A 72,089-nucleotide genomic window follows, 5' to 3' on the forward strand; every position below is an offset into this window, starting at 1 on the left:
ATTGACGAGGTACAGATTTTGTGACAAAAATTTGCGCAAAAGTCACCAAAAACTTCCGAGCTCTTACTTAATCTCAAAAAATTATGTGTGATCAGTGCAATACAGATTCAATACTAAGTTTTAATAAATTTGAAACTTCAATAAGTTTGTAACCAAACAATGTTTTGGAACGATCTAATAACTAAATAACTATTACAAACTAAACAATTGCGCAATCACTTGAGCATACGATTGAGTTTACAACTTCAGTGCTCTAGCCACGGCACATGTATGAAGAGTCACATATCTCAACATACAACTCCTTTGGAGCTTTAGAAGGATATTTACCATATTTCAATTGAAAAGTCGATGTTTTAGTTCAATTTACACTTCTTTCTCTTTTTCATAATTCGCATTCCAATTCGAACTTTCAGCTGAGCCAGAGGATGCAAATGTTTATTTCTTCTTTTCTGTCGAAGCGATTGCAACTGAACATTCGGTTATTAATTGAATTTTACTTCTATCGTATTCAAACGGAAGAGAGAGACTGCAATCGTGTATGTCGCAGAATTGGTGCGTCTATGTTGCAGATTTTGGCTCGTCTGTGGGGCAGACTTTGGCTCGACCGTAAGTACTTGGTGCGTTTATGTTTCTCGTTCAAGAAAATTTCTCGCCTGTGTATGTTTGAACGCACCGTGCCCCCTGTGTGCGTTCAAAAACTATCTGCGTCATACGCGAGCTCAAACAAAAACCTCGACCTGGGTGGTCAAGGAAAAAATCAACAGGTTGTAAAATTATCAAAAATTTTTTATTCTTTTTTAGGGCTTAGACGGTAAAATTGATGTTTTCCATTTTTCTATAGACTCTAAACTTAATATTTTGAACTTCCGATTACCATTTATGATGGGCGATACGTGCATCTTTAGCAGATTAGAGATTGAGACTTTATAAACTTACGATCAAATTTTCTATTTTCAAACACTTGCCGCACTTTAACTTCTGCTGAAATTTTTTTGCCAATTTTTATGAAGAGATTGAAACAACTTAACGTTCGTTTTTCAAGCTGGGTTACCTAATTCAACTAGCGCCTGATTTGCCTGGTTAATTTAACATTGTCGCATAAAAAATATTTATTCTCGCTATGTGCATTATATAACTTTTTGCTTGCTCGCGTTCTGGTAATCACAGCTTCTAATCTGAAGCTTCTTAATCTATTTTCATTGAAAAAGGAACTCCAGTGGAATCAAATATCTCATAGGAGTTCAAAATTTGGCGCCAGAGTCATAAATTCAAAGCTAAACTCAGTCCAAAAAAGTTGATTGAACCGTTTTTTTCATTGCACTGCAGCTAAAACCGGAACAATTGAAAAAATATCCGATGAGTTTTGTAAAGTGAGCCAAAGCCTATAAATGTTCGCAAAGTGAGTTTTATAGAGCCTATACATTCAATTATTCAGAAACATAATTGAGCATTATCGACAATTTGCGATTAAAAATTAATAGGCTTATAAGAAAATTGGAGGCCATTGAAGCAGAATAAAAATAAGTTTTTGAAACTTATTCAAAATGCACATTTTCAGTTTCAACTGATTGACTTCTGAGCATGGCTTCTCAACAATTATTGTTTTGAAATGTAATATGTGTTCTCTAGACGCTTTTCCTTTGGACAAATAAAAATTTTAGGAAATAGTCTTGATAGGTACAACAATACGTATTCACCTATCATACTGTGACGTGCGTTGGGACTTCAAAGTTAGACGTCAAAGTCCTTGTAAAACATACTAAGTACAAAAATGTGTTTTCAACGGATTCGTCAAACATTTAAACTCCCGCTAGTAGTACATCAAGGAAAATGACTGCAATTAACAATTTAAACAATTTAAACTGCAATTAATGTTAGAATATCGATCAAAATATAGTCTTAAACTTATAGAAAATTAGAAAAAAAGTTTAACTTACCAGATTAAAAGGACAAAAGCAAATTGATTTTAATGACGAAATTTATAGAAATGAATCGTCAAGAAATGACGCTTAGAATCAATATTCGGTTCAAATTGGTGAATCTAGATAACTAATATTAGAGTGAGATTAATTGATGTAAAATCTTCCCAGCATGTATTGAATGATTATGATACCAACGGAAATGCGAACGAATTCTTAGAAAAGCGTAAATGCATACCATCTATGGTATCCCCTGCGACTGATTTCTGGGAAATTTGCAGAAGCAAACCATATTGGGCAACCCTTGCGACCACCACAGTAAATCATGTTGCTAAGAATAGTTTTGTATCTTGAATTTCTCGCACTGATAATGGGTATATATACAGCTGATTTGTGAGTCTTTTTTCATGCCCAAAATCAAATCACCATCTTGATCTAATAATCAGATCTCTCCTGTAAATTTCTAAATTGTACTGTAAAATATCCTTCTTGTTATTCTCTCGTTTTGAGAAATTAATTTTTGTACTTAGTTAAAAACGCCTTTATTCCGCTTGCGAAAACCCTTAACCCAATAGGTTATGGGCCCAGCAATTTTCCAAGTCGTAAAACTAATTTCCAAAACAAAACTAATTTGTTGTTGACAGTCATAATCTTTTTCCGCTTAGTACCTTTTCTTTTCACAACTTTTTTGCCTGCTCAAACTACGATAGATCAACAGACAGTGAAGCTGCTGACCTACACAGGAAAAACACAGGACTTTCCAATCTGGAGCACAAGAGTTGTGGCGATGATGCAGACGAAGGGACTCTACAAATCACTACTTGGGAAAGAGGAGCAACCCAATGAGCCTGCATCGCTAGCCAATGGGGCGAGCAAAGATGAAAAGAAGAACCACAAGGTGCTGAAGGATGCATATGAGAAGGAAGTTGCAGACATCAAGGAGAAACGGAACAATGTGTGGTGCCATCTGGGACTGACTCTAGATGCAACAACCCTCATGCTGATGAGACATGACTTTGTGGGAGATGACGGCATCGGAGATGGAGCAAAGGCTTGGAAGCTCTTGCTAGAGAGATTTCAGAGTGTGGAGACGCCGACAGTGGTAACTTTGGTGGCACAGGTTGCTCGACTGCAGCTCGAGGATGCCGAGGATTTGGATAGCTTCTTCATCAGAGGACAGGAGTTGCTCACAGGGTTACAAGAAGCAGGAGAAGCAGTCTCAGAGGCCCTCTTCAACGCCTTGGTCCTCAATGGTCTGCCAATGAGGTATGAAAGTTTTGTTATACAGGACAACTTTAACCCGGCAGCGAACTTCACAGAGTTGAGGAAAAGGCTGCAGAACTTTCATGAGAGCACGGTGCAGAGATACAAGGGACAAAGTGCTTCAGTGGCACTGGCAGTGAAGCGTGACTTCAAGAACGAACCCAAGAAAGGAAACTGCTTTGTGTGTGGGATCCCCTACTCTTTGCCAAGGACTGCAGTAGAAAAGAGACAGCACAATGCAACAAGTGAGATGAACAAGGTCACCTAGACAGGGCATGCAAGAGACAAAGTGATGGAGGCAAACATGAGTCAGTGGCAATGGGTCCAAAATTGGCTTCATAAGACGAGGAATACTGAGCAGCTCTTACCCAGTGGAAGACAGCAGGCATGCTAGCGGACAGTGGTTGTACAGATCACATGGTGACGAACATTGATACGTTCCTGGACTTTGTTCCTATTCAGTCAGTGGTCAGAAATCCCAACCGAGAGGCTTACAGAACGGTGGACAGAGGCTGTGTGAGGATCAGCATACCCTCAAACAAAGGGGAATTCCAATGCGAACTCACAAATATTTTGTGTGTGCCTGACTGTTCTTCAAACCTCGTATCAGTCTCAAGATGCACGGAGTGGGGACATAGCTTCACCTTCGAGAAAGGAAAAAGCTGCAAGAAACTCCAGAAGGGAACTCGGGTAAAACTAACACAAGGAAAAATTTTGTTTTACTTACCCTGCAGCGTTCTAGAAATCAAGATGAGTTCAAACAGCGTTAAACCTGACAGTGAAAGGAAATCGCACAGACGATTGGGTCATTTGAATCAAGCGGATGTGGTCAGGAATGCACTAGAGACAGTGGGGGAACTCGATGATGAATGCAATTTGTCCGCATTGGCCAAGATCACAAGGACTCCAGTACTAAGAGTGGCAAAGAGTCAAGCAGAAGAGAAGCTGGAGTGGGTGTTCACAGACGTGATGATACCTTTCAGAGTAGAGTCACTGTCAGGGTTCCGGTTCTGCATTGTGTTTGCAGACCAGTACACGAAGTTTGTGTTTGTGGATTTGCTTAAGGCAAAAAGTGAAGCACCGGCCAGCCTGAAGTTCTCAGTGTGGGGACACCCAAGAGGCTGAGACAAGACAATGGAAAGGAGTTTCTTTCAGGGCAGTTCAAGATGTATGGTTTAGATGCGGGAATTCTACAGAGAAGACCATACCAGAGACACCACAACAGAATGGGTTAGCTGAGAAGTGCAACAGGAAACTGCTGGAGATGGCAAGATGCTTGCTAATTGACTCGAGTCTTCCCAAGATGATGTGGGGAGCAGCAATTCTCCATTCAACAAGGATCAAGAACTTGGTTGTGAGACGAGGAGAAGAAAAATGCCCGGCAGAGATGATTCGAGGTATAAAACCTAAGCTTTCAATAAGTAATTGGTAAACTATCTATTTTTGGTTGCACAGTCTTCATGAAGAAGCGGGACAGAGATGTCAGCAAACGTAAACTCAAGGCACTGGAAGGAACGTTTGTGGTTTACACTGAAGGAGACAATGGATACCTGGTGTACGTACCCAACACACGCAAGGTTGCGGCAGTTCGAGATGTGATCATCATGGACTCCGAAGTGGGTTCAATCCCTGACAACACAGAGATGCCCGAACTACTGGGGATCTGGCACCCAGATGATGGTCATCAAGACGATGGCAACAAAGAGGAGCAGGGCACATCTACTGCAATAAAAGAGGAGTGGCATGACGCAGAGAGCGTGAACTCTCAAGAAACGACAATGAGACGAGATGCCTCAGATATTGAGGAAGCAGCACTGGATGAAGAATCTACTGCAACAAGAGGAAGTCTCAGAGACTCGGAGTCACTGGAAGACAGTGAAACGGAGGACTTCTCACAGAAATTTGGCTTCTTTGAAGAGGCACTAGAGCATGCGGACAAGGCAGAGTCCAGACGAGGGAAACGAGCAAGGAATGTTCCAAAATATTTTGGAGAAGTCAGGACCCATATTGTTGTGACTAAGGATGACTATGTGGAACCCGAAACAGTCTACGAAGACAAACAAGATGACGATTGGGACCATTGGCTCCGGTCAATGAAGGACGAGGTCAAGGCACTCCAAAACAACGAGACTTGGAACCAAGTGAGACCACCCACAGACCGGAACGCCATACCGAGCAAATGGGTCTACAAACTGAAATTGGGACCCAGTGCTTAAGTGGACAAATTCAAAGCACGCTATATGGCGAAAGGCTTCAAACAGGTGGAAGGACTGGAATACTTTGAGACTTTTGCGCCTACCTGTGCGCCGGAGACATTCAGGATTCTACTTCAACTATCACCGAAGCAGGGCCATGTGATGCACCAGTTTGATGTCAAGACGACTTTCCTGCACTCACCAATAGAGGAGGAAGTGTATCTGGAACAGCTACAGTAGTTTGTAAAACAAGGATCAGATGGGGAGAAGTTATTATGCCAACTGAATAAATCAATTTGTGGTTTGGAACAGGCAGCTAACAACTGGTATAAGGAACTGGCAAACTTCCTACTGAGACAGGGGTTCACCAGAAGCAGGAATGACCATTGCTTGTTCGCAAGAGCAGAGACAGAGGGTCACACTTTCATCTTGGTCTGGGTTAACGACATCATAGTGGCATAAAGAAGCATGACAGTGATCGCCGATGTCAAAAATGCACTCGAAGCAACATTTCACATGGAAGATAGAGGGAGATTACACTGGTTTCTGGGTCTCAGAATCAGACGAGAAGAGTACAAAGTCACAGTCGACCAAGAACGCTACACAGAAACAATGCTTGAGCGGTTTGAAATGGATCAATGCAAACCCTCAATAACTCCAGTTGATTTGAATTTGAAACTTCAGACTGCACAGAACGGACACGAAGAAGTTGACCAGAGGATCTACAGAAGCTTGGCTGGATCACTTCTGTATCTGGCCAAACAGACGAGGCCAGACATCATGTTCACAGTCAACATTCTGTCCAGACACATGAAAGCACCTACCAATCAACACTGGATGTGCGGAAAAAGACTTCTGCGATACCTTCATGTTCAAGGTTCAAAAAGGTATAAAACTTACTTACACAAAAGAAGCTAGTTATAATTTAGTCCGGGAAAAAGATGCAGACTAGTCTGGTGACGTGAATGACAGAAAATCAACAACGGGGCCTACTTCTCGCTCAACGGACGTGGCGCAGCACTCAGCTGGGATGTCAAGAAGCAGGACACAGTTGCTCTTTCTTCATCAGAAGCAGAATATCAGGGTATGGCAGCAGCAGTTCAAGAAGCCTTGTATCTGAAACAACTTCTGGAAGATTTCGGCATCCAACAGAAACATCCAATAGCAATTGGAGAGGACAACCAGAGTTGTATTGAATTGTGCCGAAACCCAGTCATGCACAAGAGGAGCAGAGAACTTGAGACAAAATTTCACTTCTTTCGGGACAAGACGGAAGAAGGGACTATTTCAATTCATTAAGTTCCTACTGACAATATGGCAGCCGACATCTTCACGAAATCGATACCCGTTTCGAAGGTGGAAACATTCAGAACTGTTTTGATGGGAAAAGACTCTACGCAATCAGCTCAAATCTGAGTGGGGGTGTTAGAATATCGATCAAACTATAGTCTTAAATTTAGTGAGATTTAGAAAGAGAAAGTTTAACTTACCGGATTAGAAAGAGAAAAGCAAATTGATTTTAATCAGAAAATTTATATAAATGAATCGTCAAGAAAGCGTGCTTAGAATCAATATTCGATTCAAATTGGCGAATCTAAATAACTAATATTAGAGTGAGATTAATTGATGTAAAATCTTCCCAGCATGTATTGAAAGATTATGATACCAACGGAAATGCGAACGAATTCTTAGAAAAGTGTAAATGCATACCATCTATGGTATCCCCTGCGACTGATTTCTGGGAAATTTGCAGAAGCAAACCATATTGGGTAACCCTTGCGACCCCCACTGTAAACCATGGTGCTAAGATTAGTTTTGTATCATGACATTCTCGCACTGATAATGGGTATATATACAGCTGATTTTTGAGCATTTTTTCATCCCCAAAAATCAAATCAACATCTTGATCTAATAATCAGACCTCTCGTGTAAATCTCTAATTTCTACTGTAAAATATCATTCTTGTTAGTCTCTCATTTTGAGAAATTAATATTTCTACTTAGGTAAAAACGCTTTTATTCCGCTTGCGAAATCCCATAACCCAATAATAAACAATAAATATAATTTTCTATCTATTTATTAGAAAACGAGATCTTTGAATTAGACCATAGGAAAGTGCATTTTTGCTCTAAAAATCAATTTTACGTGATTGATTTAAGAGTATGGTGTCTCGAAAAAACTTTTTTCCTAGACGTAATACGTCTTTTAAAATTGAACGATTTGCATTTATTGGAAGTTTTCTTTAAAATCAAGAGCAAAGAAGTCTTGTACATATTATTATCAGCCGAAAACATATCCGAATCCGTATCTCAATTCAAATCAGTAGTGAAATTTGCTTCGTTTTCGGCTACTGGAATATCACACAACCAAAAGATACGAAGTTCGATCCAAATCCAAGCACGATTTAGGCCAAGATACAGATACTATTTACAAGTGCATATGCTGGTATCATTTAGTGAAGACATTAATTTCTAAGAAGAAGAAAATCAGCCTTAAAAGTTTGGAGTACTCAGACATTCGACTAAAACCGATTACAGAGATGCAAACTAAAAAAATAGCAAAGTTACATTTTCGGTGGAAGCATTTTTTTTTAATTTTGGAAGAAATGCGCTCAAAATGAGCTCAGTTTTCAAAAATTTTAATGCGAGAACCTTTTATAAAAAATCGCCGCGAAAGAAAAACTGACATCCGTTAATTTTTTTTAAGAAGTGCTGTGAATTTTAATATTCTCTTTTCATCATACTAATCCCCTGTTTTCCATTTTTTTGTTAATCCCTGATCTCCGTCGACATCCTTACCATTTAATCCACTGCGCCACTTGTTCTTTAATATTTTCCATTTAGTTTGATTTTAAAAAAATACGTAGTTTTATAAGAAATGCGTTCATAAGCGCTAAAATTATGTATTATGAATTAAAATTAAAAAATTATGTATTATTGAATTAAAAAATGCTGCGAATATCTTAAAAAATGTTTTTTGTTCCGACACCACTTTAGTGGGGAGGGAGGAACTATATACTCAAATGGGTTTTTTTGTTCAGTCAATTTTGGCCGATCGATATAATCATCGTAGAGAGTTGTGAGTGGTATCATTAGAGAGCCAGTCCAGCGTAAAATAAGGAATTAAAAAGATTTTTCATTTTTCGTTTTTTATAGGGATTTATCGAGGTTTAAAGTTTTGTGAATGATTGCTGTTTTCATTCACATTTTCAGTTTTTTTGACCAAATTTTTGTCAGTTTTGCTTAAAAAATGTAAAAATTGTTAACTGTACTGCTTTTTATTTCATCTCCAAAGACAAAAAAGGGTTGCTGAGCTGTTCGATCCAAGTTTTTTGGCTGGAATTCATGCTAAATTTTTAAAAAATCAGACTTTTTTCGAGAAAAATTGCTTTTTTTTAGCCCACTTGCTTTAAATTTAATGGAAGTAGAAACCTTAAAACTACGGTCAAAAATCTTTTCAGCTCAAAAAGGAGCTAGTTGTAATCCAGATGGCTTTATGAGTCTTCTGGATCATAATTTTGCAAGTTTTTGGCAAATTTAAACTCGATAAATACAAAAAAAAGCAATATTTATTTTTTGACAAACAAAAGATTTTGTTTAAAAATTGATCTACTTCGCTATAATTTGAACAATTGAATGTTTTGTTAGACGCGCAGCATTATGTGGGCTGATTTTGATCTAACCGTGGATCCCTACGATAAAAAATTTTTTAGATTTAAATGGGGCGTGACATTTTTTTCAAAGCATTTCCGCTATGTAGATGTTTTTATGTAAATTACTGACAAGAACCTCAAATCAGGGCTCAATTAACAACAAATACTATTTGCAAAAAAGATGTCCAACGAAAATAAATTATGGTTAAAGAGTAAAGCTCATTGTTTTTATGGCTTTGACCAATTGTGTTCGTAAAAATTTTATAGACTTATTGAGTTTTGCTTTCATTTGTTATATTTTTGTAGCCCAACGACATAGTTTCCCCAATCAAAGATGCAGTTAAATTTTTAGGAAAAATAGATGAACATGGACAATTTGTTCAGGTGTTATCTTATGTCTCTTATGACTTTGAATATATTTGTTTTTTACAAAAGATCGGTGAATTTTTGAACTTTGCCACTATTTTATCTTATTTCTCTCAACTTCGGGCGCAGCCTCAGTAAGAGCAGGCAAATACCAACTCCGTGTGAGTAATACATTACTGTTGGAAACAATTTTTTATTCATATTGTGTTTTCCTTGTTTTGATAATACGCGTTTTCAAATATTTTTTTTTTCATTTTCATTTTTGAGCATATTTTCAATTTTTATGAATCCATTTCGTTTCCTTCTCACATTGTTGGCAAATCTAATTGAAAAAATGCGTAGAACAGAATTTGAACAGCGTTGAAAAAATGCGTATCTGAATATATTAATTGTTTTTGTTGAATAGTTTATGCTTTTTGGACTGAGACCAGAATATCTCGAAAAATTTTGTGGATTATTTGTTGGTTTTTCTATGTTTGTTTTTCGTTTTGTTGTTGTCCTTCACATACTGATTGTAGTTCAGTCTTTGTAAACACAGGTCACAACCTGCTTGCAAAGAGCTATAATTTAACCCTTGTACTAGTTTTAGCTTCAAATTTTTGTTCTTCGGCTTTTTTACTACTTTTACTACGAGACTTATAAAATGATTGAGATTTTTATAAATTTGTGCTGTTTAGAGGATTTTCGTTTTTTTTGGTTAATAACAATAACATTAAGTCCCACTGTTTTTAAAATTTTGCCCAATTGAAGTTTGTATTCTGGTATGTTTCAATTGGTTCCTATGAAGATATAAATGAAAATTTCAGTAATTCAGGTGATATCTAATGACATTAATAACTGTGAATTTAATTGTTTTCAAAAATAGAAACTATTTTTTAGCTTTGCACCTCTTTGCTATTTTTTTACTTTTTGTCGACCTGTTAACCAGTCGCATTGAGAAACGGTCCCATATTTTTTCGAATGAAGGATAGGTTAAACTGTTTTGTTTAGATTCTATAATGCTTGTTCTTTGATTTTTTCAATGGTCCTTTTTAGTAGTTCTTTTATCAAAAACTGTCATCGGCCCTCTAGCGTGGCATTACTATATTCCATTGGTTGCTTATTGAACGATATATATGTTTTTGATCTCTTCATCATTTGGTAGAAAATTAAGTTAAAAATGCGGATGAGCGGGGTCGGAACATTATGTGCGTACGCACATTACCGAGCCTCCTTGTTATTTTTATAAGGTCAAAGTAAATTGTAATATGTTCAAGTATCAATACTAATTAAGCTTAATTGCTCATGATTATCCATGAAATGGGCTGTAATTTGTGTATAAAATGTTTGAACGCATATCAGCCTATTTTTAAATAAAGTTTTTGAGCTTTACCCTATTTTAAAAAAACTATGCAAATTTCAGTGCATTCACCGCGTTTCTTATGCGTTTTTTCCAATATAATGCACTGAAACGGAAGTTAAAACTCGTTATGAGTACCCTTCTAAATAAAAAAATCAGGTTATAAGAATTTAATAGCTTTATTGTCGACGGTCGAATGCACAAGTTTCTGAATCAAAATCTACAGAATATAGACGCTTGATCAATAGTTGATATTCTTATTTTCATTTTCAGGGTGTATTTTTGACTTCGTCGGATGTTTGGTTCTCGGGCTCGTCGGCAGTGCTGGGGTTCAATGGTTCGGCTAACTCTGTGGCGGCATCCCGGCTTCCCTTTTTGTAGGCTCCAAAGTATCTGAAATAAAAACTTACCTTTTTTGGTCTCAAGATCCCTACCACTCAGTCAATGACAAGTTAGGGGGCTGAAATATTGCCCAACATTTCATTTTTTACAAAAGTATGCCCTGACAGATACTTTAACAGTCTAAACGATACTTTTTAGGCTTTGAATCATAATTTCTATAGTTTGAGACACGACACAGTTTCTAGGCTAAAAAACAGGATATTTCAGAACACATTCATGGTAGTTTTGACCATAATGGTAGTTTTATTTTAAAAAACTATTTCGCAATTCGGGTGGTGAATCTGCTAGTTCTCATTGAAAGCCATACCTATAGAAGAATCCAACCTTTTTGGGGTTTTCAGAAATTTGTCGTCAACATTTGAGGAAAAATTAGAAATTTTAATCAGTTATTCAGTAGAAATTGCAAATAAATCTAATCAATCGTAATTTGGCTGCGCTGTGCTTGGCTTTATCTTGTCTTTTAAATCAGATTTATGAGATCTCAAGTCAGATGAGAAATGAGTTTGTTTTGTAAAATTTTTATTACATAACCGATTTTGTGGCTTATTTTTCAGACAAGGGAATTTTTAAAGACGCATTCGACCGGTTTTTATTTTTTGCGTCGAGATTTAAAACCCGCATCGTTTTAAAGCTATTAAGAACACAAGCCAAAAATACAAAGTCGATTTTAATTTTTTTGCCCACTTTGGAAGACACAAAGGTTTGGTGGTTTCTCCTTTTAATAGAGAATAAATCCATTCCACGACAAATCGATAAAATTGGGTTGGTTATAGGTTGTGCTAATTTGCTAGTTTGTGAGTGTTCATGTGTGTGTGTGAGAGTATATAATGGCACAATGTTTGCATTACAAAAAATTTCTCCAAATAATGATTCGTCTTGCAAGAACTTTCATAGAGGCCGCGTATTACATTTTTTTTTTTCAAAATTAACTTAAGTTTATGGTGGGGTTCTTGGAAGACTAATTTTTTTCTAACTAATAATGATTGTTATTAATAATGTTTCTTGCTCTTTGAATGCTTTAATGTTCATATTTCACCGCTTCTAAAAACTTAAAACTGAAGACAATCTGATATCATAAAAAAAATTGTCTGGAAACTCGGCTTTTGTATAAAAAAAAGATCACTCTAACTTGAATTATATTTTCAGTGAGTCCATAGCAGTTGAATTTAATATTCAAACCTGACAATTGGGAATTGTAGCCGTTTCTTGTCGGCTTCTAGTCGCAATTCGTACAGGTTGTCGAAATCCATGTCTTTCCAGTCTCTCTGTGTCATAATGTAGTTCTCGTCTCTTCGCTTCACGCCTCGTTCCTGCTTCTGATCACGCACTTCTTTCCTATTGGTCAATGTTCACCTCTTAATTGTCATTATTCATACAATTACGAACGAAGATAAAAAAAATTATCATATTTCTCTAGATTAAAAAACCGAACGAGAGATTCGAAAAATTGAAATAATAAAAACAGTTCATAACATCATAACAGTACAGTACATTAGAAACAAAGACTTAATTTTTCGCATGGAAAAGACCAAACGTCTTATCTTATGTTCCATTTCGACAAAGACGACAAAAAAAACGGTCCATAGCCAAGTTTTTTTTTCCGCTTTTGCCATCACCATGGGCAAACAAACGATAGCTTTTGTGCTGAAAAACAAAATCGCTGCTCTGTATCCATGCTGTAAACTTTTCACAGAAACAAAAGTTTCTGCAGTTTTCTGTACTTTTCTTCATTAAACAGTCATGGCAAACGCAAACTCCTCACAGATCAATAGGTTAACAAAATCTAACATTTTGCGCAGAAAAACGTTACATCCCGGGTCAAGACAGGATGGCTAACTTACTAGAACTTACAAGTTTCTTACGAAGGCTGGTTAACTTGTAAGAACTTACAAGTCAGATCTCTAACTAGTAGGAACTTGCAAGTGTGATGGTTATCTTGTAAGTTGTCGTGGTCGATAACACGGGTCAAAGAATTTAATAAGTTGAATTTTAAATTAAATTTTGAACTGAAAATATACAAAAATTAGCCTGTATTTATAGTGGTTATCTATGCGAAAATATACAGAGAAAATTTAGATTAGCTAAAAATATTTTACATGATTGGCATGTGAATAGATCTTAACTCCGAATCCCGGAGGTGATTTTCTATTTTCATCAACATGTCATGAGAATCATATATGGCTTGGGTACAATCGAGTTCATTAGTTGGAGGTCGGTGGATGTTAGAATCAGGTTTCTGTTGGTGGGAGAATTTACTTCTGACATATAATTGATAGGTCAAAAAGATAATGATAGCGCCAAAACAAAATTAGAATTGAGTTTAGTTTTGTAGCCATTACTTATCGACACAGCAATAAAGTTCGTCAGATATGTTCTTCTTCCGTTCTTTGAAACTTTACTAAAACTTCTAAGTTTCTTGATGTTTCATTGAAACCATCACATCCTCCCTCCTTTTTTAAGCAAGTTTGTGGGTATAGGTGCTCCAAATCTGTCAGGTTGTTTTCTGTTTCTTGTTGATGTTCGTAAAGGCTCTGCTCTGAGGTTTCGGTTTGTTGGTGCTCTGCAGATGATATGGCTGTAGAAGCTTCATCTTGAAGTGAAGGTCCTACATCTGTACTCTGAAGTTGTTGTTTTGATTGAGATATGGTCTCCTCCACTGCTGGTTCAATTTTCCCATTGTCCTCGTCTAGTCTCGCAATTTGGTTGTCGCTCACTAGAATAGTCCGTGCTGAGTTTTCGGGCTGTACGAAAGATGTGTTCAAGCCGTTCCTGATGATGAAGGTAGCAGGAACTGTATTTGTCTTTTCGTTGGCCTTGAATAGAATGGGTTCGCACAAGTCGAAATCTGCTATTGCCGGTAGTCTCACTCTGCGTCCCAACAAGAGTTCAACTGGAGTTTTGCTCCTCGTCTTTGAAGTGTTGCGATGTGTCATCAGTGCCCTTTGCAGGAATGCTCCAAATGACACATTAAGGTTGGGACTCCACGCTTGAAGTGCCCGCTTCACTGTCTGAACTGCTCTTTCAGCTAGTCCATTAGCTCTTGGATGATAGACGGGTGATTCTATTTTCTTAATTCCCAGTGATTCACACCACTGTTTAAGGTTACCAATTACAAATTTAGGACCATTATCAGAAACTAAAGTTTTTGGTATTCCGAATCTTGCAAAGATTTGACTAAGATATATTTTAACTGTTTCTGATGTTCAACAATTACTAATATATTGCCTCGGTCCTTAACATAACCCCAGTCCATGTGGAGCCGTTCCCAAACGTCGGCTTCTGGCCACGTAGAGACTGTTTTTCCCAGGCTAGGCCTGTTCAATTGACAATTCTTACATTTACTAACAAAGTGTTGAACGTCTTGGGTAATGCCAGGCCACCAAGCTATCATTCTGACTGATGCCTCAGTTGCATTCTTTCCGGGATGTGTCTCATGCGCTTTTGCCAAAACCAAGTGTCGTAGTTTGGGTGGAATGAAAGGAACAACACCTCTGAAGATGATTCCATTATGTAAAGTAAGTGCATCTTTCTGTTGTTCGAATCCTTTTTCCGCTTCTGAACATTGTTTCCAATTGCCGCTTTTGATTCGTTTCATTATGTCCTGGAAGAGTCTGTTTGTTCCAAGTTCAGTTTTGATTTCTGCTTGGGTCACCAAATCACTCTGAGCGAAGTAGATGTTATTGATTGCGAAGCACACTCGATCGTTGTCGGATTCGTCTTCGTCAAAATCCATTCTGCTCAAAGCATCTGCATGGGGTATCTGCTCCCCTGGTGTGTACTTCAACTCATAGTCGAAGCCCATTAGAGCTATTGCCCATCTTGTGATTCTCGCTGATGCTGTCTTCGGGATCTCCTCGTCTGGTGCAAAGAGATATTTGAGTGGTTTGTGGTCAGTCTGTAGGGTAAATCGTCTTCCAAGAAGGAATTGCTTCAATCTTGTGACCACAAAGACAATTGCCAGTGCTTCCCGCTCTATGTTCGAGTAGTTTTGCTCCGCTGGAGTCAATTTTCTCGATACATATATGACTGGATGTCCTTCTTGCGAAAGAACCCCGCCAATGGCTTTTTCAGAGGCGTCAGTAGTAACTGTTGCTTCTTTTTGCAGACTATATGGCTGTACTAGTGGGTTAGCACATAATTCATTTTTTATGTCTTAAAAGGCTTTTTGTTGCATTTTGCCCCATGAGAAATCGCTATTTCTCATGTTATTTAAGGGTAGCATTTTTGTTGCAAAATCAGGAATCATTCTTCCGTAAAAATTAGCTAGCCCAACAAACGATTCGAGTTGTTTATTGTTAGTTGGTGCTTTTGCATTTTTTATTTTTTCAACATGTTTGGGATCTGGTGCTATTCCCTCCTTTGAAATGGAGTATCCCAAAAAGCTAACGCTATCGACTGGTTTTGAGTTAGATTTTTTCTCATTAATAGTAAAGTGTTTCTCACGTAGTCGACTCTTGACTGCAAGCATTCTCTTGTCGAACTGCTCCTTGGTAGTTCCATACACCAATACATCGTCTTGAAAGATCACAACACCTTTGATTCCTTTGAGTGTTGATTCTATGCAATTCTGGAAGATTGAAGAAGAGTTTTTCAATCCCTGAGGTAGTCGGCACATCTTGAACAGTCCCTGAGATGTGTTGATTGTGCATATATCTTTTGCTTCTTCGTCAAGTTCAATTTGATAGTAGGCATCTGAGAGGTCAATTTTGCCAAAGTATGAGGCCCCATGTAGGTTATGGAAGATCGTCTCCATGTCTGGTATTGGGTAGTCCTCATCGATGACCTTTCCATTGATGTGCACTTTCAAGTCCACGCAAAGTCTCAGTTCTCCACTCTTCTTTCTCTGCCACACCACTGGAGATGCATTAGTGACTCCTCCTGGCTGTACCGGTTCAAGGATGCCTTGTCTGACCATTTGTTCCAGCTTCTCTGTGACCTTGTCATGAAGAGGTAGAGGTATTTTTCTGGCTTTGCAGAACATCGGCTGTGTTCCTGGTATCAACTTCGCATGAGCTTCGTAACCCTTCACAGCAGGTAGGTGCTCGGCTGTGATGTTGTTCACGCCGTGCTTGGTTAGAAGGTCTCTACCAAGTAGTCCAAATTCTTTATCAGACTGCACAACTGCAAGTTGTTTTTGAGTGAGCCTGCTTCCGTTCCACTCAACGTCACAAGTAAATGATCCCAAAAGCGTTTATTGATGACCATCATAAGCTTCAAGATGTCTTATCTTACCATCCAATTGAGGTTTACCAAGCTCAGTCCATATTTTTGATGATATCACTGTGCTATCTGCACCTGTGTCTACCTGCATTTTTACTTTGCAGTTATTTATTGAGATATATTCCCATGTCACAGACATGCTAAAGATTTGTTCTTTAGTATAAAACATTCCCATCTCCGATGCTGGAGATGCTTGCTCTGAAGAAACATTTTCTTCTTCGCAAAAATTATTCTGTTTATTGTACTTACCTGAATTTGGTTGGGGTTTGCTTCTACACATTTTTGAGAAGTGTCCCACCTTTTCACAGGTGTTGCATTTCTTACTTAGCGCTGGACACGGTCTACTAGAGTGTGGCTTACCTCCACACCTAGTGCACATGTTGCTGTTTCTATTAGCCGTAATTTTTTCATTTGGTTTTCGAAAGGTCTTTTTGAAGTTGAACCCAACTTCTTCTTTCACCGTAAAGGGCTTATTACCTGATGAAGAACTTGCAAAAGCCATTGCTTGACTTCTGAACTGTAAACTCTCGGTCATTTCAGTAACCGACATTGCTGGTTTTGCTTTAATACCGTCTAGTAGTCTAAGTTTTGCTTCAGGGTCCCTCAAACCTGAGATAAACTTTATTTTTACCAACTCCTCTTCGTGGTTGGCCGCTGTGTTCAATTTTTCGAAGTCACAATAGCGTGGTTCTTCTCTAAGACGTGCTAGGAAGTCGTCGTCTGACTCCCCTACACCTTGGATTACGGACAGAAATTTAGCCCTTTCTGCCGTTACTACTCTCTCTTTAGGAGAAACATAATTTTGAATCGGCAATCTGATGTCTTTATATGGAGTGTCTTTCAAATTCCTAGGACTCATTAAGCTCCTAAGTTTAATAATTGCATCTTGCCCGCACATACTAAGAAAGAGATTGGTTACCTGTAGGTCCTGTACAGTACCGTCGTTGTTGACCTTGTCCTCTTTCTTCTCTGCGCGACATTTCGCCACAAAAGACCTAATCCACGCAGTAGCTGATTCTGCATTCTGTAGATCCAAAATTTGTCTGTCTGTAGCTGGTCTGGACACCATTGTCGTGGTCGATAACACGGGTCAAAGAATTTAATAAGTTGAATTTTAAATTAAATTTTGAACTGAAAATATACAAAAATTAGCCTGTATTTATAGTGGTTATCTATGCGAAAATATACAGAGAAAATTTAGATTAGCTAAAAATATTTTACATGATTGGCATGTGAATAGATCTTAACTCCGAATCCCGGAGGTGATTTTCTATTTTCATCAACATGTCATGAGAATCATATATGGTTTGGGTACAATCGAGTTCATTAGTTGGAGGTCGGTGGATGTTAGAATCAGGTTTCTGTTGGTGGGAGAATTTACTTCTGACATATAATTGATAGGTCAATAAGATAATGATAGCGCCAAAACAAAATTAGAATTGAGTTTAGTTTTGTAGCCATTACTTATCGACACAGCAATAAAGTTCGTCAGGTATGTTCTTCTTCCGTTCTTTGAAACTTTAATAAAACTTCTAAGTTTCTTGATGTTTCATTGAAACCATCACATAAGTAATGGTAGAAACTTCAGCATAAGGGTAGAAATAGTGACTTTTTCAATTACTGGATCTTTTCCGTTTGTGCCCCCCCCCCCAGTACGTTATGCGCCCCCCAGTTACAGAGCACGCGCCATTACATAGTAAATCATTATGTAAAAATATTGCACGTGCGTCTGAGGGTTGCAAATAATATGCGCCGACTAAGCTGGGGGGGGGGGGGCACAAACGGAAAAGACCCCAATTACATTTTCAAATATTATTAAGTCATTGATTATCGTGTGATAAAAACATCAAGAAGACATGACTATTTGTATCTTTTCCGTTTGTGCCCCCAGCTTAGTGAGTGCATATTTTGTGCACCCCCAGACGCACATGCCATTGTTTTACTCAATGGTTTATTGTGTAAGGGCACGTGCTCTGTAACTGGGGGGGGGGGGCGCAAAACGTGCGGGAGACTATAAAACATCCGACTATAAATTCGTAAACCGTGTGTGTGTATGTGTTTGTGTATAAGTTTGTGTGCGTGTGTGTGTGTGCGTGTGTGATGTGCGTTTGTGTGTGTGTTTGTGTGTGTATATACAAAAAAAATCTGTTAAGGAACTCTACAAGGACCCACATGGACCCGAAGGAACTTTCAAAGAAACCTTCTTCAACTTCGACAACGACAAGAAAAATAGAAAAAATCAAGCATTTTGAAGATCACGAAATGAATCAAGAAACTTTGAAGAAATGAAGATCAAGTAGAAGTTTTTCAAAAAAGAAGATTGAAAATGGAAGGATTTTCCTTTTGATGCTCTCGATTAATATTTTACTGTTGTTTTCTTTTATTTTTGCCAAAATATGTGTTGATGCAAAAATATTCGTACATTCGTGTTCTCATCTTTTTCCAGATATTAGGTAAGACGCAGGGATACTTGTAAGAGCCCTATAAGATCGAATTGTAAACTTCTAAGAACTTATAAGTTGGATGGTTGACTTGCAGGAACTTGTAAGGTTTAGTTAGTAAACTTGTAGGAACTTATAAGTTCGTTGGTAAACTTAAAAGAACTTGTAGGTTAAACTTATATGGTGATGCATAAACTCATAAGAACTTGTAAGAAACTTGGAAGTTCTTACAAGTTAATCATCCAGTCTCGACCCGGGATATATTTTTTCAAGTGGAAGTTCCAAAATTGAAACAAATTTTGTTCAACTTCTTCGATTGTTTTAGAAGCTGTCAGTTTTTGTGCATGACTCTTTAACGTCCAACAAGCTGTGGTTTTTTGTAGAACTTTTTAATTTCATGCTTTCTGACTTTTTCAGAAACACATTTTTTGCTCACTTAAAATATACACCTGATTTTCTTGAGGTCATCGTAATTCAGTTCTTCTTTCTTCTTCTCGTCCAAAATCTTGAGAGGTTTGAACACAACTCTTCGTTCGCGTGGCAGCTGGTACGGAATCTGCATGTACTTGGGTTCCTTCTCACCACCCTCTTGTTTTTCTGTTTTCTTCTCTTTGCCATCGTTGGATGATTGCTGGTTGTTCTCTTTGGTCTTAGAACCTCCGTGGGCAGTAGTTTTGGATTGTTCTTTTGCGTCGGTACTGAAAAGAATATCACAAAACATTGTGATAGCTAAAATATGTGGCGGAGGTTAAGTTAAACTAATAATTATAGTAGGTACAGTAAATATATGGCTTGGATATGGTTGCCAAGATTTATTTATGGTGGTCAACCCGGTTATCGAATAGCGACGCTTTGTCGTTAGCGCCATGGGCGAGACGTTACCAAAAACGCATTTGCCGCAACTAGAGGTTCGTACTGTTTATTGAGATAATTCTACAACCCACTCGATTCGGTATCCTATGTATACCGACGTCTTAGATAACTCAGAAAAAATAAATATGGTGTATTTTTTATGGTATAAACTTAATTTCGTGAAGTTTTATTATCAGCATCTGTGGTTCATTAGATATCTTAATACTAAAGGACGTGAAAAAGTTTCATACTGAGTTGAAAAATATGACTTAAATTCGGTTACTCTTCGGAGCATCCTTGCAAGAAAATTTAAATATTCAGCTCAATAATTCGACATACTTTAATAATTTGGCAAACATCACTATTTGCTTTATTAAAAGCTCAACACTACCAACCGTTCTGTTGAATTGAAAGGCAATAAAACGCTTGAAATTGTTGGTATGCTTGGTTTCCAAACTCAAAAAATCATTCTGAAAGTCCTCATTGCCTATAATCAAATCAAAACTCGAGTTTGAACTAATGAACTCGTTCTCCGCCAATGTTCAAAATTTTTGATACAATTCTAAATTAGCGATAGCTTCCCATTTTGGATTTTAGTTTCGCCAACAAGATAAGCGAGAAATTTCAACAAAATTTCTTCATCTCTGGGAAAAATTTCTTTAGGAAACGGCAATTTAAATTGCTGAAATTATTTTTTATCGTAATTTCTTACTATATTTCAAACTGAAAGTTGTACACCAAAAAAACCGACGTATTTTTACTGTTCGAAACCCAAGTTCATAAACTTTACACCAATCATAGATATGAACTCTCGTTTTTAAAACTTGAGTTGTTCTGAAAATCACAATGAAAGCTCTCCTACATTATAAAACAAAGCATAGCAAACATTTGATTATATAAAACCGACCGCAAAAATCTTACCATACTTTTCCTTAGTTTGGAAAACGATCAAAGCAAAGATTTGTTACATTTTCTTGTCGTTTCTGCTCAGTCTTCTATACTACGAATTAGTTAAGAACTCGACAACGCAGTTGATGTAACGTCAAATGAGGAGTTTTGGTACGATTTTTCTTCATTTGGTGGACCGAACCTTTGATATCTTGCTCAATTGTATCTCGAGAAGAACGTACACAAAGAAGGAGGAGGCCTTTACTGTGGGAACTTTGATTGCCGAGTTGTCCAACACACAAACTTTATTGATCCTATGTCATATATGATCTATATCATCGCAAATATGTTATCGAAATCTTGCAAAACAGTTTTCTTAGGCTAGTATATCACCTCACATTTGTCGATTGCCCATTGGACGCGTTTGGTTTCAGATCACCAGATGGGCTGCCATGTACTTAAAAAAGGGGTCGCCTGGTTTTTCAGTTGCTCTACTTCTTGGCGACAAATTTTTCAAAAATTCATAAATTAGTTGCCTTTTGAAATTTTGAACCAAACGCGACCACAAAACCAAAAAAATCTCTTAGTCAGTAAGTTCACACATCAAGCAACTTGACGCATCAAACATTCAAGTGGCGTTTAAGTTTTCAAAAATAATTGTTATTTTTTCATGTTTCTTTTTTTCTTTGCTGAAGTCATTGTGAGCTGCTGTCAAGATATTATTTATCTACCTATCAACTAAAAAATGTTTTTCTTACAGTGATCAACATGTCTGCTAAAAATCTAAACTAAATTCTTATTCATGATATTAGCTTTGTCAGAAAGCTGATGGAGGAATTTCAATTAGCCTTATTCATCTTATGCATATTCACGATTTTTGTCTCGATATTCACGATGTTCTTCACAATGTTCGTCTCTCTTACGACTTCTCCACGTCACCAGGTTTTGAAGAAAAAAATATTTTTCCTCTACACGATAAGATTGTTTATTATTATTATGTTTCTTTTTATTCAAAAACGTGTTTTTAACGTAAACACTCTCACCTTTTCATGCTGCAGAAACATAGCTTTATTGCTTAGTCATGATACATATTTTATTCACAATTTTAACAATGTGACCATTATTGCACTTTTAACCGCGTTATATTTAGTTCAAGCTGAGAAACTTCACTTTGTCAATTCTAAAATAATCGCGCTCAAAGAATTCTAAGCGCTCAAATAATTTAATTTTGCAAAAACTTAATGATGTAAAAAGAGCCTACTTTGGATCTTTTTCGATATGAGCAATATCACATCCCAAGATTCTGAAGACTCAAATGTTTTTAAAAAGTAATAGAAATGACTGGTTACATTTTCCAATTGACTGGTTCCAAGTAATAGAAATGACTGGTTAATTTTTGGGTACATTTTCCAATCATTTGACAATCATTATATCACGTCTAATGCCGAGTCGAAAATTTTGAAAAAATAATAGTCAAAAATTGAACAGCATCGGGTCAGATTTTGAGCAACAGTTAACAAGTACTTAATCAGATATGGTACAAGTGTTTGCTTGCCTTTTGAACTATTTAGATATTTAAAATTTCTGTGCTTTTGTTTTTGTCTACGTACAAGAGTCGTCTAAATGAAATAAGTGACCTCATGTTGGAAAAACAATGCAAGCAAATACACTTCAGTTTTATGGAGAAAATGATATCACAGATTGTGATATCTAGAATAGCTACCCGGGTTGACCACCATAAATATTTCTTGGAAACCATACGTAAGACATGTATGGTTGTATGGCTTCTTTGATACCATAAGACCATAAAAACTTTGATATACATAAGACCATAAAAAATTAAAGATGATCTCAAATGACGTCTTTTGGATCACGTAGTACAGCGAATATATCATAGTTGCCCTTGGCCTTCAACAAAAAATTTTATGTTAGAGTGTCTTGGATACCATATCCAAAACCGTAGAATTTTATGCCCAATCCGAGATCATAAACCTTTTTCGTGCAACCTCATTTTTGTCTCAAAAATGCTTTTCACAACACCCTATGCGGGTCTCAGGCAGAAAATTGAGGATCCAAAACAGCTCCTGAAACAAATATTTTATGGTTTCTTGGATACCATATCCAAGACCAAAGTCTTTTATGGCCCATTCAATATTATAAAACTTTCTTTTCCGCTACGTCATTTTTTGACTCAAACAATTTTTCCACAACACCCTATCAAGAAATTATTACGGCACGATGGAGAGAGAATTGTACGAAATCAGTTATTATCAATGAAAAGTCTTGATTAGGATACAAACTGATTAAAGATTTTTTCATGTTTCAATTCATGGTTTTTTTGACTTGGCTCAATTCTGCCGTCAGCTCTATACTTTTTTGATACAAAAGTCTCGTCAATTTGTGTTTTTAGTACCCTACACCTGTATTTTTTTTATAAACCATATACCTATCAAAAATGGCTTTCTTAGAAACCATAAACCGACCATTTATGGCTTTCTTAATTACCATGAACCTTCAATAAATTGTTTTCTTAGATACCATACACATTCCATTTATGGCCATCTTGGAAACCATAGAGTTACCATTAATGGTGATCTTGGATGCCATAGATTTTTCATTAATGGCTATCTTAGATATCATTCACCCGACCATTTATAGTATCTTGGATACCATGGTAATATCATACACGAAAATTTGGCACTCCGTGGACAGAACCATAACTGATCTTAAGTATGGTATCTAAGATGGGCCAACTCGGGTATTCCATACTGCCAGTTATAATATATAAAATCCTTCCGGCAATAATTATTAAAAGATTCTTGGACTTATTTACTCAAGTAATAAATTTCATGAAAATCAGCTGTTCCTGTGAGTTAATCTGAAATTGCTGAATTTGGTTAGGACTTGTTCGGGCTTAGCATTTCTTGTCGTCGAAATTATAAAGGCTGCTTTTTCAAGTTATGACACGCTTTTCAGATAAGAATTGCTGGTTTAGATTTATGACTCATTCTGGTCAGTTATGTACTCATTTGTGTCAAACTTGTGTCTTAGGAAAAATTAGTTGTTCTCCTCTTTTCCTGAGCTTTACTCCTGTTGGTTGAATTTCGTCGCTGTTAATCGGAAAAGCTCAATAATCTCGTAGTGCTTAATTTGATTTTGCAGAAAATGTAAAGTGGACTTAGTCAATCATTGGCTTCAATGATTCGAGATTTTTTCGATTAAAGACTGTTAAGTTATCCTTGATTAAAATGGGACATTAACAACATTATGCAACAATATGCAACAATATGCAACATTATGCAACAATATGCAACATTAGGCAACATTATGCGACATTATGCAACAATTATGACACTAACTGGTCTTTTGTCTCGTCTTCTCTCTCATGTCCCTCTTCTCCAGTTAAACCAGGCTGATCTCGTGGTGATAATGCACTAAGTATAAATATAACTTTGGAAGAAAAATTTTTATTTCACGGAATGGTTACTAAGCATCATCAGAACTTACGAGTCCATTTCGAGAGATTTTTCGGGATTAACAGGTCTAAGCGTACTACTCCGACCGTATTCTGTTGAGATTGCATCCACAGGCTGAAGCAAAGAGCTTCTTAACTTTGAACAAAAAATTTATGAAAAACTACCAGGTGCTACAATTCCAGAAATTGGTGCCAAAATCCTATTTCCCAATTGACAAAGTTAGACGAATTCTCATAAAAACTCCTAATGGTATACTTATCAGGAAATGCAGTTGGTAGTCACTATTTCCAAGTTCTTGCTCTTCCCACTGGGAAAACTAGGAAACTTCAGAATCCTAATAGGAAATAGGGGCAAAAAAGGATCTCATTAGGAAAATTTTGGGCGTAAAGGGTTCTCAACAGGACATACGGGAGTAATTGGGATTCTCGGTAAGGATTCTTAAGTATACTTTGTCATACCAATTCCGTGATGTGATATTCTTATCTTTGAGCTTAAAAATTGTGAGCGGAAATCTAATTTATACGGACTGATCAATAAAGTATCAGCTTAGAGCGATCTACGCAGGCCGGAAAAGACGATCTACGACAAAATTCAAAGCAAAGATAACCTAAATATCATTGTTTTCACAACAAATCGTTTTATTTAACAAAAATTTGATAACAAAAAGGTTTTTATAAATTTTCTTACCCTCATTCCGAATGGGGTCACTTTGACAGGGTTGTGGTTCTGAAATAAATAATTCATAAATTTCTCCAAAACTCCTTGTTTGCATGCTAAGTTTCCATATTTCATCGTGAACTGCAAACCACTGCTTCGTCGAAAAAACTTTGACTTTTTTTAAGTTACGCTGATGCATCGGTTGAATTTTTGTTGTTGAGAACTTAACGTGAGCTATTATATATCGTATTTTCATTCATGGGATATTTCACTAAGGAACGTATCAAATTCTATAAATTGACGCGGAATCATCGATGGAAATCTATGGGACAGAAAACGGGATAATTATACGTTTTACACTACAAAGTAATTCTGTGCAGAAGCTTTTAAGATTTCCATTGATATTCAATAGAAAGTTATTTCTTATAAGGAGTGTACCTAACCTCGACCAGAAAGTAAAGGAAAGGTTACCGTTTTCATGGCGATGTCTCCAACTGAGGTATTTGAGTATGCGTACAAACTTTGCCATGTATATGGTTGGTATTGAGTTCTGAAACGCCAAAGAAAAAGTAAATAGCATTCGATCTTTATCACTGACGCTGACGAACAATTTCTACATCCGTAAAACAAATATCTGCAATTTCGCGTCAAGTTAACATAGTCATTTTGCACTGCGTTCATGAAAAAAAAGTCATCCCTTCTACAAGTTTTCTTGATTTCATACTATGTTTTATATGATTGTTAGTAATAATTCCAGATCAGATTAAATTTGTATGATTTCTTTGTAGTCATACAAATATCATATGAGATTTTTTTTACAAATATCATATGAATATTTGAAAACTATATGAAGTAATATATTTTATAAAAAAACATTGATCGATGCCAAAAATTCCCGCTTATGTAGTGGATGGCCTATAAATTGATTATACCGCATATGCAGTCCATATTTGACATTCGACAGTGCGGTAACTTGATTTACTTTATACGTAATCACGTTTCTACTTTATACGTATTCAGTTAAAAACTTAAAAAGACGTTTCTACTTTATACGTATTCAGTTAAAAACTTAAAAAGACGTATTCAGTTAAAAACTTAAAAAGATACCAACGTGATCTCTTGCAGAGATCACGTTGGTATCTTTTTGAAATTTTACAGGGACACGAAACAAGGAAACGTCCACCTGTAAATGGAAAAATGAAAGAAGAAACTCAAATTAATTGAGAAAATTATTTTCTCAGCAAAAAAAAACAGAAGTGCTTCAGAACTATTCATTGAAGTAAGATTTATTGATTTAGGGAAACTTGGAGATCACTTTTCCATGGAGCAAGCAGAAACATAACAAATGAGTTTACTATGATGACATTAAACGGATCTCTTTAACGTTTCAGCTGGTTTCAGATCATTTTCCGTAAATGTGCATATCTTTGTTTAGAAAAATTGACAACCCGATTCTATAATCGATTTATAGATGGCACTTCAACACGCGGACAATGTGATTCTTTTTTTGGCTCTTTAGCTCAACTATATTTCGCATTGCAATCGAAGGGTAAGTTCTCAGTAAAAGTTTAACAGTTGTAAACGAGAATCTCATAACATTATACTCTGAACTCATTAATTTCTGTTATCAAAGTCAGCTCCCACTGTCGCCAAAATTTTCTCCCAATTGATTGCTTTTTGCGAGAAAGTTGCCCGTGTCTAATTTTTTTTTTCAATGATCAAAACAAATTCTAAATAGAAATTTTTGTGAAGCTAAAATTCCCAAATTTATTATATCTGACTTTTCCACCCCTTCATTCACAATTTATAGTACGTAGGAGGCATACACGAATATTCTGTGGTTGCTAAGATTCGTAACTTATGAATTGTCTCTTTTTTAGTTATCTTTAAAAGTATTAATCATCATGCTCATCATCATCATCATCATCATCATCATCATCATCATCATCATCATCATCATCATCATCATCATCATCATCATCATCATCATCATCATCATCATCATCCTCATCATCATCATCATCATCATCATCATCATCATCATCATCATCATCATCATCATCATCATCATCATCATCATCATCATCATCATCATCATCATCATCATCATCATCCTCATCATCATCATCATCATCATCATCATCATCATTATCATCATCATCATCATCATCATCATCATCATCATCATCATCATCATCATCATCATCATCATCTTCATCATCATCACCATCATCATCATCATTATCATCATCATCATCATCATCATCATCATCATCATCATCATCATCATCATCATCATCATCATCATCATCATCATTACCACCACCACCATCATCATCACCATCATGATCATCATCATCATCATCATCATCATCATCATCATCATCATCATCATCATCATCATCATCGCCATCATCATCGTCATAATAGTCGTTTTAATAAAAAGTCCTTCATCGCCAACGGAACGCTAAAAAAAGCTGCCGAGTAAGTAATCTTGCTCAATGTCAAGTATTCACGAAAATATTGTTTTTAATGTGCTCCACGTTTTCTTAGACAAAAGAATCTTAACTACCTGACTAACATACACAGATCTGGAAATTTTGTAGATATAAGTTTCCCATTCATAGCTATTAAGAAATGAAATTCTGATCTTGATTACCTGAGCCCAAAAGAAAGAATTTTCACGATTTTTAAGATGATGCTAAAATTGTTTTGACATCTTTATGCTTATCAAGAACCATTTGTACTTTTTTTATATCTGCGAGGATTCCGTTAAACCATATACGACTTAGTTTAACGACCAAAAAAATGTGCAAATGTTTCTGCAATTAATTTTTCATGGAGAAACTTTTATCCGAAATTGTTAGTCAATGTTTACGAATAATGTCGAGAAATAATTTAAAAAATGTTATGCTGAGAATTGGAACATTGACCCTTCATTCGACAAAAGTTATTGATTAACTATAGTTTCCCGCGAAACAATTTTTTTTGCCTCATTTCTCTTAAAAATTTGTACCTGCCGCTTTTTTTCATATTTTTTTAAATCCCTCGCTAAATGCGCTCAATTTTCCAAAGATCGACTCAGAAAACAAAACAATGTTGCCTTGAAATGATCTGAAAATAATCAAGAAATGCGCAGACCAAATGTAAAACTTGGTACCAGACTGTAATTTTACCTGAGCCATACTCCGATGACATTTTTTTTAATATTAATTAATCTATCGTTAGTGACTTGATTAGATAACTCACCGTTCTACTTCATTCTGTTTAGTTGTCTCTTTTCTTTCATGCAAGGACTTTCTCAATTTCTTGTAGTCATTCTTGATCCAGCTTCGATCGTGCACATTTCGACCCGACACTGTAACCATTAATTGAGCTTATATCAATGTCTTTTTGCTTTTTCTTCGAGTGGAGAACACTCATTTGGCCAAGACTTTTCTGCAACATCGGCAGAGAAAATCAATAACTGAATCTTTTGGGCTATTACAATCAGACTCCCAAATATCTGAGCAATCGATTTGCTTTGGGGCAAGTTTATATGCTGAGCACTAGAATTGTTAACTCGAAATGTAAACACAGGATGTTTTGTCAAGTTATAAGAAACTGACATGCGTCTACGATTCCTGCTTTCCGACAAAAATGGTGCAATTTTAAAAAATCATTTCTACTTCATTTCCGCCGTTTCTTATATTTTTGCTCCTTTTCTATTCAAAACAATTGTATAATTCCGCTATCTCAAAACTACTTCTTGAAATTCAACCTAAAATTCTAGTTGAACTATTCAAAGTGTTTTGCAGTGGTTTTGAGCAAATCTTTTGAGCTGATTCAATTCTGAGTGATCAAAATAAAAAATAAATAAATAAATAAATCAAAATAAATACCTGCAAAGCTTTAGGAATGCTCATTGATAGCCTAAGACTTTGACCACGCTCTGTGACGAGCTTATAAAAAACTTTTTTTTAAATATTCCAACAAAATAAATGTCTGTGAAAACAATTTTGCATTATTTTCTAATCGTCATTAGCAAAAGTATCATTGACTTAAATTTTTACCCAGGAAATTGCTAACCTGTTTGCTGAGAGATCTGGGCAGGCGCACTTTTTGTCGCTCGATAATTTTCCATCAATATACATATATTTTAGTTTTTCGGTTGAAAAGGTCATACATTACCCCTTGTTAAAATAACGTATATAATAGAGGGGTGTACTTTATATTCTTCTGATCCTTTTTGAAATTTATAATTTTTATTGTATTGGTCATTTTAGCACTGATCAGATTTATCAACTTAACAATGCTTCGAAACAGTTATCTGACGTGAGCGGTCGGATGTATACTTGATAAACAAAAAAGAATAAACATCACCTGTTCAAAATAGGAATTAATTGGGATTTACGTTTTAATTGGATTAAATGTAGGTCGAAAGATTATTGACCGCCAATATTCCATGAACAAATGCTTGTTTGAATGGTAGTTCAGGCTTGTTTGTGATCTGATGATAAAGTAGGGTGATAATACTTAGATTTTTGGTGGTCAAGCGGGTAGGACGTCTCTAGATAAAGCTCTACGAAAAGGAGATCGTTTGCTTTCGTTATCCGAGTCAGTCTTTCCTAACCATAGGTCGCCACGATTAGTGGTGCCACGAATAGTGGTGAAAAAAAATCACCGCAAAGCAACCGCATCTTTCAGCGAATAATGCGGTGAAAGCAGAGAATTTCAGTAAGAATTAGTAGCGCTGATACTTTTATTTTGACTGCGCATTCTTCGCAATCTTTACAAGAAGACAAAAAAATCTACGGTAAAAAAAGCGTCTTTTTTACGTCAATCTATTGGTAAGATTGATGTAAATTCAATCAACTGTAGTGAATCAATTGCAGATTCGCGGCACCTCTTTAGCGTGCAAAAAATAAATAACCGCTGCAACATGAATTTTCATCGCTAAACACGGCACGTTTTACAAAAGTTCACCGCGCAAAAGGTTAAAGAGGTTGTTTATACCGATGGATTGACGTAAGATGCAAGGTTTTTAGCTGTAAAATTTTCATTTTTGCTCCTTTTCACAGCACGCAGCGCTTGAAATGGCAATTCTTAAAACCATACATCGCATTCACCGCAACTATTGAAATTTTTTGCATTTTTAGCGTTGACATCTCGACCCGGTAACCATGTATGATCTGAAAAACCAAGACCTGTTATCATTTTATGTTTGTGGCAACTTGTGGGTACATCGAGTTTAAAAAATAGAATTATTAATTAATGTAAAAAACATTGATTTGCGTACAAGGATTTAAAGTAACTCGTCGACGTTCTGACATCTGTGTCGTACGGTGATAGATACCTTTCTTGTATCTACACTCGTACTTTAATCTATGTATGTCTGAATGCTCCATTTGAAGGGCGAATGCCTATTTAGTTCATTTTGTTGCTAACTTCTTACTAACTTCCTCCCACTTTGCAAGTAATGTCTGTTCATGCTGTCTAATGATTTCATACTGTAAACAAATCTAATTTTACTTCCCGGATGTTTGATCAAATGTTGAACAAATCCTTTTCTTCATTTTGTTTAATTCTAGTTGTCACTCTTCCCATTTTCAGCGCTATCGCTTAGTTGAATTAAATCTTTGTCAAACGCTTCTCAATTGAACTAACTAAATAGAAATCAACCATTCGCGACGCGATTGCCTAATTGCCACGTAATCGACAAAAGGTAGATAACACATTCGCCATTCGCGACGCAATTGCCACTTTCTATTTGGATAATACCAATCCAAACACAATTGACCCAACTCACATTGATAGAGTATAACATGGCGCAGTCAGCAGCGGACTCAAAGAAAACTCCACTGCACATAGAAGCCTTTTGGGAGAAACCCACAGCAACACCCACTCTAACGTGGGACAAATGGACACAAAATTGGAAACTTGCTCTTCTCGCCAAGGAAGGAATACAACTTGACACTCTCTTAGATGATCCTCCTGCATCAGTGAACTATCCACCCGAACCTAAATATGAAGAACCAGTAGAAAACCATACGCAGGCCACAGAAAGAGATCGTAAGGTTCGAAACCAGCAGTTGAAAGTGAACTGGCAAAACAGATGCAAGAAGGCTGATGAAATTGGAATTCTCTGTGGAGACAAACCATGGACACTCTGTGAGCAGAAGACGATATCGCTGCTGTATCTAAGCATTGGCACAGAGGGGCGTCGAATCTTCAAGAGCAAATACCCACACTTTCAAGTAGAGAAACAACCTCTAAAAGATTTGTGGCAGGCAATGGAGGAGTCATTCACAAAGGTTCGTAACATAACCTACGATCGTTTCGTATTTTATTCATGCAAACAACAAAAGGGAGAGTCAGTAGAGAGTTTCTATGGTCGTCTCATAGAACTGGCAGAAAATTGCAACCTCGGAAGCGAAGAAACAACACTAATTCGGGATGCTTTCATACTCAATATGCTTGATCACGAAACTCAAAAGGAGTTGTTGAAGGAAACTGTGGAACCACCAAAAGCACTAGAAATTGCCATACAAATGGAAATGGGAGCACAAAATCAACAGAAAATTAACCAAAACTTAATGACAAGTAATACATCTGTAAATTACATCAACAATAGCTATATTCGCAATCGCAACGCGAATGCACCTCCAGCAAAACGTGACTTCACACGCTATCCAACTGTCCCTGCAAACTATCAGTATACAAGTGTTTGTACCGATTGTGGTCTTCGCTGGAGTCACAACCACAAACAGATTTGTCCTGCGAATGGAAGAAAATGCCACAATTGCGGTATTTTGGGTCATTTTGCTCGAAAATGTCGAAAACCAAAGAAGCAGCAGAATTCAACACAGAAAAATCAAAAAGCAAACGTAAATCAAATTGAACAATCACCAGAAAAAAGCGATGACGAGGAATCAGTAAACTATATAACAAGCTATCAACAATTGTACCAACAAGTATACGACTCAAACTATGAAAGTGACTCAGACGACTACGTGGCAGCTATATCTTCAGATTCAGTTCATCAACTGGAGCCACTGAATGTGGAAGTACAGATTGGAGAAATACAAACATCGGCAATGATCGACTCTGGTAGTGCTGTGAGTATTATAACAAAAAGTCTAGCAAGCAGAATCCTACAATCAACTAAATCTGCAAGATGGACAGATTCGTCAGAAAAAAGGAACCTAAAAACGTTCTCCAACGAACCAATCAAAGTCATCGGGCATTTGGAAACTACAGTGACCTACAACCGTTGGAAAGATGTATCAGCAATGTTGACAGTGGTAGATGACGGCCACAAAAACATAATTGGAAGAGATCTGTTTGGCCCACTGAGGATTGCAGTTGTCCAACAACAACCAGAAACTGGTAAATGTGTTAATAACATCACTAATTCTGCATGTAAAATTAAAGAGACAGTTGCGACGCGATTTCCAAATTTAGTATCAAGAATTGGTCTATCTAAGACACATGTAGCAAAATCAAAGTTTCATCAAAAGTTTACAGCAAAGCATCAAAAGGCCGACGTGTTCCGATAAATCTCCAACCTCGAGTTACAGATGAATTAGAAAGACTACAGACAGAAGGCCATATTGAAAAATTATCTAGTTGTTCGGATGAAAACTTCATATCCCCAATCGTAATAACCGTAAAAAAAGACCAGTCAATAAAGCTAGCACTAGATTCAAAAGTTCTAAATAAAGCAATACACAAAAACAAATATCAAATGCCAAATGTTGAAATGTTAATTGATACCATCTCACAACACTTAACAAGTACACACAACAGTCAACAAGCCTATTTCACCACATTAGACCTTAAATAAGCATATAGTCAATTAAAATTACATCACGAAACAGCAAAACACTGTAATTTTAATATAATATGTGGTGAATCTACTGGTACATATAGATTCAAAACAGGTTTCTATGGTCTCACAGATATGCCGGCGGAATTTCAAAAAGCCATGGACTATACTCTATTAGGTTTGCAAAACACATACTGTTTCTTGGATGATATAATAATCGTTAGTACAGGCACTGAAGCAGACCATTTAGCTTTAGTTTTCAAATGTCTTCAAAAGCTAGATGACGATAATTTGAGAATTAATTTACAAAAATGTCACTTTGCAAAATCAGAAATAGAATGGCTCGGTTACAAATTTACACAAACAGGTATATCACCATTAGAAAGCAAAACAGCTGCAATTCTCACAATACCACCACCAACAACATTAAAACGTCTTAGATCATTTCTAGGATCAGTCCACTATATCGGTAAATTTATACCACACCTAGCACAATTATGTCACCCTCTCAGACCACTACTAAAAAAATCAGTAAAATTCGTCTGGACAGATGAACACACAAAACACTTTAATCTAATTAAAGAAAAAACAGCAAATAGTACTGAAAATAGTCATTACAATCCCAAATTAGACGTTCGAGTAAAATGTGACGCTTCACGCTCAGGATTGGGGGCAGCTTTAGAACAAAATACACCAGAGGGTTGGAAGCCAATTGCATTCGCGTCACGATTTCTCAACACAACAGAAGAACGCTACAGTGTCAACGAATTGGAACTATTGGGGATAGTGTGGTCAACTGACTATTTTGAATATTATCTATACGGAAAAAATTTCACGGTAGTAACAGACCACAGAGCTCTATTATCAATACTCAAAGAACATCGATCTAATAAATCATATAACAGCCGTTTGTCTCGCTGGATAGATAGACTGTTACCATACAATTTCACAATCGAACATATGCCAGGTGCAAAAATGGGACTTGTTGATTACATTTCTAGATACCCCTTCGCTAGAGCTAAAAAGATATCTACTTATGACGAACATTTTGTTGTAGCAACAATTTCTAAAATTCGTGATTCAATGAAACATCTTATAGTGGATAAAGAAACAACATCTAAAAAATTTCAGACCATATTAAAGTCAAATATGCCACCACAACAAATAAAACCTCCATTCGCAACGCGAATGCACCTCCAGCAAAACGTGACTTCACACGCTATCCAACTGTCCCTGCAAACTATCAGTATACAAGTGTTTGTACCGATTGTGGTCTTCGCTGGAGTCACAACCACAAACAGATTTGTCCTGCGAATGGAAGAAAATGCCACAATTGCGGTATTTTGGGTCATTTTGCTCGAAAATGTCGAAAACCAAAGAAGCAGCAGAATTCAACACAGAAAAATCAAAAAGCAAACGTAAATCAAATTGAACAATCACCAGAAAAAAGCGATGACGAGGAATCAGTAAACTATATAACAAGCTATCAACAATTGTACCAACAAGTATACGACTCAAACTATGAAAGTGACTCAGACGACTACGTGGCAGCTATATCTTCAGATTCAGTTCATCAACTGGAGCCACTGAATGTGGAAGTACAGATTGGAGAAATACAAACATCGGCAATGATCGACTCTGGTAGTGCTGTGAGTATTATAACAAAAAGTCTAGCAAGCAGAATCCTACAATCAACTAAATCTGCAAGATGGACAGATTCGTCAGAAAAAAGGAACCTAAAAACGTTCTCCAACGAACCAATCAAAGTCATCGGGCATTTGGAAACTACAGTGACCTACAACCGTTGGAAAGATGTATCAGCAATGTTGACAGTGGTAGATGACGGCCACAAAAACATAATTGGAAGAGATCTGTTTGGCCCACTGAGGATTGCAGTTGTCCAACAACAACCAGAAACTGGTAAATGTGTTAATAACATCACTAATTCTGCATGTAAAATTGAAGAGACAGTTGCGACGCGATTTCAACATTTAGTATCAAGAATTGGTCTATCTAAGACACATGTAGCAAAATCAAAGTTTCATCAAAAGTTTACAGCAAAGCATCAAAAGGCCGACGTGTTCCGATAAATCTCCAACCTCGAGTTACAGATGAATTAGAAAGACTACAGACAGAAGGCCATATTGAAAAATTATCTAGTTGTTCGGATGAAAACTTCATATCCCCAATCGTAATAACCGTAAAGAAAGACCAGTCAATAAAGCTAGCACTAGATTCAAAAGTTCTAAATAAAGCAATACACAAAAACAAATATCAAATGCCAAATATTGAAATGTTAATTGATACCATCTCACAACACTTAACAAGTACACACAACAGTCAACAAGCCTATTTCACCACATTAGACCTTAAATACGCATATAGTCAATTAAAATTACATCACGAAACAGCAAAACACTGTAATTTTAATATAATATGTGGTGAATCTACTGGTACATATAGATTCAAAACAGGTTTCTATGGTCTCACAGATATGCCGGCGGAATTTCAAAAAGCCATGGACTATACTCTAGTAGGTTTGCAAAACACATACTGTTTCTTGGATGATATAATAATCGTTAGTACAGGCACTGAAGCAGACCATTTAGCTTTAGTTTTCAAATGTCTTCAAAAGCTAGATGACGATAATTTGAGAATTAATTTACAAAAATGTCACTTTGCAAAATCAGAAATAGAATGGCTCGGTTACAAATTTACACAAACAGGTATATCACCATTAGAAAGCAAAACAGCTGCAATTCTCACAATACCACCACCAACAACATTAAAACGTCTTAGATCATTTCTAGGATCAGTCCACTATATCGGTAAATTTATACCACACCTAGCACAATTATGTCACCCTCTCAGACCACTACTAAAAAAATCAGTAAAATTCGTCTGGACAGATGAACACACAAAACACTTTAATCTAATTAAAGAAAAAACAGCAAATAGTACTGAAAATAGTCATTACAATCCCAAATTAGACGTTCGAGTAAAATGTGACGCTTCACGCTCAGGATTGGGGGCAGCTTTAGAACAAAATACACCAGAGGGTTGGAAGCCAATTGCATTCGCGTCACGATTTCTCAACACAACAGAAGAACGCTACAGTGTCAACGAATTGGAACTATTGGGGATAGTGTGGTCAATTGACTATTTTGAATATTATCTATACGGAAAAAATTTCACGGTAGTAACAGACCACAGAGCTCTATTATCAATACTCAAAGAACATCGATCTAATAAATCATATAACAGCCGTTTGTCTCGCTGGATAGATAGACTGTTACCATACAATTTCACAATCGAACATATGCCAGGTGCAAAAATGGGACTTGTTGATTACATTTCTAGATACCCCTTCGCTAGAGCTAAAAAGATATCTACTTATGACGAACATTTTGTTGTAGCAACAATTTCTAAAATTCGTGATTCAATGAAACATCTTATAGTGGATAAAGAAACAACATCTAAAAAATTTCAGACCATATTAAAGTCAAATATGCCACCACAACAAATAAAACCTCCATTCGCACCGCGATTAACCACACAGTTAAACATTAATTCGACAAAATTTCAATTACCACTTGCACCGCAATTAACAACTTCACAGTTGAAACCTCCATTCGCATCGCAATTAACACTTAGAAATTCAAATGTTAACACTCATTTTGATCATCCATTTGCGCCGAAAATGCCACTTAAAACTAGCAAATTACAATTTGTACCAAATCAGCATAAAGTCAATAATTCACATTCCATTAGCAAATTCGCTGCAAAAGAGGTGCAAATGTCAGACAGTAAAGAATGTGAACAATCTGAACAATTAGTCCCAATTCAACCCATTAATGGCAATAAAGCAACTAATCCACCAAATAACACCAAATTAAGCGCGAAAATACCCAAATTCGAGTATAAATACCACACACCCAAAAACAAGTCGCTTTTTGCCCAAATTCAGCGTTCGAACAATTACTTCGTAAATAAAGAGAACGAACCTTTAAAATCAAAAAATACTATAAACAGCCTCAGAATTATGTCAAAATCAAAAGCAGTCCGTTCAAAATCAACACCAGCAAAAGCACGAGTCACCTTTTCTGATACAACCCCACCGACCCCAGAATCAAACGACACAAGCCGTACCGAAACTCCGACAGGTAGCATGATCGATGAAACAGATGACCTGATGTTTAACGAAACACTTCAAAAAGTGTTCAGCAAAAAATTCCTCGCAATATTAACGGGGAAGGATGCCATCCTATAAGAGGTACGAGACTGTGTATTACGAGACGACGCTGAAAGACTGCAGGAAATTAGTCCGTATCTCCACTCATATTGGAGAGACTTGAGTGTAAAAAACGGATGCGTCTGTCTAGACGAAAGGATAGCAATTCCCAAAGCTATTAAGGATGCTGTACTCGAGGACATACACTCTACTCATCCGGGCAGTTTTGCAATGTTATCGTTGGCTCAGAATATCTGGTGGCCTTATATCCACAGGGATATATTGGCAAAAGCCAGTGAATGCAAGGCATGCACTGAAATCGGTAAGAATCTTAAACCAGTGATTTCGCACCGCAAATGGACACCTTTACCTAAGTGTAGTGAACCGAATGAGGAAATACAACTAGATTTTGGTGGACCAATTTTAAATGAGAAAGGCATAGAACAATATTTTATTACAAGTATAGACAGATACTCTAAATACCCTACGGCAGAAATAGTAAACAATGCATCAGGCCCAAATGTAGTTAAATTCTTAAATAATTATATATATCAACACGGAGTACCCAGAACTATTAGATTAGATCAGGCTAAATGTTTTACAGGAAAAAAGTTTGAGACATTTTGTGCTGAAAATAATATTACACCTATATATGCACCAGCAAATGACCATAGAGCAGTCGGATTAGTAGAACGTATTATTCAAACAATTAAACGACAATTATCTTGCATGAAATCACAATTAAATAAAAAATTTCATTTAGAAAATTCATTGAAAGCAATAATACAACGATTAAGAATATCAGAACAAAAAACATTAAATATTACACCATTTGAGGCACATTTTGGCAGAAAATGTAATACACCTATATCAAATATCACTACTAAACCTAATAATAAAAATTTGAACTATAATGCCATAATTAATTATTATTTAGACGAGGACACAATCCCAGGTCGTTCGAACTTAACGGAGGAACAGTGGGCCGACACTGCGTTATGCTCCGACACCGAAATAGAAAAGGTCATTTGCGCTGCAAGTTCTCGCGCAAGATTGGAGCAAGAAAAACGCAAGGACGGAGAGACAAGATTCATTAAACCCGAAGCCATTTGCCGCGAGATGCCATGCTCCGAAAGAAGTATTCAAGTTAAATTGGCCAGAAAGCGACACGAAAGCCAACGACAGAAAAAGAATTTAGACGGTCTCTACGAAGTACTAGCGCCAGGGAGCACCGTCTGCAAAATAAGCCCGACAACGAGCGTTATAAAGGAGCCATATAAACAGGAAGTTAGAGTCCGGAATTCTGAGATCGCGAAATTCGGAACGCGAGCCGAACGCGAAACAAAATTAATAGAATACATAGATCGCCGCCCGCAGAAAATAACAGAAAAAACATTAGAGCAGAAAATTCAACTTCACAAAAAGGACCTAATTCGAAAAAACACCGGGGACAAAAAAATTAAGAGGAATAAACGACAAGCCGACGATGTAAGTATAGTTTCTTCTGGACGTTCTTGTATTTCAACAACAAGCAACATCGCACGATCACTAAAGATGCGTATTCCGAAAAGGAATCCAAAATATGACACAGCTTTTCTAAACAGACCTGATTTAGTACAAGTGCTCAACATAAGTCCAATTGCGCCGCAAATGGATGATTCGACTGTAGCAGGACCATCTGCATCACAAACAACATCACCGACACCTACACACCCGACACCAATTTTGAAGAAAACTTCAAAACGTAATTTAACCATAAGCGATACGTCGGACTCTGATACTTCATCTGTCAGAAGAAGTAAACGAACTTTAAAGAAAAAGAAGACCCAGACAATAGTTGAAAAGGTTCGCAATACCGAAGGATATGTCGACGATCAAGACATAGAAACTGTAGGAGATTCGTATCAGAGCATTGATGACCGACAAGAACAGCCGAGAGAGATGACCGTATTACAAGCGGAAACGGCTGGACAAAGTGACAGCGAATAAAAACTTTATTAAAACAAACTTCCTCTCTCAAACTTATATTTTACTTATTATTTAATATTTTACTACTTACTAACCGGTGAATATTTATTAATTTTCTGATTTTAATTAATAATTTATTTTCTTTCCAAGAGGGGAGAAATGTCGTACGGTGATAGATACCTTTCTTGTATCTACACTCGTACTTTAATCTATGTATGTCTGAATGCTCCATTTGAAGGGCGAATGCCTATTTAGTTCATTTTGTTGCTAACTTCTTACTAACTTCCTCCCACTTTGCAAGTAATGTCTGTTCATGCTGTCTAATGATTTCATACTGTAAACAAATCTAAATTTACTTCCCGGATGTTTGATCAAATGTTGAACAAATCCTTTTCTTCATTTTGTTTAATTCTAGTTGTCACTCTTCCCATTTTCAGCGCTATCGCTTAGTTGAATTAAATCTTTGTCAAACGCTTCTCAATTGAACTAACTAAATAGAAATCAACCATTCGCGACGCGATTGCCTAATCGCCACGTAATCGACAAAAGGTAGATAACATATTCGCCATTCGCGACGCAATTGCCACTTTCTATTTGGATAATACCAATCGCAACACAATTGACCCAACTCACATTGATAGAGTATAACAATCTGATTCAACACACGGATTGGGATGTCAACAATAAAAATAGCGCAAAATTTAAGAATTACGGTCAAAGCGATAAATAGTTGAAGTAATTAAGGTTACTAGTGGTGGTGATAATTTTAATTTCACGTCGCATTTATCTGAACTCTTACCAGAAGTAGAAAATAAAATTTCACCGCTATGAATTGCAATTTTTACAAAAGTTTATGAAAGTTTGCAGTGATTTTTAACGTTGGATTGACGTATGAAGCGCGGTTGTTATCTAGCGTGTCCTCTAGAGTTAAAATAAGCGAACGCTTCACAAGCCACAGGTTAGAGTTCAAAAGTCAAAGTTCAAAATTAAACCATGTAGAAAAAAATGGCTCTTTTCTGTTATTGCCTCCCCAGCCTTATCTAGCCAGTCTCTTTGCACCCCCCAAATCTGTACATTTTGGTCCTTAGAGATCCTTTATTTTAGTCATAATCAATTGCCGGTACCAGTAGACAAATGGATGAATTTTTGTTTCGGGTTGTCAAAAATATTGGTACCATAAAGCTATTCCTCTGAAAAAAAGCGCAAAAATATTAAAAACACGCATTATTCTTTGTCTGCTTACATTATAAGCAAAGTTCGTCTTAATTTCAAAACGTCGCTGCATAATTAAATTGTAAATGCCGTTTGTATATAATTGTATATGTAAATGTATGAAATGCAACCAATATGCTATAACATGTATGAGTGGGGGTGCAAATGGACGTGGGGGGGGGGGGGCAATAATAGAAAAGAGCCAAAAAAATGAAAAATAGAATATCAAAGGAAAAAACGTTGACAATCAAATGAGCATATTGATGCTCAATTGCACGTTTTGGTGTATTTCGAACGTTCGCTGATTTCAAATTTATGGGACAGGCTATAGTTGAAATTTTTTTTCACTGCTTTCACTGCATGCAGTGCTAAAAATTTACGGCAATTCTGACCTCTTTTAACTATTTTTAGCTTTGAGACCTGAACCTGGGAACCATCTATGATCTGAAAAACTAAAAAAGCCGAGCCCATTATCAAGTCACGTTTGGGTCATCCGGACGCCTTGTGAGTGCAGTGCGTATTGACAATTTTTGGAATTGTTAGTTGCGGTCAAAGGAAGTGATTTGCGTACAAAGATTGTTTTAACGCAACCCGTCTACATTCTGACATCTGATCATTTAGCACACGGATCGAAGTGTCAACGCCAAAACCGCTAAAAATAGAGTGGCCGTGAAAGCTGTAAATAGTCGTAGGAATTTCGGGATTATGTGTCGAAAAGCGGGGGGGGGGGATATCACCGCTAATATCTGCACATCTCACGTTCATGAAAGGGTTAAAATTTTTATAGTTTTTTTGCGATGAATTTTCTGTGGTACATTATTTTGTGAATTTAGGGTCTCTGCCTAAATTGAATAAAGAACAACACTACGCCGCAAAAGATGCACCCCTGCCGCAGAACGCAAAATTTGGGGATTCTGTGGAAATAAGTGACAAGAAACTCTACTATCCTAAAGTTCATATCTAGAACTTTTATTGGTAATTTCAGAGAACTAAAGCTTACGTTGTTTACCTACTCAATATAGGAGCAATGTCTTTTCCTAACCGGTAATGCAAAGGCCGTAAATGAAATTATAAAGAATTTGTTTTCCTTCATTTATCTCTGCCTACCACGTTGCTAACAGATATTCTGGAGAACAATTATAAAATTCAGTTTATTTACTCGACTGAAATGTAACTTTTGCGGCAGAGTGGATATGGCTGTTGTTACCTATCTGGCTGTCCTCGCCTTGTTGATCATTTTTCCCGTTTTCGGCTGTGTTTTCTTTGTCTTTTTCCGCCTAAAATAACAGACAAAAGCAAGCTCGAGAAATATGACAATGACCATACGTAATAGTATATGTTACGAGTTAAATTTAAGCGTTGATACGTACCATTGTTTTTCAAAAAGCGTGTACAAAATTGTAATTTGTATTCTTATCGACGAACAGCAGAATGAAAACTCTTTTTAACAATCACTTCAAATTCTTGAGCGAGCTAGAACACTTTTGTTACACAAAATGCTGATTTAAGTTTGGTTTATGGTTGATAGAAAAAAATATTCGATTCTTATCGATGCATATTTATCAAATGCAAAAGTTCGAGACCAATCAAAAGTCTCAGAGCCACCCCCCCCCCCCTCCCCCCCCCCCCAAACTTAGAGGGTACATATTAATTGCACCCCCCCCCATGCCAAAGTTTTTGTATAATGATTTACGTTGTAATGGCACGTTCTCTGTAATTGGGGGGAGCATAAACTACTGGGGGAGGAAAAACGGAAATGATCCGTAAGTTTTCATCAATATTTTTTTCACGATGCCGGGCCTTGTTTTGCCTCATTTCTGTTCAGATGACACATTGATTTTGTCCAAATTTGACCGCAAATTAACTCTAAATTGTATGGGGATTTCACTTCCCATGTTAAAACATGCATGTCTCCTTAATCGCCCGTGTGAATTACACGTACGACTTTCCTTCCAAAACTCATTTCACAAATGTACCTGTTTTGTTGTCAAGACTGTAAGGACTGAAAGAATCTAGGGGTCAAATTTCATTTAAATCCATTCCGTTTGTGTCCTACAGTAGATTGCGCAACCCCCGTTAGAAAGCATGTGTCATTACATTTGTGTCGTCTTATGAATTTTTAACTAGGCCAACAATGAGGGGACTCTGTCGCCCAGAAGATCGATCAAATAAAAAAACCAAAGGTTTTGAATTAGTGAAGCAAGCGTTGCTTTATTACTCTGATATTTCCTCTCTTCCACTCTTGCATGCTGTTGCAAATTAGATTGCCTTGAAATAAGTTAATAACAATGGGGCTCGTAATATCAATTCTAGTTATAAGGATGACAAATGTAAGAAAATTACTTGCACATCAAAAAAAGAAAAATTTAAGAAAATTTATAATAGTAATTAAAATAACAAATAAACACTTTCTGCGATTCACATCCCAACGGAACTAAATCAAAAACGCTCATAGTATCCCAACTGGTATAGCAATTACAAACTTTCAGAGTTCAGTCCCCCTTCAATCTCTTTTCTGCTTTTAGAGTTTAGTCCCAATAAACCAACTACTTTCTCTCACTTGTGCAAAATCCTCTCCAGTGCCGAAACTTCTGAATTCTCCCAGAATTCTTTAAAGTCTGCCAAAATTTCTCTGTGTCACTTCATATTATACTTGACCAAAACGCTCTAATCTTAAGCAAACAAACCTTAATCTCTTAAATAAACATTGCAACTTACACTTGAAATTGTCACATTCTGTAGGAGGGCTTTGTTTGCTATGCAAACAAATCAATATCAAGTTATGCTCTGTCATTCAACTGCTGCCAAACATTGTTCAACTTTCTCCTTATTTTAAGTAAACTTTTGTACTCTTATGTAAACAAACCCACTTTGCTTTATCTCATAGATGCACTTAACATGTCAATCAGTGTTTGCTTAGTAAACATTGAACGTTGCTCTCCGAAGTTCTTATTGTTCTATTTCCGATATCAAATTAACTAGCTGCAATCAATCCCTGTCAAAAATCATGTGATGAAAAAATTTAAAAATTCAACCCTAAAACAAAGTCCAATTATAATTTTCAATTTTGATACCATTTCATGCAATTGTACATGCTGATAAAACCAATTATCCTAAAAACATAAAAATTGGAAATCTAGGGCTCATCCAAAGGTCACTTGTCCAAAAAAAGGGGTCAAGTTGATAAAAAGAACTAATTATTGTCGTGGAAATTTCTCTCATAATTGCACCTACCCACAAAATTTCATGGCCTAGCTCCCACTAAAACATCAGCAATGGCCGCCCACACTTTTCATTGACCTCCCAAAGAACCCCAAATCTCAAAACTTAATAAATCGGGAAGTTAAGTTTGAAACGTCTTCGGATAAAGTCTTTTTAGTAAGTGTAGGGTGCCACCAACTTGCCTGAAAAGTTTTGCAACCAATGGATCAGCCGTTGCGAGTTGTTTGCAATTCAAAATATTTGATGAGTCCTTTCAACCAATATTCGAAAATTCAAAAATCAGGAAGAAAAGATCGGGGTGTGTACATTTTGTCACCAGCTGTCCTGGGTTATCATATTTTTACCATATCAAACTCATTTGGGGGTTCGAAATTACTATTTTGCGGTTACCGGCTTTCAGGTTTTACAGCAGCACCAGCGTTCGGTCGGAATCAGGGGTTTAAAATTTCACCAATCGAAAGCCCTTGAAGAAATACACCATTCCTCCAAAAATCATAGGGTTACAACATGTAATTCACAAACAATTTAAATTTTACATTCCGTAGTACGGGAGTGCGCTGGTTCCGTGCAGGTTGGTTTGGGGTCAAATCTCACAAAAAATCAAGTTCCTTGTACACAAATTAGTCTATTCCCCAATTTCCAGGTCAATCCCATTTCAACTTTTTGAAAAAAAAAACTATTTTAATTTAGGGGCTAACTATTTTCCTCTGATAATTACCAATGTTCTCAAAAACCGCCCTTTTACATCCTAAACTCTTCCCATGATCATACAAAACCTTATTTTATGCGTGCATGACATTACGTCTGATTAATACTATCATCTATGGCTCAAACAGTTATAATTCACAGTAAAAAACTCAAAAAAAAACCTTCAAATCACACTATTTCCGTTGTTGATAACTGGAAGGGTGAGCGGTCTGATTGGCCCGAAAAATATACCCGCAATATAGGACGATTGGGGGTTCCCCATCATTGATTGATTATGAACCAATAAATCCTTCGCATACTGGGGGGTCGGACAATTTCTGCTCCACGGTATTTCGAAAAACTTATAAATTGCCTTTCCTTATTTCAAATTGCAAATAATTATCTCCCATAACTTTCTAAACCATTCTCATGATCACCCATTACAATACTGCACAAGTACATGCTAGTACTTTTGTAATACACTGTGTCTGCCGTTTTTTCATTCATAAACTATCAAATTTTTACTTAAAGTATCAAAAACCTTCGAATCACACAACTTCCTGTGTTAATACCTCAGATCGAAGACTTGTAACCGGCCGCGCTTCCGTATTATATACGAACAATCATTAGGGGAACATCCCTACAAATTTCTCAATGAAGAATATAGCCTAAAAACTTGAGAAGTACCAGGTTTGGGGGTGCACATTATTTTGCAAATTCAAAAAGGAAAATTAATTTACTTCAAATTGAAATTCCAATTCTTCTCAAAATATCTAGTTCACTTCAACTGTTCGCTTTTTACTTTACTTCTGAAATTTAATCACTCATTTCGACTATGGCCTAATGCAAAAATACACTTTGTTAAGTAAATGATATATATCGACAGCTCAATATGGTTTTGTTCATTAGTTTGTTTGTTTAAGATGTATCACTCAACTCCCCTCTCTGGCGCCTTCGAAACAATAACCCTTTAAGGAGGAACGCTGATTTCAAACACCTAATTAACTTGTCTAAGTTGACCTAAATTATCTAACTTACTCGCAGTATCTGCTCATGACAATTTCCTGCGTTCTACAATTTGGCACACGCTCGGGGGTTGCATATAACATGAAACCACAAATCTGGGGGCAATAAAACGTAAAGATCCCAATTGTTTTTAATGTTAACTTTCACAAAAGAGCAATACTTTCAAAGTGTGGATCTGTTTTGCTCGTGTCACTACCATTGGGTGCATATTATTTGCAACCTCCACTCCATGCTAATTTGCCATAATTTTGGCTAAGAAGATTTTATAATGACCCGTGCTCTGTAACTGGGTGGTACACAAGCAATCTACCGAGGCGCACAAACCGAAAAAGTCTGAAATTTTGGCGTTCGCCAACGTTGAGCTTACATAATTTTGCGTTGAATTTATCGTTGATCTTAACTAACTTAGCGTTTCTAAACGTAGATCTTAAATAAATTTCTGCGTTGAATTTAACGCTGATTGCTTATTAAGGTTGCGGTTCTCATGATACATAGGGCACGGTGGCATTGGTAGAAAAGTGGTTCCAAAGGAGTGTCATTCCAAACAATCATTGTTTATCAGTTAGACGGTGACCGCTGTATCGAATCATCTGAAAAGCAGACATAGTCTTAGACAGTTACGGAACCAATTATATTCAAGGACTAAAATTGACTATAAATTGTAGACCTCGCCAAATAGAATAGGTTAATTTATGTATGCTCTTAACTCTCTGAACTCTCCTAGTATAGTCTGTCCCATAAAGTTGAAATAAGCGAACGTTCGAAAACGTCAAAAACTGGCAATTGAGCATCAAATTGGTCATTTGAATGTCAACGTTTTTTCCATTAAGCTTCTATTCATCAATTTTTTCTATATATTTTAAATTTGAACTTTGACCTTTAAAATCTGTCCAGTGGCTTTTGAAACGTTCGCTTATTTCAACTTTCTGGGACACGCTATATAACAGAAGTTTTGTTTGCGTTTGCCTGCGTGAACGAAATTAGAGTTGCTAGAAGTGTTGGTTAGCTAAGCATCCAAAGCTACTAATTTGTCATATAATTTTAAGGCCAGACTTCTGGACCCAAATAGGAAATCAGAAAACCGAGGTAATACTTCAAACAGGAAACGAATTCAAATAATACTCTATTGATTAATTTAAGATTCTTTCGCAATACTCTTTTTATTTATTTGTGAGCTGTGCTTTTTCCTTAACATGCTTAAACATTATTTAAACTACATCATGTGTGTATCATCTTAAGAGATTATTTAACAAATCTCACAAAGCAATTTTTGGTCGATTATAGGAAAAAAAACTTGAAAAACGAATTTACAACTCTTGGTGGTTATTTTTTTCGAACAACTCAATTTTAATTCAAAAATTGTTTAAGGTCTTCGAAGAAAAAACTAGAAAAGATTTGATCTTGAAAACATTTTTAGGGAATATTTTCCAAAAAACAGTTTTCTGTTTTATAAGCAATAAAAACTGACGAGGTGAGAGCGATAAGGAAAAGCTACCAAGTATATTTTTTGCGTTTTTAAATCTCTTTTAAGTTTTTCGTCCCTAAACACAGCCTTAGATAAAAGAGACAAAAGAAAATGGCGATTTTAGTTCTTCCTATAAAAATGTTTTCTTAGCTACTTGAAAACTAAATGGTTGCAGAAATGGAGGCACTAAAATGTGTTTTCTCAGGCGAGCAATTTTAGTGCAGAGCAGCCAACTCATTTTTTCACACCTTAAAATATTTATGGCAAAATCGGTTTTAAATTAGGTTATCCACTTGAAGTGCAAACCCAAAAACCCTTATTTGTCGATTTAATATTTTTGCGTTAAACTAAAGGAATATTTTTCTTCGTTGAAGCAAATTGCTAACAAATGTTACACAATTTAAATGCTATTGTACTTCTGTTTTTGCTATCAGTTTGTTGCGCCGAAGACAAGGTAGTTTATTCTTTGAAAATTAATTTTCAAAAAACATTTGAAAGAAAAGAAATGCCAAAATTTACAATTTCTATACAAATATTGAAACAATTTTCAGATTTTTTGTGTATATTTTGTATCTTTTTTGTTGCCGGCTAACTTCCCGGAGGTTGGTTCCCGGAGGTTGGTGGCAGAGCAAATCACCGCTGAATCAGTCTACAGATATGCTGTTCAAGTTTACACCGGCCAGTTTGATTTTTGAGTAAAATTTACTTCTTGAAAAACAATATGTTCGGCTTAACTCCCGCCAACAAGGGTTGGTTGATATGCGATTCAAACATCCGCTCCGGGGGTACTTTTAACATTTCAATTGCGTAGCAAGTCGTATCCACTAAACTAAATGGGCTTTGTGGTAATTGCCTACAAACTAGCTAATGTCTAAATAATGTGTATACTACTATAGTATTTACCAGCTATGGGCTAAAAAAGTATGACATTATTCTGCTCAGACCTATTTTTGGGGTATCAGTAAATTTCATACTATACAGGATAAATTTAGCCTGGTAAAACTTTGAACTCAATTTAATTATTGAATTATCAGCCTGGTCAATGTAATCATAATCAAGAAAAACTGCTCATAAATACAATTAAAATATTCTGAAGATGCGATATTACAGAACTGAATCAGGTTTATACTCTTGAAATGTGCTGGTTCAGCGCTGAAAAGCTCTGAGACCCAAGTCCGTGTTGTTCTGGATAAAACAGGAGTCAAAAATCATTTCCTTCCGTTTGAGAACATTTTGTCAAAATATTTGATGAACTTATTAATATCGAATATGCAAAAGAAAAAGCAAAAACAAGTCAAACTGCAAAAAAAATTGGAGGCACTTTCGAGTACAGACAAAATTTCGCCAAAAGTTTGAAAAACTTTCTGGTACTGCGACTCAAACTTGGTAATGTGCAAACAGTTTTAACGTAAAAACAACGTTTGAGATTAACCGCGTACAGATTGGACCACTTAAACTCATATTACCTTGACGAAAAATCGACATGCACCTTCATAACAAGACATGGCTGATATATACAGCAGTTCCGAAAATATTTCTAACTCATGGTTACTTCAAATTTATTCGATGCGTTAGTGCCCTTTTTCGCCAATATTCATGACTTAGAAATTATTTGGTTGAATAAACATAAAACAGATGAACAAAAAAAATGTTCCCGTCAAAAATGCCTGAACTGTTGTACATCAATTAATTGACTCCATTTTACTGAGAAAAAATTATAGCGCGCTTTACATCCACGCCAAGATAAAGAGCACGCGTTAGTACAGAAGTAAATTATGTAAAAATATGGCAAGTACATTTAGGGGGTGCAGGAAACATGCACCCACTACGCTGGGGAGAGCACAAGTGGAAAAAATCCAAATACTTCGTGAAAAGTTTATTGTGATATAGGGTTCCAGACGAGCAATTTTGAACGGATACAATTCCGTGGACAGACATTTTTTTGTGAAACTGAATATCAAGGATGCTTGGGGACACAACGTTTCCTTTTGCGGAGGAGTCTTTGTGTCGAAGCATTGGATTCTGACTGCTGCTCATTGTGTGGTGAAGACAGGTTGATTACTTCTAAAACCATTTTTAGTTTTAAAAAATTTTCATGATCATGAGCCATGATAACCAAAACCTTTCCAGCTCACTTTCCCCATTTTTATATTCCCGGGTCGAGGTTTTCGGATCAATTTTTTATAGAAATGTGGTGAATGCGGTAAATTTTTGTAAGAAATACATTTCAAGGCGAAAGCGGTGAAAAAATTATTTCACTGCATTTCCTACAAAAATTCGCCGCATTTTTTACAAAAATTCACCGCATCAACTTTTTTGTGGCCAATTAATATGTAAGAAATGCGGTGAATGTGGTGAAAAAAAATACTTAGCCTGATTTCTTACAAAAACTCACCGAGAAATTCACCGAATTTCTTTTGAAAATTAACGGCATTCGTTTTCCAACGTCAATTGAATCTGATTTAAAATCACAAGAAACATCATAGCCGAAAGTGATAGTTGGGAGTAGAATAAGAAGTTGAAAACATGCAGGAGGTGAGAGGTTCGAAGCCGTATACGGAAGTTTTTTTGTAGTGATACCGAGAACGCTGTGAAAACAAATAATTCACCGCATTCACCGCAAAAAGATGTAAGACATGAGCGGTGAAAATTATTTTGTTCACAGCATTTCACTGCAATTCTTACAAAAATTCACCACCAAACCTCGACCCTTCAATATTATTCCATTTAATTGGTAGTAGTAGCTAAAAAGTAATAGGTAAAATAAAAGCAGTAGAGGCTAAGAAAAACTAGCTTGCTCTTGTCCCATTGTTAAAAGTTTACGTGATAGCTGGCAAAAAAAATTGTCAAACGGTAAGCAAACGTACTGTTGGTTTAGATCGCCAACTACAGATATATAGCGGTAAAGAAAGCAGTTCAAGCAATTGAAGTTGTGGTGGAAACTTGAACACCTCTCACTTTTTAAAACCTACGAAGATTGATCTTTGACCAATTTCAGGCTTTGAGCAAAAAATTTGGCCAACAGAAATTCATTTGATCAACCTTACGTACTAAAGGTCCTTTAGTCGATTATATACTTTACCGGTTCACCGATCATACAACTTTCTTTGATTTCATACTAGGTCATATATGATTCTTTAGTAATCATACTAGGTGATATATGACTCATACTATTCAACCAAGGTCGCATAAGATTTGCACAAATTTCTACTAGTCATACAAAGAACATATATGAATTGTTTCACATCATACAAAAATCATACAAAAAATTTTAAAGCCTAAAAACTGTACAATTATTAGTTCGTAGATCAAAAAAATTTCTGAGAAATCATAAAATTTAAAAAAAAGCACAAAATATGTCGTATGTGCAGTCCACATTTGAATATTTGGGTAAACTAAAACAATAACTTTGGATTTCATACATATTTAGAGAATGATTTGAAAGTTAGATGCAATCAAAAGGTTTTGCATTTTTATAAAAAATAAGCCTTCATAGGTATAAACTGGCTGCGGAGAATATGCAAACTTTAGTGATACAGGTTTAAGATTTTATCCAATTTTGCGATAGTTATTTACTGGTCTTTTGCTCAATCTGAATTTGATGCCGGGGACTCTCATAATAAATAACTTATCAAAAAATGAATCAAATCGATTGAAGAAAAAAGATGTATGATTCATAACAATCATACTAACACCATATATGATCTTTTGGTAATAAAACAAGGACCATATTTGAATTCGCTGGTTTCAAAACAACGAAATCATTGGAAAACTATGGACCGAAATCTATGAACAGTATGAAATTATATACGATCCTTGTACCAAATCAATGAAAATTCATTTCGGGCTTTCACTTGTCCCTTTCCTTCCAGGGTAGATGTTGCAAAGAATAGTTAGCCATTGATGCAAATATTTAATATGGCAACTAACTGCATAAAATTGTAGAGATTTTGGAATCTAAAAGTTATCATAAACTTTTAATTCTAAGATTGGGAGATGAAACATTTAGGCTGAATGTAATGCACCTGTCAAAGGAAAAAATTGTTACAAGAAATTGATTCTAATATTATTCAAAATTTGCCTTGTCTCTATTGTGGGGTTTTCAAACGAGAAAAGCGCAAACTAGTACCAGGCTGGCAAGCTTGTCTTCAGAGAAAAAAAACCTCAGAGCACAATGGGGAGCACCTAGGCATTGCGGGGCAACCGACAAGAGCAACGCGAGGAAAAAGTGGTGAATGTGGAGTTTTTCTATTGTTGTAACTTTTTTGGTTAACTAAAGCAAGAAAACGCCAGCAATAAGAATGAGACCAATGGCAAAAAAAATTGTTACAAAAAGTGAATATTAAGAGAAATTACGTAACCACTCGTTCTCAAATTTACGCATCCAAATGGATTTCTTGTCCTCTACTATTGCGCTACCAGTTCCTCGGTTTCGAACATAATTGATCTTGTTTAGTTTATGATAGAAATTTTAGGGAGGAATTTTACGGTTTTTTCCGACATGTGGCATCACAATATTCAAAGAAAATACTTCCTGACAAAAACACGTTTTTCAATCTTTTTTGACTTGTTACTATCTAGATGTGTGTGCTCGTGGTCGTGGTTCGAACAAATCAAAAATGAGGTCCCAATTTGAATGCTGTATCAGAGGGATTTGTATGAAAAATCGTTAAATTGAAGCGAACCCCTCAACCTGAGTTGTCTGTAGTAAATCATAAAAAATCTTACAGTGAACTAGTTTTAACAAACTTTACCAAAAAATTCAAATTGTCTTTAACCTAAAACCGTCTAACATCTTTGTATCTGCTAAGAGTAATTTTCTAGTGTTTTTAAAAGGCTCAAACGCTGCTCGTAAAATTTTACTTCATTCCGCCGTTATTCTCAATTAAAAGATTGCGTTTATTAGATTATTGCATGAAAATTAGAGTACCAATTCTTCAACGTTACAAACTGTTAAAGCATGGAAACGTGGCAATTTGTAGTCGCTCTAAGTTTTGTCGATCTTCAAGATAGAAAATGATTTGTTAGCATTGTCTGTAAATAGATTTCTTCACTCTCTCTTTTTTAATTAACAGTCCGGAAAAAGAATCTGTTCTCGGAAAACCTACTTTTCACTTATCGACTTAAATTATTCTGTTTTACTTCTGCGATATTATTCAAAGCTTCCTAATGTTATCTGGGTATTTTTCATTTTTCTTTAAAGCAAATTTTTCCATCCAATTCCGTGCAGTTTATAGAAACTAAACACTTCTTTGCAATAGCAGAAGTTTTAACTCGCACGTATACATAAATGACTAAGACAACATAAAAAACTCTTTTACAACTTTGCAGCAAAGAGAAAAATAAGATGATGCTACCTGTCTGTTCGAAACTGCTGAGAAAACAGTGCCCAAGATGCACTTGAATCATCGAGATTAGAAAGCAGCTAAAAAGCCCTGAGGGTTTGTTGAGAAATATGAACCACCCGGGTCGAAAAAAAAAACCAGAAAAGTATGTAAGATGAGCGATGAAAAGTATGAAAGATGAGCGGAGTTTTTTTCATCGCAAATTTCGTACATAATTTTGCGGTGAATGGAGGTGAATGCGGTGAAATTAAATAAGTTCAATGCTAGAGGAAGGGATGAGCAAATAAAAATCACCACTTACTACAGATTACCGTCCTTACACGGGTTCGAACCTCTCAGCCCCTGCATTTCATCCACTTCTTCTTCTACTACGCCAACTCTCAATAAGATCTAGGATATTTGTTTTGAATTTAAATCAACTTCACTCTACTTTCTGTAAAACATGCATGTTGAAATTTTGTCAACATTTGCGAAAAATGTCAAAAAAGATTAAGGGGTAGTTTTAAGTGGGGTAAAACCTAACAATTCTTCCCTTACTCCCCCTTATCCCCTATCTTCCATCGTTTTAATCCCCTAAATTACTCCCTAATCTTACATCTTTTTGACAGTTCTTTTAAGCGGTGAATTTTTCTAACTTTGCCACTAAGTTATGTGTTGAATTTATGTAATTTCATCGCATTCGCCGCTCATCTCTCATAATTTGGAATTTTTTTCAAAGTGGTGAGTTTAGGTAACTTCTCCGGTAAATTCAGCGGTAAAATTATGTAATTTCATCGCTACCAGGCGATAAAGTTTTTTCATCGCATTCACCGCCTGTTTTATGTAATTTCACCGCATTAAACGCTTATCTTACAAATTTTCCCGAATTCACCGCTTATCCTACATAATTTTGCGGTAAATGCCTGTAACATCTCGACCCGGGCGCATATATGACAATAGTATAAACCTTGAGAGTGTTATGATCATCGAAACTAAAGGTTGATGTTTCGGTTCTATGCATATATAATTTGAACATATCAATTAAAATTATCGTTTTTGTGTGTCAATATTGGTACAACAATTGATCGTGCTCCATGTTTTCTATAATTACGATACATTGGATTGATAACTTCTGTTATCAAATACAGCTGATTTGTTTGTAAAAGCAGTGTAAACAAATATATAGTTAGAAGACAAAATTGATTTTTACTTTTAAAGTATTTGGATCTTTTCCGTTTGTGCCCCCCCAGTACGTTATGCGCCCCCCAGTTACAAAGCACGTGCTATTACATAGTAAATAATGTTGTAAATATATTGCACGTGCGTCTGGGGGTGCAAATAATATGCGCCCACTAAGCTGGGGGGGGGGGGGGGGCACAAACGGAAAAGATCCAGATACTTTTTGAAAATCATATAATTATATATTCATTAGTTTTTAATTTTTAAATATATTTTAGAAATCATATATTTATATTTTTATATATTTTTATGTAGTAAATTTATCAGAAATATGTTTTATATACTTTCGAAATTGACTCCAAGAAACATAGAATCTATAAATTGGTGGTTCTTTGAGCCTTCAGGTGGCAAAATTTGACATTTCTTTTTTGCAAATCTAAAAATTTGTTCTACTTCGGTTTAATAGAACTCGGTTTTTTTAATCAGTTAACTGATAGTTTGGATAAGACGGTTTCTTAAGATCCTACAAAGTACACTCACTGAAACAAATTTTTTCCGTCCTCCGTTTTTAAACAAATCGCTCCGATGCTCTCTACCGTTTCTGACTATTCATTCTTACAGTCCAAACAAGGAAAATTAAGAGTGATGTGAGGAAATTTGAAAAACTTCTTTAATCTTTTGCCAGCTTTTTAATTTGTATGTGAAGATTGATATCCGTCATATTTTTTGTTTGAGTTAGGCATATTTAAAAATAAATTGAAGTAATAAAATTTATTGGTATTGACGTTTGTTCGATCCCTTTAGTAAATACTAATAGCATGATCTGTACCAAAACATTTAAGTCGATTAAAAATCAACAAAACCCATTCTTTTCTGTTTGGACTATATTATGATGCGATCAAATGTTATGGGTTAATTTTTCTTTTAATGTCGGTTCCAAACGGAGTATGTTTCTTGTTACTGAGTAGAGCGAGAGAATATTATCCAATCCACATTGAGTATTTAAATGAATAAAACGCACATAGAAATCGTTCTAAATAAGGCTATAATTGCTTCTAATATACACAAAAAGTTCCGAAAAATTCGTATAACCTAATTTTAAGTAAATACTAACATGATATGTATCGAATAAGGCAGTTTTCGGCTTAATATTTTTAGGTTCTCTAGACGATTGTTGAGCATTTATGAACCGATTTTGACGTCAATATCATCAGAAAAACAACCGGTAAAAGAGATCCAAAAAACCTTGCCGTCTAAAACCACTTGTTGCTATCACCAATACAAATACGTTGCTTTATATATCGATTTGGAAGACTGACCATATAGTTTGAATGAGTTGATTTCGGCATCCAAAAATGTGTTTTCACCTTTACATTGGCGCCCCACATTACTTGCAGTCAGGGAACAAACGAAACTTATAAAAGTTTCCATAGTCTTGCTACCAATTGAACCCAAAATCCATGCCTTCGCTCGTTTGTTGTAATTAAAGCCGGGTTCAGAACTGTCAGACACTATTTTAAAGTTCCTGTGAAATGGTACGAACCTCTAATTTCCGTAAATTCACTTGTCTCTAAGGGATTGTCAACACAGGACAAATTTCATGGTGAACAGAAACAGACGAACCATCAAGATGCAGACGAAGCATCAACCCACGAAGTGTGTTACGAAAACGCCCACGCTGGAGTTCAGGCAGCTAAACAAAATGAGTCTACAACAGCAGATGTGAGAAGTACAGACACGGGTGGAGAAGTACCCTCCTGGAGCAAACAACGACGAATTTGGACCGATGGATGAGAAAATTATACAATACGTCATTCAAAGTTCAAACATAAAAGCGGAACTGGTCCAAAAATCGTGACAAGAGGAGTATTGATCTCAATAACTGTAAGACTCTACTTAGGTTAACTAACGAAAGGAAAAGCATTTTATGAAAAGTTCTTTTGCTGCAGTTGATTTGTTTTAAATTTTAGACGGCAAGAAACCCAAACCCTGATTTTTGAAGAGGTAGTTATATCAAACAACTGCAAGAAAAAATACGGGGCCGCTTTAACGCCCACGAACATAATTTTGAGTTGAGAAAACATCAATTTTGAACTTTTTTGATCGAATTTCCGAAAATTTGTAAAAGGTGACCAAGTCGGTTGGTATATCAAAAAATTACCTCTGATATAGAGAAAATAGAGAAAAAATTATGCTAAATTGTCCAATTTTGAAAATTTTGGTCAGTTTTGACGGAATTCTAAAAATCTTTAGAAAATCAATACCGAATATTGATAAACCGTATATTCGGGCTTAAAACCGTCCAGTTACTGGATTACCGTTCCGTAATCAAGAATTTGCAAAAAAATGACAAAAACTTGAAAAAATGGACAAAAGCATAAAATTTTGACGAATTCGTCAATTATGATTCTTCAACCAGAAGGTTCGTCAATTGAGTGAAACTCAATACACACAGAAAAATTGTAAAAAAACTCACAACCTCAGGCCTAAAGAAAAAATTATCGAATTCCAAGATTTTTTTCTCGTCGCTCGTTTATGTAACGTTTCATACGCGTCCTTTTTTTGTCCTTTCAGTCGTCAATTGTCCGTGTTCCGTTCTTCTAACTCAATAACGTCGCTCTCCCAAAACTTTGTTTTTCGTTTTCTCCGTCTACTTTTTCGGATTTAGCTGTAGTATGTTGTCATATATGATGAAGTATGTTGTGTTTTTGTTGTAGTATGTTGATAAAGCTAGTATGCTGGTTTGTTGTTTTGGTCTTGTTGCTTTCTAGAGGTTAACTTAAATTTGTTCTAGAGTTACGGCTAGGTGGTTCCTGGACTTTTCCAACTTACTAATTTACTAGCACCTCTGTTGTAGTATATTGATTTTTTCTGCTTTATGTTTGCATGTAACTGTATGATTGTTAGTTGGTTTGGGTTTTTGCCTCCTAGGATGTGAATTAATTTTATTCTGGAGTTACGGCTAGGTTGTTTCTTCACTTCTCCAGCTTTCATAGACAACAAAAAGGCTGCATATTATTTAACATTTGCTGTAGTATGTTTAAAAATGGTGTTATGCTGATCGGTTGTTTAGGTTTGAACATTGCAAGGGTGTGACTTAGGTTTATTCTGAAGGTACGGCTAGTAAATTTCTTGCTCTTCTCATCCATTTAGTATACTACTGCTTTGCTGCAAATTAGTTTGTTATTTGTATATTAGGCCCCATAATGACTTATGCTGGTTTGTCTTTCGGTCACATCTTTCCTCCTTCCTAGGAGGTGACTTAAGTTTGTTTTGGAGTTACGGCTAGTTTGTTTGGTTGAGTTTGTTGCTGTGGTCTGCTAGCATAGCACTTCCCGACCACCTCGCTCGTTGCTTAATCGTCTCCCGCCTGTTCCGTCTTTCCGCTTCGTTGCGTGCTACTGGCTCAACACTTCCGTTCTAACTGTCCGTTTTCCCGCCGCTTCGTGAACCCGTCGCCCATCATTCCCGCTCCGTCCCTTCCGTTCCGTTTTGTCGTGCGTCGCTCGTTCAGCGTGTCCGTCCCGTCCGTTGCGTTTCCCGTCTCCTACCCGCGTTCACGCCCGTTCCCTTCCGTCTGCTGTTTCGTCGTGCGCCGTTCGCCCGTCTCCCCTGCCCCGTCCGTTTCAATTTTTGTTTCACCGTGTTCCGTACGCCTGGCCCTCTTTTGTCGGCTGTCTGTCTTTCTGTTTAGTCTCACGTTTCTTAAAAAAAACTAGACGCTCTCTCACTTTTATTACTTACTTTCGCCGAGTAAATCATTACTCGGTTAATTCTTTCCTGCACTTCGGCGCCTTGAAAACTAATAGTGGTAACCCAATTTCTACGTGTTCGTTTGGAAGTTATTTTCATTGCATTGAGAAATTAGCCATTTCAAGATCACGGCTGAACAGCAAGAGAAACTGAAAAGGCTCTTTAATGCAAGATCTAATCTAGAATCTGAGCTACGTAACATCCATAAGGACATCACAGATGACATAGATCGCCAGGACATGAGGGTTACAGTCGAACGCTTCGTTTCTAAGTTGAAGGATGTTTTCAGTAAACTGGTGCAGAAGAATGAAGAACTATTCGACTTGGCCAGTAAAGTCGAGAACCCAGATTCAATTTACCTTGTCCTTGAGCAATGGTTGGATTATGTAACTAAGAACAATGATAAATTCTTGTTTGCGGCTAGAAACTATATTGACTCAGCTGCTGACCGAGACACCGTATGCGAAGGCGTTAATCCTCAAGTGCAGTCCAAGATAAGTTCACGCCGAACAACATCATCAATGTCTAATCAGTATAAACATGACTTTCTCATGGCAAAACTAAAACGTGAAGAAACTGAAAAACAAGAACACGCTGCCATGCGCCTCGCTAAGCAAAAACACGAAATTGCTTTGAGAAAAAAAAGAGCATGAAATACAAATCAAGCAGATGGCAGAATTCAAGAATTGGAAAAAGTTCACCGCCAGTGTGTTGCAGCAGCTAAATTAGATGAGGCCGAATTAATGGATAATCGTTTATTGTTTAGTCACCACTCAAGCGAACTGAATTTGCTTAAAGATCGGGGATCCGATAGAAGGCAGAGACATGTTCAGGATTGGGTAAGGTCGTTTCCAACAGGTAATCTGTTGACTGCTGCAAGTGGGTTAAAATTTTCTCGTCCTGGTTCAGCAACCGCTGACCCTCCTATTAAAGATACTGCCCCTAGTAATCCTCCAGAAGACACAAGTAATGTTACCGGTAACTTAAATCATCTTGAAATGATGTCTCAGTACACAATGCCAGGAGCTGCCATCTCTATTACTCAACTGGAAGCGCTGTATCGAGAATACCTCAATGCTCAATTGCAGCAATATGGCAATGGCCAAAAGTTGGACCAGGCAAATAGTCAATAGAGTCAATCAGGTTGTGGTGTTGAGAATCCAGCTAACCAAGGTCAGACCACCGTGCAAAATTTCACACCTCCATCACTTCTGACGCAAATACCAAGCCCCCGGCCACCGACTCCTGTGCTGGCAACAACAAATTCAAACTTTTTGTACCTGGTCCGTCAACAAACTTTCAGGTAAATCAGTTCACGGACAAATTCGCTGCACTCTTGAGTCTGATAAGCTCCAGTATGCCTGGTCAGTTAAATCTCTCCAAACCTCATGTTCCACAACAACAAAGTTTGCCTCAATTTAACTTCCATAACGCAACTCAACTCCCTAATATCCATCTCCCGATTAACTTCTCTTCATCTCCAAACCGGAATTGAACCCGCCGCCCGTAATTGCGCCGCATTATCTAGTTAACTCCCAAGTTCCCGTAATCCCACCCATTATAGCACCGCAAGTACCCACATTAAAATAAACCACCGCGAAACACTGATCTCCGTAAACCTGATCTAAATGTGTGGCGTTTCCCTCAGAATAAACCCCCCAATGTAAACCCGGTGTCAAATAATGCAACCGTTCTCAACAACTTTCAACCAAAACTACCACCAAGCACTGCTCACTACGCCATCAACCATGCCATCTCACAAACGACTGCACCACAAAATGTTAAAAGAAATCACGCAGCAACCTGTAGCAACCAATTAAACCCATTCAGTAAGGCAACTAACATCGATGCACTTTTTGTCAAGCCAATTATTCCTCCCATGTATGGTCATACAGCTCCCGAACCGTTGTGTTGGGTTGGCCCACTGCATCCCGCACCTCTGGCACCAGCAGTCAAAATCGCAAACCACATTAGGGCGTTAGCTGACGCCATAACGAGTAAGAGAAATGATCCGCTACCTGAATGGAAGTTTTCCCAATACAGTGGTGATCCCCTACAGGGTTACGGATGGTATGGTCAATTTAACAGCGCAATTGACTCTCAGTCCTTAACTGATTATTTAAAAATGACATACTTTAAGGCCCTCGTAACTGGTAGAGCTAAATTAGCAAAAGCTCAGTTCGCCTACTGCTGCACCATGTACAAAGACGAACTGAGAACCTTAGAACGTAAGTTTCGCCAACCACAGGCGGTCGTAAGTGCACATTTGGATAAATTCAACAGCTTTCCACCATTGGAGATGCACAATAGCGACAACATATTCAACTATTCAGGTTGCATTTCATGTCTTGTCGGGTTCTTTATATCGCTCTCATATGATTCTAATTTAGAGAGTGCTGCGCTTCTCAACACTGCCGTACAGAAGCTACCACCAATATGAAGGAGTCTTGGTCACTCTTCCCTGTCAAAAAGCAATAGGTGAAACCTAATCTTCTGGACTTTAATGACTGGTTAAAGGAGAAGGCCGAGGCGCATGATTTAATGAAGAATACCGCAACTAAAGTGAGGACTGAGGCTACCAACAACTCAGTAAGAAGAATAAAAATTGCTTCGAACGCATTTGCTGCAAATACGCAACACAAGAGTATTCTTAAGCCGCAACACAGATTTCTTCGTCAATATCAATCATTAGTTGCATTGTATGCAAAGGCATCCACCGGCTGTGGGAATGCCGTGTCTTTAAGGAGCAGACCCCCTATCAGAGAGCCAAGGTCGTGGCTGAGGCAAAGCTCTGTTTCTCTTGTTTGCGTGATAGACATATGTTCAGGCAGTGAAAAAGTCCTCGTAAATGTAGAAAAGATGGTTGCAACAAGCTCCCATAACAACTTACTTCAAGGAGCTGAAAGGGTTTTTCCAGCTAAACCCTCAACAAATAACAACATCAATACTTCGAAGTCGAACGCAGGTACTAGTAGGCCAACTACGGGTCAACAGCAATCAAGCAGAACAACCACTTTGTCATGCGTGACGGATGTCAAAGGCCTCCATCAGATCATGGATCCACGAAGACTTGGAAAAAGGTTACTTAATTACAGTCCCTGATGCTCACAAGGTTGAGCAGCGGTCGGATAAAGAGTGGTAACGGCCATATCATCCCGTAATCAATCCGAACAAACCGGGGAAAGTGCCTAGGGTATTAATTGATGCAGCAAAGTTCCACGATACTTCCTTGAATAAATCCTTGCTCATTGACACCAACCTGCTCCAAAACCTAATCCATGTGCTACTTCGGTTCCGTCACCACCAATTCGCCGTGTCCACGATATTGAGGGTATGTTCCTCCAAGTGGGTGTCCCTGACTGTGACCAGCTATCACTACGTTTTTTGTGGCGGGAGGACCCCGCAACAAATGATGTAGAGTAGCAATACACGCGCCATATATTCGGGGCTATAGACTCGCCCATATGCGCTAACCATGCATTGCAATGCACATCCGAGACAATGTAAAACAGTACCCGGAATCAACGAAAGCCGCCCTAGGAACGTCGACATGGACGATTACTTGGATTTGGTGGAGTCACTTGAAAGGGCTCTCAAAGGACCGAAGGAGTTGGTGCATCTCCGGAGGAGTTCGTGGGTTCAAACTTACTAAATTTGTAAGCAATGTACCAAATCTGGCTGACCGAAATGATGGATCACCTCAGTGTACCGAACCAAAAGTAATTGCCTCATCTAAGAGGATTCTCCGCACGTGCTTTGGTTGAAATGGGATCACAATAATGATAATCCAGTTGTGAGTGGGGGTACCTCCAGTACAGTAACTAATTCTTTAACACAACGCTTGGTATTGAGCCTAGTGTCAAAGGTATTTGATCCCATCGGCCTGGTCGCACCATCTACCGTAGGTGCCCGATTGTTACTAAATGATATCTGTCGTGTCACAGGGCAGCACTGGGATGAAGAATTACCAAAAGACACTGTTGAAAGGTTCCTCGAATGGAGTGTAGAACTAACAAAGCTAGCCGAAATCACTATACCGAGCAGCTACTTTTCGGGAAAATTTGAACACCCTGAACTTCACATGTTTGGCGATAGTTCCCAAGAGGTCTTCAGCTCTGTTGCATGTCTCCGAGCTCAAGTAAACACTTCTAGTGGTCCGAAAACAGAGCTTGCATTTGTCCTGGTTAAACCTCGCGTACACCTAGGAAGATTATGACAATTCCAAAGCTAACGCTGCACGCTGCTTTACTGCGCGCGGGGTTGAAACAAGTTATCTGTCGAGCCCTTACTGAGCATGTTAACAAAGTTTTTATGTGGACAGATAGCACTACTGTCTTACAGTCTCATCACTCCACAAGCAAACAGCCGATATTTATTGCAAACCTTTTTTGCGAGATTTGAGAACACACTAGCGTTGGCGAAAGGAACCACGTTTCCTCAAGCGATAATCTGGTATGTGGTACTCGTGGTATGTCCTCTGAGGTCTTGCAATAAAGAAGCTGGGTCTGGGTGAGGGGTCCAAATTTCTTAAGAACCACTGAATTCCCGTTCGGTTCAAGCACTGAAGTAGTTAAAAACATCAAACTTGATTGAGTAACTGAGGAAATTGAAGAAACCAATACATCCGTAACCAAGTCAACTAAGGAACCGCCCCCGCAATTAATTCCCTTCGATATGTACAATTCTTATCAAAAGTTGCTTCGAATAACAGCATACATACTCCCGCTGTTACCCTCACATGAATGCTACCGCAATATCGATGGTAGTATAATAGATCCCACTCAGCTCGACGACGCCAAGCGTCATCTTCAGTATCTCGCTCAAGGAGAATCTTTTACTTGGGAACGAAAAGATCTCCTGGGAAACAAATCCGTTAAACGGAGTAGCCGTATTGCCCCGTTTTACCCTTCGCTGGATCAAATGGTCTAATTCGTTCAGCTGGCCGCATCAAACGGTTGGTCGAAGTTGACTTTGATGTAAAACAACCTAGCGTTCTCGATGAACGCCATGATTTTGTAAAGTTGTTCCTTAGGCACACCTACGTTAAACATCATCATCATCAAGGTATTAATTACCTGCGAGCTAGGGTTCAAGAATGTTATACCATCCTTAAATTGCGTTCCTCACTAGGTTCCATTAAATCTAACTGCGTTAATTGCCGAATGTTCCGCGCTGGCACCTTTCAACCCATCATGGCTGACCTCCCAGTAGAAAGACTTGCATACCAGTCTCCTCTCTTCACGCATAACGGGGTCGACTACTCCGTCCCATTTTACGTTACTGTGCGTAGATCTACTGAGAAGAGATGGGGTTTCCTCTTCACCTGCTTAACTACTCGAGCCGTTCATGTTGAAATTGTCCCGTCAATGGACACCAATTCGTGAGTAATGGGAGTGGAATGGTTTGTCTTCCCTCGGGGTACACCTGCCCTTATCTGGTCAGACAATGACACTAACTTTGTTGGCGCGGAAAAAGAACTAAAACAGAGTATTGAAAAGTGGAATACTATCAATCTAGCTAACAATATTAAATTTGCCCATAAAAACATTAAGTGGAGGTTCAACCCGCCCAGTGCGCCACACCAAGGTGGCATCTGGGAGAGGCTGTTAAGTAGTTTTAATCGAAGACTTTACACCATCCTCGGTATTCGTCGTTTCACAGCTAAGTTTTAAGTACCACTTTTTGTCTGGTCGAACATGCACTTATTTCACGTCCGTTAACACCCGTAAGCGCCGACCCCTCCAACCTAGAGGCATTAACACCTAATCACTTTCTCCTCGGCAACCAAGCAAGTAGTCTTCCTTCCGTCAGTGTAAACAAATATATAGTTAGAAGACAAAATTGATTTTTACTTTTAAAGTATTTGGATCTTTTCCGTTTGTGCCCCCCCCAGTACGTTATGCGCCCCCCAGTTACAAAGCACGTGCTATTACATAGTAAATAATGTTGTAAATATATTGCACGTGCGTCTGGGGGTGCAAATAATATGCGCCCACTAAGCTGGGGGGGGGGCACAAACGGAAAAGATCCAGATACTTTTTGAAAATCATATAATTATATATTCATTAGTTTTTAATTTTTAAATATATTTTAGAAATCATATATTTATATATTTATATATTTTTATGTAGTAAATTTATCAGAAATATGTTTTATATACTTTCGAAATTGACTCCAAGAAACATAGAATCTATAAATTGGTGGTTCTTTGAGCCTTCAGGTGGCAAAATTTGACATTTCTTTTTTGCAAATCTAAAAATTTGTTCTACTTCGGTTTAATAGAACTCGGCTTTTTTAATCAGTTAACTGATAGTTTGGATAAGACGGTTTCTTAAGATCCTACAAAGTACACTCACTGAAACAAATTTTTTCCGTCCTCCGTTTTTAAACAAATCGCTCCGATGCTCTCTACCGTTTCTGACTATTCATTCTTACAGTCCAAACAAGGAAAATTAAGAGTGATGTGAGGAAATTTGAAAAACTTCTTTAATCTTTTGCCAGCTTTTTAATTTGTATGTGAAGATTGATATCCGTCATATTTTTTGTTTGAGTTAGGCATATTTAAAAATAAATTGAAGTCATAAAATTTTTTGGTATTGACGTTTGTTCGATCCCTTTGGTAAATACGAATAGCATGATCTGTACTAAAACTTTTAAGTCGATTAAAAAGCAACAAAACCCATTCTTTTCTGTTTGGACTATATTATGATGCGATCAAATGTTATGGGTTAATTTTTTTTAATGTCGGTTCCAAACGGAGTACGTTTCTTGTTACTGAGTAAAGCGAGAGAATATTATCCAATCAGCATCGAGTATTTAAATGAATAAAACGCACATAGAAATCGTTCTAAATAAGGCTAGAATTGCCTCTAATACACACAAAAGTTCCAAAAAAGTTCGTATAACCTAATTTTAACTAAATACTACCATGATATGTATCGAATAAGGCGGTTTTCGGTTTAATGATTTTAGGTTCTCTAGACGATTGTTGACCTATTATGAACCGATTTTGACGTCAATAACATCGGCAAACAACCGGTAAAAGAGCATCAAAGAAACCTTGCCGTCTAAAACCTTTTGTTGCTATCACTAGTAGAAATACGTTGCTTTATATATACATTTCCCGGGTCGAGAAATTCGTCAAAGTTTATGTAAGAAATGCGCTGACAACCGCTGAAAAAAAAAAATTTTCAGCGGATGAATCTTACATAATTATCCGATTAATGTGCTGAATTTTCAGCACCTTTCTTACATAATTTCAGCACTTTTCAGCGCATTAAGCGGATAATTATGCAAGACCTAACTGCTGAAAATATAATTTTTCAGCGGCTGTCAGCGCATTTCTTACATAACTTTCAGGACTTCTGTTACAGGACTTATGCTGAGGTATAAAACCAAATTATTTGATTGAATGAAACCAGGTAGCTTAAGAATAATTATGTTCTTTCCGTTAGATATGATGAAAGTGGGACGCTTTTCGTTCGGTCTGTTTTTCAAAAAAATGAACTTTCATTTAAAAAAACCACGCAGAGTTTTGATTGATTAGTGGCTCTTCAGAAGTGCAAAAGGTGAAGGAGCCTACATGCTGACTCCGTTATAAGCAATAGTGAGCAAAAAAATTGCACGTAAAATTAAGTAAGAATGGTGCTGAATCCACTGAATTTAAAATTTTCAAAAGTGCTGAAATTATGTAAGATAGGCGCTGATTCCGCTGAATTTAAAATTTTCACAAGTGCTGAAATGATGTAAGAAAGGTGCTTAATCATATGCTGATTTTATGTAAGAAATGCGCTGAAAGGTGCTGAAATATTTTTTTTTCAGCGGATTCACCAAGTGCTGAAAATATGTAATAAAGGTGCTTAATCATATGCTGATTTTATGTAAGAAATGCGCTGAAAGATGCTGAAATATTTTTTTCAGCGGATTCACCAAGTGCTGAAAATATGTAAGAAAGGTGCTTAATCATATGCTGATTTTATGTAAGAATTGCGCTGAAAGATGCTGAAATACTTTTTTTCAGCGGATTCACCACCAAATTCTGAATTTTCAGCGCATTCAGCACAAATCTTACATAATTTCAGCGCATTCAGCGGATTTCTTATAAAAATTTCCGCTTACAGCTGCTGACCCCTCGACCCGCCCGGGCCGAGGTGTCACCGCCATTCAACGCAAAATTATGTAAGATAAGCGTTTAATGCGGAAATTTTTGTAAGATAAGCGGTGAATGCGGTGAAATTACATAAATCAGAAGGTGAATGCGGTGAAAAAAAACTTTATCGACTGGTAGCGCTGAAATTACATAATTTCACCGCTGAATTTAGCGGTGAAATTACATAAATTCATCGCTTCGAAAAAATGTGTCCAAATTATATAAGATAAGCGGTGAATGCGGTGAAATTACATAAATTCACCGCTCAACTTAGTGGTGAACTAACATAAATTCACCACTTAGAAAAAATTGTTAAAGATGTTCGAGATCAGCAAAGAATGCGGTGAAATTAATGGTGAGTGTGGTAAGAATTGTTAAAATTGCCTTCCCACTAGAACTACCCCTTAATCTTACATCTTTTTGACACTTTTTTCTAAGCGGTGAATTTATGTAATTTCACCACTAGAGTAAGCGGTGATCTTACAAAAATTTACCACATTTCACCGCTAAAATATGTAATTTCACCGCTAAAAATTGCAAATCTTACAAAAATTCATCGCGCATGTTTTGCAGAAAGTAGAGTGAATTCGATTTATATTCAATAAAAAGATAATTGAAGTTAGTGAGAGATGGCGCAGTGGAAGAAGAAGTGGATGACATGCAGGTGGTGAGAGGTTCGGACCCTTCTAAGGGCGGTGAAATTACATATTTTAGCGGTGAATTGTGGTGAATTTTTGTAAGATCACCGCTTAGTCTAGCGGTGAACTTACATAATTTCACCGCATTCACCGCATTTCACCGCAAAATTATGTACGAAATTTGCGGTGAAAAAACTAACTTTTCACCGCTTATCTTACATATTTTTGCATTTTTTTCTCGACCCGGGCGGGTGGGAAGACTGACTATATCGTTTGAATGAGTTGAATTGAGCATCCGAAAGAGTGTTTTCACCTTTACATTTCTCTTTTGCAGTCAATATGGAGGCCGAAATTGGAGACTTCACAAACAGCGCTTCGTCAAGGAAGACAAAACGGTGCAACTCCGCTGCATTATTTCGACCATTGTAAGTTGGAGTTTAATTCCTGCACAGCGTGTTGATGTAATAGAGCGGTAATTTGCAAAAAATTCTGGAAAGCTCAGAAATTATTTAACAAACGGACATAATGCGCTGACATACGTAGTAATTTTCTATAAGTTTTCTGCATGTTTTTTTGAGCATTTTCATACAAAAATCTGTAAAATTTATGTAATATGAGTTGTAATTTAAGTTTTCGGCTTTTCTCAGAGTGTTAATATAATATGGCTGAACAAAATTGAAAATTTAACATTTTCGTAGATATTTTTTGTGTAGACGTTTACTTTTTTATGCTACACGGTTCCAGGCGATCGACTAGCGCTGAAAACTCTATCAGAGTCGAAAGGTTTGCACGGAAAAAGAGGGTTCGCCTCATAGATATGCTACGACTATTGACCCCTGTTGTGTCACAGCCGATTGTAAATAGAAGTTACATATGGGAACTGTCAATTTTGTTTTCAATTCCAACTAAAACAACTATGAAGAAATTACAAATCTGATAAAATTAAATGTAGATGTAAATGTGTATAATCGGAACCTGAAAGGTAATTATGTAAATTATTATCCCAGACCGAACTCCAAGTCTATACCCGGGTTGAGGTTTGGCGGTGAATTTTCGTAAGAAATGCGGTGAAATGCGGTGAAAAAAAAGTAATTTTCACCGCGTATTTCTTACATCTTTTCGCGGTGAATGCGGTGAATAGCGGCGAATTATTTATTTTCACCGCGTTCTCAGTATTCTTACAAAAAACATTCGTCCGCACAGGGGTTCGAACCTCTGACCTGCTGCATGTCTTCCACTACTTAGTCCACTGCGCCAACTGTCACTGCTATCTTTCAAATTTCTTGTGAATTTATATCAGATTGAATAAACTTTGGAAATCATAGGCGGTGAATTTTTGTAAGAAATGCGGTGAACTTCGCGGTGAATTTTTGTAAGAAATGCGGTGAAATGTGGTGAATTATTTTTTTTCACCGCATTCACCGCTTTCACCGCATTTCTTACATTATTTTGCCACATAAGTCGATGCGGTGAATTTTTGTAAGAAATGCGGTGAATTTCGCGGTGAATTTTTGTAAGAAATGCGGTGAAATGCGGTGAAATATTTATTTTCACCGCATTCACCGCAATCACCGCATTTTTTACGAAAATTCACCGCATTCACCGCATTTCTTACAAAACTTTACCCAAAAACCTCGACCCGGTTATCCCTACTGCTCAATTCGAATCCAAGTCTTGATTCGTTTCCCAGTACTGGGCAAGTTTAACTAAAAGTCTTTCAAGACTGCAAGTCTTATCCAAGAGTTGTATAACACTTGTAAGTTGATTCCCATGTCATAAGCAACTTTCCAAAACTTTTCGATTGAAAATTCCAAATTCCAATAAATTTTGTAACGTGCCACTTTTTCGTTCCAACGCCACTTGTGGGAGAGGAACTCTTTACTCAAATGGGTCTCTTGTTCAGTCAATTTTGGCCGATCGATATATTCATCGAAGAGACTGGTATCATTAGAAAGCCCGTCCATCGTGGAATATGGAATTTAAAATATTTTTTTTTATTTCCGCATTTTACAGGAATTTATCCACGTGACATAAAGTTTTCATTGCTCTCAATCAGAACTGAATTATTTTTTACTCAGGATGGCTGCGTTTCAAATCGACACTTCTAAATTGAAACACGACATTGCCCTTGTCAGATTGGACCATGGTGTCTCACAAAGACGTGCACTCCCTCTCTGTGAAGAAGCTAAGGTGAGAAACAACTCTATTGCTTCGAAAAACAACCAAAAGCAACTTATTTGATACAAAAGCCTTTGATGATCCATGTGAAAGTGAAATACCATCTTCGAGCTGCAGCTAGGTGCTCGTTTCACCGTTGAAGTGTTTTCAAATTTAACCAGATTTCTATGAGCAAAAAGAACTCGTTTTCTAATTTTTAATTACTCCAAGAAAGAAGAAACCAGAACCGAACTTCTCGATCATATGTCGAAGCTCAAGTCAACTTCAGTAGCAGTCTATTTTCAGTAATAACCATTAGACTAAAAAAGTTAGTTAATGACTCGAAAACTAACACTGAGAAAAAAACAGCAATCGTTTTGTAAATAGATTCAACATAATGATGATATGTGTAGGACGCATGAAATAAACAGATACTGCGAGTAAGTTAGATAATTTGGGTCAACTTAGACAAGTTAAATAGTTGTTTGAAGTAAGCGTTCTTTCTTAAAGGGTTATTGTTTCAAAGGCGCAAGAGAGGGGATTTGAGTGATATATCTTAAACAAACAAGTTAATGAACAAAAGCATATTGAGCTGTGGATACATTTCCTTTACTTAGCAAAGTTGTATTTGTGCATCAGGCCAAAGTCCAAGTGAATGAATTAAATATAGAGGTAAACAAGAGAGCGAACATTTGAAGTGAATTAGATACTTTGAACAGAATTGGAATTTCAATTTAAAGTAACTAAAGATGCGATTTCAAATTTGCAAAATTAATGGGCACTCTAAACCTGGTACACTCAACTCTTAAAGTTGTAATCATCATTGGACTCTGAAAATTTGTGCGGATGTTTCCCTAATGGTTGTCCGTATGTAATAGGGATGCGCGGCCGGTTACACCTTTTGGATCTGAGTTAGTTAGGCAAAGTTTTGTTGATTTAGTTTAAATAAAAAGACAATTTATCAGTTTATCGAAATACCACCAAGCAAATCTTGCCCCCCATGGAGGTTATTTTAAGCGGACGTTTACCAAATTTTATTGTTAAGTACACCCAATGGTCATTTCAAGTTGGTATACCTTTTGAGCCAATCCGACCATCCAACCCCGAGCTATTAACACCGGAAGTAGGGTGATTTGAAGGTTTTCGATATTTTGAACGAAAAAATGACTGCTTGAGTGCGATATACGGTTGAATAATGGTTGCAATTGTTATCAAGTCAAAAGTACTGTATAGGATGATCATGGGAAGGGTTTATGAAGTTGTGGGAGAAATTTATTAGCATTTTGAAATAAGAATAGGCAGTTTTCACTAAAAAATAGTTAACATTGAAACGGAATTACCAATTTCTCCAAACATTGAGGTCGGATTGACCTGAATATTGGGGGATAAACTAATTTGGTTACGAGGAATCCGATTTTAAGGTCGGATTTGACCCCAGACCAACTTGCACGGGACTAGCGCAAGCCGGTGCTGCGGGACACAAAAATTGATTTGCTCGTGGAGTATGGGTAGTAGCCTTATGATTTTTGGAGGGTTAGTGTAAATTTTTAAGGGCTTTTTATTGGTGCTATTTTTATTTTCTGGGTGCGACCGGAATTTGGTATTTCGGAATGACCCGAGTGCCGAAAACCGGAACTTGGGCTTTTTGAGCGAGCGAATGGCTTGAAATGGTAATAATATGATAACCTGAGACAGTTAGTGACAAAAAATACCCACCCCGGTCAATTTTGACAAACTCGGATTTTTCCGGTTTCGGCACCCACGAATCCTTAAAAAATTTCGAAATTGCAAACGAGTCGCAACGGCTAATCTGTAGGTCACAAAACTTGGCAGGCATGTTGGTGGCATCCTATATTCACTAAGAAATTTTCTCCACAGACGTTTTGACCACTTCTTCCTGAGATAATGAGTTTGGAATTTTGGTGTCATCCGGTAGGTCGATGAAAAGTGTGCGCGATTATTGCTCGTGTTCGAGTTGGAGTTAGGCTATGAAATTTTTTAGGTGGTTACAAATATGAGGGAACTTTAAGTGAAAATACGGGACGGGTGACTTTTGGATGAACCCTAGTGATCAAATTTTTAGTTGTTTATGAATATTGCTCTCATCGGCATATATAATTACAGGGAATTGCGTGAAATGTTGTGAAAACTCAGAATTAGAATTGGTCTATGGTTTAGGGTTGAGATTAGTTATTTATTCAACACATGGTTTTTGACAGAGATTGATTGCAGCTAGTTATTTTTATAGCGGAAATATACGAAAAAGAACTGTTCAGAGCAACTTTCAATGTTTACAAAGCAAACCCTGATTGACATGTCAAGTGCATATATGAGATATAGTGGAGTGGATTTGTTTTACATAAGAATCCAAAGGTCGTGTACTTAAGATAAGGAGAAAGTTGAACAGTGGTTAGTAACAGATGAATGACAGAGCATAATTTGATGATGGTTTGTTTTCATAGCAACAAAGCCTCCCTACAGAGTATGACAATTTCAAGTGTAAGTTGTAATGTTTATATAAGAGATTAAGGTTTGTTTGCTTAAGATAAGAGCGTATTGGTCGAGTATAAATTGAAGTAACACATAGAAATCGAGAGAGAGAGAGAGACGTTGGAGAATTCCGGGAGAAATCAGAAGTTTAAACCCAGGAGAAGTTTTTGCACAAGCGACAGAAAGTAGTTGATTTAGTGGGACTAAACTTTAAAAGAGATTGACAATGAGAGTGAACTCTGGAAGTTTGTAATTGCAAGACCAGCTAGGATATTGTGATCGTTTTTGATTTAGTTCATTTGGGAAGTGATCCGCGGATACTGTTATTATTATTTTAATTACTATTATAAATTGTCTTTGAGTTTGTGCAAGTAATTTTTTTACATTCGTTATCCATATAACTGGAATTGATATTACGAGCCCCATTGTGGATTAACTTATTTCAGGCAATCCAATTTACCAAAAAATACGAGAGTAGAAGAGGGGAAATCGCAGAGTAACAAAGTAACGCCTGCTTCACCAATTCGAAACCTTTGGTTTATTTTAATTGATTAATCTTCTGGGCGACAGAGTCCCCTCACTGTTGAGACTAGCAGAAATTCAGAAGACGACAATAATTCATTGGACTGTACTGCCATAAAATTACATTACTGTACTTGAATCCTTAAGACTGAAAACTCGACCAACTTCCTAATTGCTTATATAGCTCTAAGAACGATTGCAATGACGATTGATATAATTGAAGCTACAAAAACAGGACATAATGAAGAAATCTGTTTGCTGATGACATCGATGGTTTTAATCAAGATCGATTATGATAGATCCTACATTACTGAACCTTCAACATTGATTTTAAAAATAATAGGTCACAGAATCTTTGCAGAACATACAATCGAACACTAGTTTCCAGTTCGAGATTCTTTTTGAAAAATGCTTCTTGATCAAGCCAACCCACACCCAAATTTTGCATGGTCGGAGCAATTCAGACTTTTAAGCCCTGAAATCAGAAATCGGCTCGGAAGATTCGAGTTTGAGGCAGAAAGTAGTTGATTTGGTGGGACTAAACTTTAAAAGATATTGAGATTGAGAGTGAACTCTGGAAGTTTGTGATTGCAAGATCAGTTGGGATACTGCAAGCTTTTTTGATTTGCAGATGGACGGAAGCTGTGATGGACGGAATAAGAGATGATGAAGTGGTTGCCTACAAAATTGTGTGGGTGGGCCTCGAATGCAGTAAGTGATTCACACAGAAGTTATTGGCGCTCGACTCCAGGGAAACAAGCATAGACACTCACAGAGACGCTGTATCAGTTTGAGATACGATTTTCTGACAATCCACTTTTTTTTGAGCGAAGCTACAATTTGTTTGGTGGAATGAAAGCCAGAAGTAGGGCGGTGTTCATTCAAACCAGTGATACCGTGAATCAGAGAACCCTACAGCAGTGTTCTCAGAGGCTGGTGATTGATACAAATTGAATCGTTGACACTTCTTTAACGGACGAATTTCGGCAACCCGGCAAAAGTTATGAAGGGTTTGGCATGGGTTCTCGCTGTGGTGTGTCAAGAAAAGGAGCTTTCAGTAAAAATCTTATTGGAGAAATGGAAGATACGAGAATTGTTGAGAGTGGTAGTAGAATAAGAATTCCAGGTTACGGCGATGAAGTGCACACTGGAACTGAGGTCGAGTTTACGGAGGCAAATTGTGGTCAGATAAACCAGAAAAATTATAGTGTAGCGTTAAGTGAATATGAAATCTGTGGCTTCAGAAAACTTCAGACAGAAAAAAAATCATCGCTGGGAGTGTGGAATCTTGTAGACCAGATGAGCATCATGCTATTGAAAAGGATTATGTGCAGTCACCAGAGTCTGAGGAGCTAAGCGACGAACATAGATAATGACTATTTGTTTGAAAATATTTCGGATACAGATTTTTTGGAAGTAGAGGAACTGATGTCAACGATGCGAGAAGCGAGACAAGTTTTGCCGCAAGTTTGAATTCAGTAGCATGCGACAATGTGACTGCAATAGCAAGCAACTTTGACGGTGGTGACAAAGCTAGCAGAAACGATATGCTGGGAGCTTGGGGCTTGATGATGTTAAAGACAGGAGGT

At 37.0% G+C, this 72,089-nt stretch overlaps 1 protein-coding gene across 2 annotated transcripts; it reads right to left on the reverse strand.

Moving 5' to 3' along the window:
* Positions 1-10,889: 10,889 nt before the first annotated feature.
* Positions 10,890-41,354, reverse strand: LOC142351201 (uncharacterized). Of its 2 annotated transcripts, XM_075403322.1 has the most exons (10): positions 41,259-41,354; positions 41,096-41,165; positions 27,920-28,028; positions 25,142-25,220; positions 24,701-24,739; positions 24,045-24,127; positions 23,897-23,971; positions 19,247-19,495; positions 12,316-12,471; positions 10,890-11,127 (listed from the first exon to the last, which is right to left on the reverse strand). In XM_075403322.1, exons 1-10 carry the CDS (start codon positions 41,259-41,261, stop codon positions 11,004-11,006), a joined length of 987 nt encoding a protein of 328 aa, XP_075259437.1. In that variant the 5' UTR covers positions 41,262-41,354; the 3' UTR covers positions 10,890-11,003. The 2 variants fall into 2 exon arrangements, with proteins under 2 accessions (XP_075259437.1, XP_075259438.1); XM_075403323.1 differs by lacking the exons at positions 41,096-41,165; positions 41,259-41,354 and adding an exon at positions 28,739-28,903.
* Between the last annotated feature and the right edge of the window lie 30,735 nt (positions 41,355-72,089).

Source organism: Convolutriloba macropyga, chromosome 12 (assembly GCF_964194025.1).
Source record: "Convolutriloba macropyga chromosome 12, txConMacr16.3, whole genome shotgun sequence".
NCBI classification, from domain to species: domain Eukaryota; kingdom Metazoa; phylum Xenacoelomorpha; order Acoela; family Convolutidae; genus Convolutriloba; species Convolutriloba macropyga.

Coding starts and splice junctions, on each gene's coding strand:
- LOC142351201 (XM_075403322.1), bottom strand. Junction 24,740..25,141: donor GAGACATCGCCATGAAAACG/GTAACCTTTCCT, acceptor TATTTATTTCAG/AACCACAACCCTGTCAAAGT. Junction 11,128..12,315: donor CTACAATTCCCAATTGTCAG/GTTTGAATATTA, acceptor TTTTTATTTCAG/ATACTTTGGAGCCTACAAAA.